Below are 72,089 nucleotides of genomic sequence, written 5' to 3'. Positions count from 1 at the left end.
CCCGGCCTGCTCACGTAAAAACACCCACGTGGCTCGCACTTTTGACACTCAGCTGGAGACTCAGCTTCGGCATTAAAAGGGACTGGTTCAAACATTTTCCTACATGACATTTGATGATTTGAAGTAATAAATTATCCAGCACATGCACTTTTGCGGTGGCCTCTATCTATTGCCTTTCCCCCCATTCCTTTATGTATTGCCTTTCCCCCCATTCCTTTATGTATTGCCTTTCCCCCCATTCCTTTATGTATTGCCTTTCCCCCCATTCCTTTATGTGTTGCCTTTCCCCCCATTCCTTTATGTATTGCCTTTCCCCCCATTCCTTTATGTATTGCCTTTCCCCCCATTCCTTTATGTATTGCCTTTCCCCCCATTCCTTTATGTGTTGCCTTTCCCCCCATTCCTTTATGTATTGCCTTTCCCCTCATTCCTTTATGTGTTGCCTTTCCCCCCATGCCTTTATGTGTTGCCTTTCCCCCCATTCCTTTATGTATTGCCTTTCCCCCCATTCCTTTATGTGTTGCCTTTCCCCCCATTCCTTTATGTATTGCCTTTCCCCCCATTCCTTTATGTATTGCCTTTCCCCCCATTCCTTTATGTGTTGCCTTTCCCCCCATTCCTTTATGTATTGCCTTTCCCCCCATTCCTTTATGTATTGCCTTTCCCCCCATTCCTTTATGTATTGCCTTTCCCCCCATTCCTTTATGTATTGCCTTTCCCCCCATTCCTTTATGTATTGCCTTTCCCCCCATTCCTTTATGTATTGCCTTTCCCCCCATTCCTTTATGTATTGCCTTTCCCCCCATTCCTTTATGTGTTGCCTTTCCCCCCATGCCTTTATGTGTTGCCTTTCCCCCCATTCCTTTATGTGTTGCCTTTCCCCCCATTCCTTTATGTGTTGCCTTTCCCCCCATTCCTTTATGTATTGCCTTTCCCCCCATTCCTTTATGTGTTGCCTTTCCCCCCATTCCTTTATGTATTGCCTTTCCCCCCATTCCTTTATCTATTGCCTTTCCCCCCATTCCTTTATGTATTGCCTTTCCCCCCATTCCTTTATCTATTGCCTTTCCCCCCATTCCTTTATGTGTTGCCTTTCCCCCCATTCCTTTATGTGTTGCCTTTCCCCCCATTCCTTTATGTGTTGCCTTTCCCCCCATTCCTTTATGTATTGCCTTTCCCCCCATTCCTTTATGTATTGCCTTTCCCCCCATTCCTTTATGTGTTGCCTTTCCCCCCATGCCTTTATGTGTTGCCTTTCCCCCCATTCCTTTATGTATTGCCTTTCCCCCCATTCCTTTATGTATTGCCTTTCCTCCCATTCCTTTATCAATTGCCTTTCCCCCCATTCCTTTATGTATTGCCTTTCCCCCCATTCCTTTATGTATTGCCTTTCCCCCCATTCCTTTATGTCTTGCCTTTTCCCCCATTCCTTTATGTATTGCCTTTCCCCCCATTCCTTTATGTATTGCCTTTCCCCCCATTCCTTTATCTATTGCCTTTCCCCCCATTCCTTTATCTATTGCCTTTCCCCCCATTCCTTTATGTATTGCCTTTCCCCCCATTCCTTTATGTATTGCCTTTCCCCCCATTCCTTTATGTATTGCCTTTCCCCCCATTCCTTTATGTATTGCCTTTCCCCCCATTCCTTTATGTATTGCCTTTCCCCCCATTCCTTTATGTATTGCCTTTCCCCCCATTCCTTTCTGTATTGCCTTTTCCCCCATTCCTTTATGTATTGCCTTTCCCCCCATTCCTTTATGTATTGCCTTTCCCCCCATTCCTTTATGTATTGCCTTTCCCCCCATTCCTTTATGTATTGCCTTTTCCCCCATTCCTTTATGTATTGCCTTTTCCCCCATTCCTTTATGTATTGCCTTTCCCCCCATTCCTTTATGTATTGCCTTTTCCCCCATTCCTTTATGTATTGCCTTTCCCCCCATTCCTTTATGTATTGCCTTTCCCCCCATTCCTTTATGTATTGCCTTTCCTCCCATTCCTTTATCTATTGCCTTTTCCCCCATTCCTTTATGTATTGCCTTTCCCCCCATTCCTTTATGTATTGCCTTTCCCCCCATTCCTTTATGTATTGCCTTTCCCCCCATTCCTTTATGTATTGCCTTTCCTCCCATTCCTTTATCAATTGCCTTTCCCCCCATTCCTTTATGTATTGCCTTTCCCCCCATTCCTTTATGTATTGCCTTTCCCCCCATTCCTTTATGTATTGCCTTTCCCCCCATTCCTTTATCAATTGCCTTTCCCCCCATTCCTTTATGTATTGCCTTTCCTCCCATTCCTTTATGTATTGCCTTTCCCCCCATTCCTTTATGTATTGCCTCCTCCCCCCATTCCTTTATGTATTGCCTTTCCCCCCATTCCTTTATGTATTGCCTCCTCCCCCCATTCCTTTATGTATTGCCTTTCCCCCCATTCCTTTATCTATTGCCTTTCCCCCCATTCCTTTATGTATTGCCTTTCCCCCCATTCCTTTATGTATTGCCTTTCCCCCCACTCCTTTATGTATTGCCTCCCCCCCCCCCATTCCTTTATCTATTGCCTTTCCCCCCATTCCTTTATGTATTGCCTTTCCCCCCATTCCTTTATGTATTGCCTTTCCCCCCATTCCTTTATGTATTGCCTTTCCCCCCATTCCTTTTTGTATTGCCTTTCCCCCCATTCCTTTATGTATTGCCTTTCCCCCCACTCCTTTATGTATTGCCTCCCCCCCCCCCCATTCCTTTATCTATTGCCTTTCCCCCCATTCCTTTATGTATTGCCTTTCCCCCGCATTCCTTTATCTATTGCCTTTCCCCCCATTCCTTTTTGTATTGCCTTTCCCCCCATTCCTTTATGTATTGCCTTTCCCCCCACTCCTTTATGTATTGCCTCCCCCCCCCCCCCCCATTCCTTTATGTATTGCCTCCTCCCCCCATTCCTTTATGTATTGCCTTTCCCCCCATTCCTTTATGTATTGCCTTTCCCCCCATTCCTTTATGTATTGCCTTTCCCCCCATTCCTTTCTGTATTGCCTTTTCCCCCATTCCTTTATGTATTGCCTTTCCCCCCATTCCTTTATGTATTGCCTTTCCCCCCATTCCTTTATGTATTGCCTTTCCCCCCATTCCTTTATGTATTGCCTTTTCCCCCATTCCTTTATGTATTGCCTTTTCCCCCATTCCTTTATGTATTGCCTTTCCCCCCATTCCTTTATGTATTGCCTTTTCCCCCATTCCTTTATGTATTGCCTTTCCCCCCATTCCTTTATGTATTGCCTTTCCCCCCATTCCTTTATGTATTGCCTTTCCTCCCATTCCTTTATCTATTGCCTTTTCCCCCATTCCTTTATGTATTGCCTTTCCCCCCATTCCTTTATGTATTGCCTTTCCCCCCATTCCTTTATGTATTGCCTTTCCCCCCATTCCTTTATGTATTGCCTTTCCTCCCATTCCTTTATCAATTGCCTTTCCCCCCATTCCTTTATGTATTGCCTTTCCCCCCATTCCTTTATGTATTGCCTTTCCCCCCATTCCTTTATGTATTGCCTTTCCCCCCATTCCTTTATCAATTGCCTTTCCCCCCATTCCTTTATGTATTGCCTTTCCTCCCATTCCTTTATGTATTGCCTTTCCCCCCATTCCTTTATGTATTGCCTCCTCCCCCCATTCCTTTATGTATTGCCTTTCCCCCCATTCCTTTATGTATTGCCTCCTCCCCCCATTCCTTTATGTATTGCCTTTCCCCCCATTCCTTTATCTATTGCCTTTCCCCCCATTCCTTTATGTATTGCCTTTCCCCCCATTCCTTTATGTATTGCCTTTCCCCCCACTCCTTTATGTATTGCCTCCCCCCCCCCCCCCCATTCCTTTATCTATTGCCTTTCCCCCCATTCCTTTATGTATTGCCTTTCCCCCCATTCCTTTATGTATTGCCTTTCCCCCCATTCCTTTTTGTATTGCCTTTCCCCCCATTCCTTTATGTATTGCCTTTCCCCCCACTCCTTTATGTATTGCCTCCCCCCCCCCCCATTCCTTTATGTATTGCCTCCTCCCCCCATTCCTTTATGTATTGCCTTTCCCCCGCATTCCTTTATCTATTGCCTTTCCCCCCATTCCTTTATGTATTGCCTTTCCCCCCCATTCCTTTATCTATTGCCTTTCCCCCCATTCCTTTATCTATTGCCTTTCCCCCCATTCCTTTATGTATTGCCTTTCCCCCCCATTCGTTTATCTATTGCCTTTCCCCCCATTCCTTTATCTATTGTCTTTCCCCCCATTCCTTTTATCTATTGTCTTTCCCCCCATTCCTTTATCTATTTTCTTTCCCCCCATTCCTTTATGTATTGCCTTTCCCCCCATTCCTTTATGTATTGCCTCCTCCCCCCATTCCTTTATGTATTGCCTTTCCCCCCATTCCTTTATGTATTGCCTTTCCCCCCATTCCTTTATGTATTGCCTTTCCCCCCATTCCTTTTATCTATTGTCTTTCCCCCCATTCCTTTATCTATTTTCTTTCCCCCCATTCCTTTATGTATTGCCTTTCCCCCCATTCCTTTATGTATTGCCTCCTCCCCCCATTCCTTTATGTATTGCCTTTCCCCCCATTCCTTTATGTATTGCCTTTCCCCCCATGCCTTTATGTATTGCCTTTCCCCCGCATTCCTTTATCTATTGCCTTTCCCCCCATTCCTTTATGTATTGCCTTTCCCCCCCATTCGTTTATCTATTGCCTTTCCCCCCATTCCTTTATCTATTGTCTTTCCCCCCATTCCTTTTATCTATTGTCTTTCCCCCCATTCCTTTATCTATTTTCTTTCCCCCCATTCCTTTATGTATTGCCTTTCCCCCCATTCCTTTATGTATTGCCTCCTCCCCCCATTCCTTTATGTATTGCCTTTCCCCCCATTCCTTTATGTATTGCCTTTCCCCCCATGCCTTTATGTATTGCCTTTCCCCCGCATTCCTTTATCTATTGCCTTTCCCCCCATTCCTTTATGTATTGCCTTTCCCCCCCATTCCTTTATCTATTGCCTTTCCCCCCATTCCTTTATCTATTGCCTTTCCCCCCATTCCTTTATGTATTGCCTTTCCCCCCCATTCGTTTATCTATTGCCTTTCCCCCCATTCCTTTATCTATTGTCTTTCCCCCCATTCCTTTTATCTATTGTCTTTCCCCCCATTCCTTTATCTATTTTCTTTCCCCCCATTCCTTTATGTATTGCCTTTCCCCCCATTCCTTTATGTATTGCCTCCTCCCCCCATTCCTTTATCTATTGCCTTTCCCCCCATTACTTATGTATTGCCTTTCTCCCAAATCGTTTATCTATTGCCTTTCCCCCCATTCCTTTATCTATTGCCTTTCCCCCCATTCCTTTATGTATTGTCTTTTCCCCCATTCCTTTATCTATTGCCTTTCCCCCCATTCCTTTATCTATTGTCTTTCCCCCTATTCCTTTATGTATTGCCTTTCCCCCCATTCCTTTATCTATTGTCTTTCCCCCTATTCCTTTATGTATTGCCTTTCCCCCGCATTCCTTTATCTATTGCCTTTCCCCCCATTCCTTTATGTATTGCCTTTCCCCCCCATTCCTTTATCTATTGCCTTTCCCCCCATTCCTTTATCTATTGCCTTTCCCCCCATTCCTTTATGTATTGCCTTTCCCCCCCATTCGTTTATCTATTGCCTTTCCCCCCATTCCTTTATCTATTGTCTTTCCCCCCATTCCTTTTATCTATTGTCTTTCCCCCCATTCCTTTATCTATTTTCTTTCCCCCCATTCCTTTATGTATTGCCTTTCCCCCCATTCCTTTATGTATTGCCTCCTCCCCCCATTCCTTTATGTATTGCCTTTCCCCCCATTCCTTTATGTATTGCCTTTCCCCCCATTCCTTTATCTATTGTCTTTCCCCCTATTCCTTTATGTATTGCCTTTCCCCCCATTCCTTCTGTATTGCCTTCCCGCCCCCCATTCCTTTATCTATTGCCCCCCCCCCCATTCCTTTTATTTCCCACTCACAACATCATCCTGCACTTTTGCCTTTCATCCGGTTGCCTCCAACTCTCAACAGCCACTCTTACTTTATCTCAAACCACCACCCTCTCGCCGGCTCGCCCTCTGTCACCCTCTCTCGCCCTCTCGTCCTCTCGCCCTCTGTCACCCTCTCTCGCCCTCTCGTCCTCTCGCCTCCTCATCCTCTCGTCCTCTGTCACCCTCTCTCGCCCTCCCGCCCTCTCGTCCTCTGTCACCCTCTCTCCCTCCCGCCCTCTCGCCCTCCCGCCCTCTCGCCCTCTCGTCCTCTCGTCCTCCCGTCCTCTCGCCCTCTCGCCCTCTCGTCCTCTCGCCCTCTGTCACCCTCTCTCACCCTAACTGAATATTGTTTTTGTCCCTCTTTCCTTTGGACATCTTCACGGTGTACGCATGACTTAGATAAAGCAATGTAAGTTGTACAACTGAATGAAGTCTTTTTCTTGTCTTGTCACACACCTGTACAATTTTATTTAAAGTGACCCAAAGAATTTTGTTTTATTGACGCCAATTCGGATGTGGGATATGTCGCCTCGGTGCGATTTTCAGACCTTTTTGGATATCAGTATTACAATGTTTGTACTTTTGATAGATTACGGCAGGTGAAAGGTATCGGCCTTTGCTGTCCTGTTTTTTTTGTTTGTTTGTTTTTTTGTTAATGGGAAATGCGGTTGAGAAACTTTCGTGTTCATGTAGCCAAATGTAGCTTGGAGTTTGAATGCCATAGAACTAACCAGCCTGTTCCTCGTTTTTTCAAATCTGTTTTGTTGTTGTTGCGTTCGCAAGATGAGAAACGTCATGAGCACCGGACACTACACACTGGGACTACATCGGATATTTTATACCACGAATGCGGGGGAGCACATTGCGTTTTTCTTTCTTTTTTCTCTCCTCGACTCTGAAGGTGTCTCGGGTTCCCGGAAGACCTGAAGGCGCAACGACCCACCTGGGCAGGTGATTCGTGCACACGTTTGCTACCAAGCTTGGGAGCATTTGCTGCTGCGGTGCATTGACGGAGTCGTATCGTGCCCGGTTTTTATCCTGCAGATCATGTGATTGTGCCGTCAGCTGGAGGAGTGAAGACGGTAACGTTGGAGGAGTGAAGACGGTAACGTTGGAGGAGTGAAGACGGTAACGTTGGAGGAGTGATGACGGTAACGTTGGAGGAGTGATGACGGTAACGTTGGAGGAGTGATGACGGTAACGTTGGAGGAGTGATGACGGTAATGTTGGAGGAGTGAAGACGGTAACGTGTGATGACGGTAACGCTGGAGGAGTGATGACGGTAACGTTGGAGGAGTGAAGACGGTAACGTGTGATGACGGTAACGTTGGAGGAGTGATGATGGTAACGTGTGATGACGGTAACGTTGGAGCAGTGATGACGGTAACGCTGGAGGAGTGATGACGGTAACGCTGGAGGAGTGATGACGGTAACGCTGGAGGAGTGATGACGGTAACGCTGGAGGAGTGATGACGGTAACGCTGGAGGAGTGATGACGGTAACGTTGGAGGAGTGAAGACGGTAACGTTGGAGGAGTGATGATGGTAACGTGTGATGACGGTAGCGTTGGAGGAGTGATGACTAACACTGGAGGAGTGATGACGGTAACGCTGGAGGAGTGATGACGGTAACGCTGGAGGAGTGATGACGGTAACGTGTGATGACGGTAGCGTTGGAGGAGTGATGACGGTAACGCTGGAGGAGTGATGACGGTAACGCTGGAGGAGTGATGACGGTAGCGTTGGAGGAGTGATGACGGTAACGCTGGAGGAGTGATGACGGTAACGCTGGAAGAGTGATGACGGTAACGCTGGAGGAGTGATGACGGTAACGCTGGAGGAGTGATGACGGTAACGCTGGAGGAGTGATGATGGTAACGCTGGAGGTGTGATGACGGTAACGTTGGAGGAGTGATGACGGTAACGTTGGAGGAGTGATGACGGTAACGTTGGAGGAGTGATGACGGTAACGTTGGAGGAGTGATGACGGTAACGTTGGAGGAGTGATGACGGTAACGTTGGAGGAGTGATGACGGTAACGTTGGAGGAGTGATGACGGTAACGTTGGAGGAGTGATGACGGTAACGTTGGAGGAGTGATGACGGTAACGTTGGAGGAGCGATGACGGTAACGTTGGAGGAGCGATGACGGTAACGTTGGAGGAGCGATGACGGTAACGTTGGAGGAGCGATGACGGTAACGTTGGAGGAGCGATGACGGTAACGTTGGAGGAGCGATGACGGTAACGTTGGAGGAGCGATGACGGTAACGTTTGAGGAGCGATGACGGTAACGTTTGAGGAGCGATGACGGTAACGTTGGAGGAGCGATGACGGTAACGTTGGAGGAGTGATGACGGTAACGTTGGCCTGATATTCATCGGGATATTGCGCCATTTAATTAAATAATCCTGATGCAATCTGACCCACGAACGTTAACTGTACGTGTATCGGACCTGTTGAAATACCTCTGTTGGTAATAGGATTTTTAAGAATGAAAATTCTCTTATTTATTATCATTATTGTTTTCGAGAGCAATAGTTAATTTATAATATTTAGTCATTGAATAGTGTGAGGAAAGACGTGGGAATATTTATTTCCCTGGAAAAACAGGCCATTATTTTGGTCGGAGCGGAGCGGAGGAGGGAAGTTGGGATGAAACCCAATTGGTTCAAATGTAATTATGTATTTTCATTTTGATATACCTTTTATGGACTTGTAATAAAGGATTTCTTTGGGGGCAGGTGAATTTGGTTTCTTTTTTGTATGTTTATAGTGTGGAATTTGTTGGTTCAGTAGAAAACGACAACCTTGAATGGTGGTGGTGGTAGTGGTGGTAGTGGTAGGGCACACGTACATTTTTTAAACTAGAGAAATACTCGTGCTCCGCACAGGTGGGAGGCCAGAAGCAAACAGGCGATGCAGATACGGTGAATGCTAAAGCATGAAACCAATAAATTCCACATTCCTGTAGCACCTTCAGTCGCACGTCAGACATGGACAGCAAGTTCGTGAAGGACTTCCATGAAAAACGTACCTGTTCGCAAACAAACGGGTACGTTCACGTATTGAAACATCGATCGTGGGTCCGTGGCGAATCTGTGTGTGGCGATGGGAAAATATCAGAAATTGAAGGGGTTTTTATTTATTTTAAACGATTTATTTAAACATCCGTTAAATCACATCACACGCAAATCATCAAAATCTAAACAGTATCTTTAGAATCTCAATAAAAGCCACATCACTGTTCATATCGGTAAATATTATTCCATCATCTTTCAAATCGTGATCGATAATCGTGTTCACACCGATCGAGATTTAACGGATGTTTATAAAAATCGTTTAAAAGAAAAAAAGGCTTCAATTTCCGATATTTTAGCCTTTTCATTTGGGCCTCCCAATTGAAGCCCCGCCCATAGGGCGGGTACCGTCGCTCGACGTAAGAAGACGTCACAATGAACGGCATGCGAACGCGAATGTTATGCGGGAGTCCAAACCTGAGAATGCTGGAGACTAAAGCTGAAATTGGGAAAACGAAATAGCCTATTTTACTCCTGGGGATCCCAGGATTATCCACCGAAAATATCTTTGCGATCGGTTCAGCAGTTTTTACGGAACCTTCGAACGGACAGACAGACGGACATTCGGTGAATTATAGTAAGATGGTGGTTGTGGTAGTGGTAGGGCACACATGCATTTGTTAAATGGTGGTAGTGGTAGGGCACACATGCATTTGTTAAATGGTGGTAGTGGTAGGGCACACATGCATTTGTTAAATGGTGGTAGTGGTAGTGGTAGGGCACACATGCATTTGTTAAATGGTGGTAGTGGTAGGGCACACATGCATGTTAAATGGTGGTAATGGTAGTGGTAGTGGTAGGGCACACATGCATTTGTTAAATGGTGGTAGTGGTAGTGGTAGGGCACACATGCATTTGTTAAATGGTGGTAGTGGTAGGGCACACATGCATGTTAAATGGTGGTAATGGTAGTGGTAGTGGTAGGGCAAACATGCGTTTGTTCACTTTATACGATGCCCCCATATTAAGGATTGCCCATAAAGGACACTCTCACGTGTTTACCCGTGAAGGACTCGCTCACCTGTTTACCCATAAAAGACTCGCTCACCTGTTTACCCGTAAAGGACTCGCTCACCTGTTTACCCGTAAAAGACTCGCTCACCTGTTTACCCGTAAAGGACTCGCTCACCTGTTTACCCGTAAAGGACTCGCTCACCTGTTTGCCCGTAAAGTTCGCTGTTCGTTGCACGTCTCTGTGCTAATCAGGTTGAGCATAGTTGGAGAATGTGGTTGAGTTGGTGGTGTCCATGTGGTTGAGTTGGTGGTGTCCATGTGGTTGAGTTGGTGGTGTCCATGATGTGGTTGAGTTGGTGAGGTCCATGATGTGGTTGAGTTGGTGGTGTCAATGTGGTTGAGTTGGTGGTGTCCATGTGGTTGACTTGGTGGTGTCCATGTGGTTGAGTTGGTGGTGTCCATGTGGTTGAGTTGGTGGTGTCCATGTGGTTGTTGGTGGTGTCCATGTGGTTGAGTTGGTGGTGTCCATGTGGTTGAGTTGGTGAGGTCCATGTGGTGGTTGAGTTGGTGAGGTCCATGTGGTGGTTGAGTTGGTGAGGTCCATGTGGTTGAGTTGGTGGTGTCCATGTGGTTGAGTTGGTGGTGTCCATGTGGTTGAGTTGGTGGTGTCCACGTGGTTGAGTTGGTGGTGTCCACGTGGTTGAGTTGGTGGTGTCCACGTGGTAGAGTTGGTGGTGTCCACGTGGTAGAGTTGGTGGTGTCCACGTGGTAGAGTTGGTGGTGTCCACGTGGTAGAGTTGGTGGTGTCCACGTGGTAGAGTTGGTGGTGTTCACGTGGTGGAGTTGGTGGTGTCCACGTGGTTGAGTTGGTGGTGTCCATGATGTGGTCTCCTTGTCCTGTAACTCCGACGGTACATCCCATGGCACTGTGCACCTGCATCACCACTAATGTGTTGGGGTCGAAACACCGCGCCATTTGCATCCTGGATGTTTATTACAAACATCGATGCTTCACCCAGCAGTAGAAATAATTAAATATTAAAATTTTAATTCATGCTGTGATGTGGTAGTGGTCGTGGTGGTGGGGAGGGATCAATGAAATTCCCTAAATAATAAGAGGATATAGGGAATGAAAACAAGTATTTCTCCAAACGAATGTTACCTTCTCGCTCGTCGATATGCAGGTTACCAATTTGATGTTGTAAGGTCCTGGCGAGTTTAAAATTACATGGATGAATTCATTCTTTGCATCACAGATCAAGTTGTGCATCCGGGTAGTTTATCCTTTTGGCTTTTAACATTGGGTTTTGTGGTGTTTGTAATTAAGTAAACAATTTGGGATTGATTTGAATATAATTTATCCATCACTGAACATCTTACCAGGTGACCACTCCATATTGAACTCGGTGGTTCAAAGTTGACCTGAACTTTTTGTTTGAAACTTGCACATCACTGATGAGCAATCAATATCACATCACTGATTAGCAATCAATATCACATCACTGATTAGCAATCAATATCACATCACTGATGAGCAATCAATATCACATCACTGATTAGCAATCAATATCACATCACTGATTAGCAATCAATATCACATCACTGATGAGCAATCAATATCACATCACTGATTAGCAATCAATATCACATCACTGATGAGCAATCAATATCACATCACTGATGATCAATCAATATCACATCACTGATTAGCAATCAATATCACATCACTGATGAGCAATCAATATCCGGTGCAGTCAATGATGCACCTTTTGAATCGTGATGATCTCATTGATTCGAAGTTTCTGATTGCTCTTTCACCTGCCACCATCTTGATTTTCCATTAATGCAGTAAACATGTCATTACAGGTAATGGTTACCAACCTCATACATGACCTCAAACTAACAAGTTGCCGCCCGATTTCTAAACGGGGTACGGTTGGAGATGGCAAAAATACAAATGGCATCTTCCGTCATCGAGCCAGCAACCTGGAAGCAACAAGTCACATTTATCGGCACATCCGATGCAATTGAAATACTCTTGTATACATATACAGTGCATTCAGAAAGTATTCGGACCCCTTCACTTTTTTTCACATTTTGTCTTCACCAGACGGAAGCCAAACAGTTCAGTCTTGGTTTCATCAGACCACAGAATCTTGTTTCTCACAGTCTGAGAGTCCTTCAGGTGATTTTTTGCAAACTCCAAGTGGGCTTTCATGTGGCTTTCACTGAGGAGAGGCTTCCGTCTGGCCACTCTGCCATAAAGCCCAGATCGGGGGAGTGTTGCAGTGATGGTTGTCCTTCTGGAAGTTTCTCCCATCTCCACACAGGATCTCTGGAGCTCAGCCAGAGTGACCATCGGGTTCTTGGTCACCTCTCTTACCAAGGCCCTCTCCCCCGATTGTTCAGTTTGTCCGAGTGGCCAGCTCTAGGAAGAGTCCTGGTTGTTCCAAACTTCTTCCATTTAAGAATTATGGAGGCCACTGTGCTCTTGGGAACCTTCAATGCAGCAGAAATTTTTTTGTAGGCTTCCCCAAATCTGTGCCTCGTCACAATCCTGTCTCTGAGCTCTGCAGGCAGTTCCTTCGACCTCATGGCTTGGTTTTTGCTCTGATATGCATTGTCAGCTGTGAGACCTTATATAGACAGGTGTGTGCCTTTACAAATCATGTCAATCAATTGAATTTACCACAGGTGGACTCCAATCAAGGTGTAGAAACATCTCAAAGATGATCAAGAGAAATGGGAGGCACCTGAGCTAAATTTCAAGCGTCACAGCAAAGGGTCTGAATACTTATGTCAATGTGATATTTCAGTTTTTTCTTTTTAATAAATTTGCAAAACTTTCTAAAATCCTGATTTCTCTTTGTCATTTTGGGGTATTGAGTGTAGATTGATGAGGGAAAAAATGAATTTAAACGGTTTCAGCAAAAGGCTGCAACGTAAAAAATGTGAAAAAGTGAAGGGGTCTGAATACTTTCTGAATGCACTGTAGCTGAACATTATGTTTTGGGGTTGTCCGTCCGTGCATGATAGGTTTTCGTTATCGCGATAACTTGAGATCAGCTGAAGAGATCCAAGTCAAACTTGGTACATGGGTCAAGAGTTCCAAGGTCAAATGTTACGTCCCTCTACGTAAAAATGCTGTTACTGCGCTAACTTGTAAACCAGTCATGGGATTTTCACCAAACTTGATATAATTTTATATTATGATGCAAAGATAAACTGATTCGATTTTGGAGTCAAGAGGTCAAAGGTCAAAGGTCATGCTAAGTCAAAAATATGTTACTTGGCCAACTTGTGAACTATCGCATCATATATTCTTATATCAAGTTTGTTAAAAATCCCATAAAAGATGAACCAATTGGTTTATGGCATCAATAGCTCCAAGGTCAGAGGTCATGTCAGGTAAAAAATGTGATGACTTTAGAACAGAATTGATTTAAATCAAAGTTGGTACAAGTATGTTTCATGATGCAAACATGAACTGAGACACATATATATATATATATATATATATATATATATATATATATATATATATATATATATATATTATGATGCAAAGATAAACTGATTCGATTTTAGAGTCAAGAGGTCAGAGGTCAGGGCAAGTAAAATTATTTTGTTACCACGATAACTTCTACAGGAGGAGGCGCTCCTATGGTGAACATTTCGTGTCCATCAGACCAACAGTTGCTGAGAAAAAAAAAATTCATAATGATCGGATAAGTGTACTTGTTGAATTATTACATCATAATTAAGGCACCGATGACATCATTAACAGATCCTATTCCCCAAGCGGGTTACTTGACAGAGGCATGTTTCAACTTTTTCCATGGAGTGGTTTCGGAGATATAGAGGTGCAGCTTTTTTCTATTTTTCCAAGATGGTGCCTGTAGCACGTGACCGATGACGTCATAATGATGAATAAAAAAATTTGAGGCCAATAATGCACTTATGCGACATCCGTTCTAACGGATTCCCTACTTATGGTACATGGGGGTTTCTTCTTCTTCACGACAGTTGGAGCATACTACCTATACAATTCTACATGGACTACTATATTCTATTGCCTATCCCCCCATAAACATAACAATATACTATTCCCCATGGGGAGTACTTGGCAATGAGCCATGTTTCAATTTTTTCCATTGAGGGGTTTGGGAGATATAGAGGTGTTACGTTATCCAAGGTGGCGTCTGCACCACATGACATATGACGTCATAATGATGAATAAAAAATTATACAGGCGGAGGTGCTCCTCTGGTAAAATTTCGTGTCAATCGCACCAACGGTTGCCGAGAAAATGAATTTTAAAAATGCAGACACGTAGGCATGCACGTATCCAACCGGATGCCGAACCGTGCTTTTTGCTTCGCGAGCGCAAGGTTATGATGTAACTAGATGGTATTCATAGAATACTTACCCTGCACAGTCAACTTGGTGTGAGCCAACTCTTCTATTTTTGAACGTTTCTTTTTTTTTGATCCAATATGGCTGGCAGGCCACGTGAGCGATGACATCATAAATTTATATTCTCTAAATAATTGTTGCATAGATCATGCTCAATAAATTTCAAACTGATAGGACTAAGCGTTGTCCCTGTCGAATTATGACGTCATAATTATGGCACCAATGACGTCATCGTTAACAACACCTATTCCCCATATGGAGTTATTTACAATGAGCCACGTTTCAATTTTTAAAATGCTGACACGGCACACACTTTACTTTACTGAAATGCAGACACAAATGTTATATTTTCGTCAAAAATCATCGGAATTTCGCCAAATCTGTTTTTGTCGTGTGTTAATATACCCCGGCGATTGACAAATCTGAAATCAGAATTTTATTTGAGGTCAAAATGACCCAGTGAGGTCGCTCCGTACTTTGCCTGCTCATCATTTGCAGTGTGATAATTAATTAATTCCATGCCCACTCTAGAATCTTCTTCTTTACGAAATAACAACTTCTATCTTCCAGACCGTACATCCAATCATCTTGAAATTTTGTACACATGTTACACTTCATTACCTCTACTATAATGTAAAGTTTCACGTCGATCAATGAAGCGGTTCAAGAGTTATAATTTTTAAAATATTTTCGTTTAATTATTTATATCTGCCAAACCATGTGACCTATCGCAAATTCCAAAAGATAATTTTAGTAGACTGATATGCTGAACATATCTGTGAGGTTTCCCCTCGATAGGATCACAAATGAGGGAGGAGCGTGGTTTTAAAAGTTTATGCTTAAAAACGTCATAACTCTGAAACCATGTGACGCATGACATCATTCCCGCTGACTTTTTTTGTTTGTCATGGGTATGCGATTCTTCCTGCAAAGTTTGGCCTCGATCTGTTTGGTCGTTTAGGAGAAAATTGGATTTTAGTGGTTTTTCACTCAAAACAATATGGCGTCCGAACCACGTAATCTACGACGTCATTATAATTTTATTTCTGCATCAATTTATACCGAGAAGATGCTCAAGAAATTTCATCCTGATCGGATAACGTTTTTTACTTGTCGAATTATGACGTCATAACGGCGGCACCTATGACGTCATCATTCACATATGTTATTCCGACTGGAGAGTTCTTTGCAATGAGACCTGTCTGAATTATTTATGTACAGCGGTTTTTGAGATATAGATGCACATTTTTGGGGGTTTTCCAAGATGGCGACCATACCACGTGACCTGTGACGTCATAATATTCACTAAAATATTCTACAGGAGGAGGCCCTCCTATGGTGAAAATTTCTTGTCAATCGGATGAATGGTTGCCGAGAAAATGCATTTTTAAAAAAATGCAGACACGCACGTACGTACGTACGACGTACGGACGGACTCGAATGCTTATAGTCTAGTAGGAAGACTAGGTCCCCCTGCACCCCCCGGAGATATACTTCTAATCAGTGTTTCTAGATTGGAAAAAATGTGTAGAAAATGACTAGCTATGGCCCCAAGCTGAAAAAATGTCCCACATACCATTTTTATGCAAATTACTGCTGCCATTATCAAAAAAACGATTTTTGACATATCTCAGCCAATATTGCAGATAATTGAAAAATGAAGGTGTCTAGACCCATGTTTTGAAGGGCATAGATCATGATAGAACTATTCATAACATGATTACATGTGTCTATGGTATACTAGTATGCATATTAATGCTGTAATTACAAAATAATCAGTTTTACAAATGATAAGGATACGTTAATACTGCAGATAACTTAACATGGTACATAAGGGGTCTAAACCCAGGTATTTTCAAGGTTAAATGTCAACAAGATGCTCCTGAGTCTTGCATAGGGGCGGGACATTGGCAGTAACATTGGTACCACTCAACTTTTCTTCCCACCATTGACTTTGTATTGCGAGAGATTTTCACTTGCTTATTTAAAGGTTTCTCACCCAGCCCACGTAAAATCTACCAACTCCTGCTGTTAACTCCCAAACATATTTTTTTATGTTATCCAATCACAGTGCAGAAATGACAGACTAGAGATCCAAATTAGTGCTGCTATAGCTGCCATTTTACATTTCCATCCATGTAACATGCGCGCTCGCGCGCTCGTATCAATTGGTAATGTCGCGCGCTCGTATCAATTGGTAACGTTGATGTTATTGAATACCTCAGTTGAAAGTTCAGTCTTCCATTCCATCTGTGTGTTGTTCTTGGTATTCATCCTCCAATCTAGCCAGGTAAGATGCTAACTATAATGTTACTCACACTCTTGACTTCAGTTTCTGCATGAAATCATAAACAGGCAGAATAACAGCTGAGCCAGCTAGCACCATGTTAGCTAACGTTAAAGCTAGCCTCATCTATGTACAGTATGTTCCTAATGTCGGTGTAACTTAAACTTTTGTTAATGCCAAACATGAGACATATCTGTTGACTTCTGTATATGAATTGAACCAGAAAGAGGCACGACAGCTGAGCTAGCTACAGTAACTTAGCACAATGTTTCATTGGCCTAGATAGCTAACGTTAGTGTGGAAGAATTTAGATGTTTTAGCTATTAGCACTTTTGATGCCACTAAACATGGTTTAGTCAGCTAAAAAGTACCCTAGTGTAGAACATGACTCAGAACCTCTGTTACCTCACTGAAAACTCAGAGCCTCCTTTCACAGGCACTTTTAACATCATTCGTGATTTCTTATTTGTCATTTAACAGTGATGGTAGACATCGACAGCAAGCATGCCCAAAAGAAAACGGAGTGTAGAACCTGCAGCCCAAAGCTCTCCTCCTACATGCATCCTTCATGTACCATCCATGTCTGATCATGGGGATTTCACGCCCCTCCGTAAAATTAAAGGATCTGCTTCAGAAAAACTGCAACTGCTTCAAAAGATCCGGGATAGACGTCTCAACCAACCGCATGACTCCCCATGTCGTATGCAATCAGTATGTGATCAGATCCCGGCAACTCTTCCTGATGACCTAGAAAGAGTAGGATATCACAGCAAGTGTTATAAGCACTTTGTCCGCCACTTTCATCGTCTGGGAGATGATACAGAACCAGGGCCATCAACCTCATCATGGCATCACTCTCCTCGTAAACCAGGAGGTTCTGCTGAACCCATCTTCCCGCCAGAGTGTATATTTTGTGAGAAAGTTGAGACCAAAGATGCTCATCGCAATACTGAGAGGCCTACAACCTTCCCATCCTTTAAAAACAAAGAAAATGCATGGGAGCAAATCGAAACACGGGCTGAGAAAATGGGTCTCTATCGACTCCATCGAAAGGTGAAAAACAAAGACCTCTTTGCATGTGAGGCCAAACACCATCCGTCATGTTTTAAAGCTTTCCGCACAGAATTCTACAACTATGAGCGTGCGATTCACAGAGCCGAAGCACCAAAGGAGCAGGCTTGCATGTCAGCCGCCCATGAAAAGGCATTCAACTCAGTACTGGAACACATTCAAACCCAGGTCATCCAGCAGAATAAAGTTCTACAGCTTTCTTCCTTGCGCTTGCTCTATGTCGAGGAACTGAAACTGAATGGATATGAGAACTCAAATTATCGGTCAGAGAAACTACTGAAACGCCTACAGAATGACCCAATCAAGGAGCATATCCACTTCACGAAGGTTGATCATGACAAATGTGATGTCATTTCTTTCTGGCTTGTGCACAGCTCAAACATAACAGTTTCCAATGCTCTCGCACGAGCATTCACACTCGGAAGCACAAACAAGAACCAAAATGTTGCCCTCCAACTTCGCCAGGGTATTCTACAGGCTTTCAGAGAGTGTAAAGACCAACCATGGCCACCAACAGCTGAAGACATGGAGCTCAATCCTGAAGACATCCTACCTCCAGACCTTGTCCGCTTTCTCAGCGTGCTAATGACTGGCAAGGAGGGCATCGAGACAGAAAAGGTGAAGCGTCTGGTCTTCTCCATTGGACAAGATCTGTGCCGTGCAGTGTCAGATGGAAAATGGAAGTTACCAAAGCACATTCTCCTCTGTGTGACTGTAAGGCACCTGTTCCGAAGCAAACAGCTCACCACAATACTACACAGGCTTGGACACTCTGAGAGCTACGATTTCGCCTTGGAGTTGGAAACTGCTCTCGCCAAGGTCCTGGATGAAGTCTCAACTTATCGTACACCACAAATTGTGACAGGAGAGGGCAACCTTGTATTCCACTGTGAGTGGGACAACTTGAATAAAACCACTACCAGTGTGCACGGCAGCAACATTGTAAACAGTGCTGGAGGAATCATGGTGCAGGAGGTCAAGCCCGGGTTCGAGAGCAGCAAGGACCGAATGCTACCTACCATCAATAGGTCACAACAGCGTAGCCTGAAGGTCGACACACCAAAAACTCTCCCACCCTTGCACTTTACTCGCGTTGGCCCGAAGTTCCCTGAAGGCTCATCATTCACACCGCCAGCAGAGAATGACACAGTCTATGCCACTACGATGCAAGAGTACTACATCTGGCTCTTCATCAGATACATCGGAAGCTGTGGCCTGCAGCCTGTGCCTGGGCTAGGGGGTTTCACCTCTGCAACTGGTTCTCCCCCACCCAGCAAATCAACAGTCGACTACTGCACGCCTATCCACCAACCGATCACAGACAACGCAGTTGTTCGTGAGCTACTGAAGCGTTCCGAGGCAGCAACTGCTGAGGTGGGTCAGAGATGGGTCCTGAATACATTTGATCTGGGTGTCTGCATGAAAGCCCTTCCCATCATCTGGCGCTGGCCAAATGAATTTGCTAGTCATGTAGTAACGATTGGACCCTTCCACACATCCATGAACTACATCGGGATGCTCACTGGACACAAGATGCGTGGTTCTGGATATGCAGAGATTCTCTTTGAGGCACAACTAGTAACAAGTGGATCTCTCAAAGGTGTTCTCAGTGGAAAGGCCTACGCAAAGTCCCTCTTTTGCCTCAAAACAGTGTGTGAGGCAATGGAGAGGCTGTTGATGGAGAGATTCACTGAGTACGTGAACTCCCCACGATCTACAGCAACCAGGAAGAGACTGATACCAGGGTGGTTCTGTACCTCCATCATGCTGCTACCATCGGATACAAGAACGCTGTAGTCAGAACACCGGACACAGACATCCTCCTGATCCTGCTCCACCATGCCCACAACATCAAGCTGACGGTGTACCTGGATACAGGGTCAGGGAAGCATCGCCAACTTGTCAACGTCTCTGAGCTGGCAGAATCCCTGGGAGAGGACTACTGTGCCACTCTCCTGGGGTACTATGTGTTCAGCGGAGAAGACTGCACCAGTGCCTTCAAAGGGAAGGGAAAAGTCGGGCCCTTGAAAAAGCTGGAGAAGAATCCCAGGTTTCACAGGGCATTCGGTGAACTGGGTGACAACTGGGATGCCAACCCTGAGGTGGAGAGGCAGTTAGAAAAATTCACCTGTGTGATGTACGGCCAGAGTCGCGAGTCATCAGTGGACATTGTCCGTGCCAAGCTGCTACGAAAAATGGTGGGAGAGGACAAGACCCTCACATCCAAGTCCAAGGTTGATCTGGCTCGCCTTCCTCCATGCCAGTCTGCCCTGAAGCCGCACATCCAGCGTGTGAACCACCGCGTAGCATTGTACAAAAGAGCCGATCAACCTATCATCGAAAAGCCAAAACCTTATGAGGAGCAAGGATGGATAAGGACTGATGAAGGACTGTTGAAACCAATGTGGTCCAGTGGTCCCATCCTACCAACCTCACTGGTGGATCTTCTGAACACAGGAGAGCACGAAGAGGAGGAGGAAGAGGAAGGAGAAGAAGAGTTTGACTCTGACGATTTCGATGAAAATGATGATGACTGACTCAGTGTAGAATCACTAATGCTAATGATGTTTATCTAAAACAAGCAAGAGAAGAGTGGTCACATTGAGTGCTAGGACTATTTTGACAGTTGTAATATTTAGAAAAATAAAACTTTGTGTTAACGTCTGTGTAGACGGACCTTAATATGAGTCTATTATTTCGTAAAACTGTGATTATTTTGTAAATAAAGCACTAATTAGCATACTAGTATACCATAGACACATGTAATCATGTTATGAATAGTTCTATCATGATCTATGCCCTTCAAAACATGGGTCTAGACACCTTCATTTTTCAATTATCTGCAATATTGGCTGAGATATGTCAAAAATCGTTTTTTTGATAATGGCAGCAGTAATTTGCATAAAAATGGTATGTGGGACATTTTTTCAGCTTGGGGCCATAGCTAGTCATTTTCTACACATTTTTTCCAATCTAGAAACACTGATTAGAAGTATATCTCCGGGGGGTGCAGGGGGACCTAGTCTTCCTACTAGACTAAATATCTCATCTTCTAAGCCACTTAGGATCACAATCTTGGTGTCTAAACATACATTTTCTGGGTCAGGGAATACAACTATACCATTTAGAAAAGCAACAGACGATTTTTATTAACACAAAAGGAAACTGAACATATTATAACTTGAAAAAATAAATAAAACGGAATCCTGTTAATGTACCATAGTCACTGAAAATACTGCAAGGACTGTTAACTCTATCAACTCCAAATGTGACGGTGTATTGTCAGCACACACCACTGCACATGCATTTTATTCCCAGCCTACTTCTCACAGTGACAACTGCAGAGTTCAGTTCACATCCAACGTACCTTTCCGCATGCGCACCGAGCGCACCGCACTTTGAATCTTGCAGCTACATTTGACTAGTTCACTGCAGGCCTTGGAGACCACAGATAACATGTTCCACACAGGAACCCATGAATTGCTGTCCTTATCGAGAGTCCAGCCCCAATCTTCTGGAGTAGGTGCGTGTTGTTCAATCGGCTCACTGGTGCACCATATTCCTGCCTGATATGCAACTTCTGTGTAAGGATGATGTGCCATGTAGGTAAAGGCACATGTCACATCATGATAGCAGTTTCAAGCCTCCCATGCTGACTTCTTGCCTCTTCCAAAGAATGCAGATGTATTATCGCATCCCGTGAAACTGGTACAGCCATTCTGTAGCACATCCTGTAAGTGGATGCTTCCTCATGATCACATGGTCCCATGGATCGATCGGTTCCTCGAAGAATAGCTGTGACATCAGATCTGATGATGTATTCCTGCTCTTCGGGGCAATCCACAGTGGAAATCTTGTTGGAAAGCAATGCAAACAGTTCATGTTTGTTGGCTGGGTCATGTAAGAAGTCGGCCCAGTTTCCTGGGAGCTTGTTCTTGCCCGCAACCTTTCTCTGAACACCCTTTCCTTGCTTTTCTCTAGTGGATTCTTTGATGCTGCTGAGGATGTATGTGTCCCATACTATATCAACTCTTTTTGAGTTTTCGAGTTGTTTTATGATGTATGGAACAAAGACCCGATCAGAATACTCATCAAATGTCACTATGTTGGTAGTGGGGAGCAAGTGCACCACAGCAGCTCCATCAAGAAACTTCATGTCAATGGAATCAGGAGGATCATTGTGGGTGTCTTTGGCCAGAATGTTCATCAGATCAGATTTATTTCCTAAGCGCAATTTTCCATCATCAGATAGTGAAGGGGGGAAAGGATGGTTCTCATGGCTCAAGAATGTACTCTTGTCACTAACCCTGTGCTGCATCACGATGTGCAGGGGAGAGAACAGAACAACATCATCCTTGAGTAGGGAGATCTTTCCCACTTGTTTGGTCTTGGCTTTTGGCCATGGACAACTGAAGAGAGGAAGGGCATTCTTCTTAATCGGCTCATGAATGGAGGATGTGTGACCAATAATAACTTATTTGTAATATTTGGCATACTGATCCTTTCCTAGACTATGTACTGTTCGCACCGGGTTCACCACAGTTTCATCCTAAACATTCCGTGTGTCTAGTGCCAGTAACTCATCACTCTCATCAAGGAAAGGCTTTCCCAGTTCATTGATGACCTGAAGCACATTCACAGCCTGCTCCTTGAAACTTTTCTGTGTGGAAAATCCCTCTTCATGATGATAACCACAATCTGAGTCTTTATCTTTTGGGAGGTAGTCCTCTTCAAACACCTTCAGTAACCTTGCTTGTTCAGGCCCTGAGACCATCCATTTCCTGAGGGCTGAAGGATTTTCAGTCAGACCGACTGCACCACCAGAACCCTTGACCACTTCATTATTTTGTTCATGGGCTTGGTCGATTGGGATGGTCGAGAATCTGTTGGTGGTTTTGTGGATGGCCCAGTGACTGTGCTCCTCAAACTCTTTGAGAATGGGTGCTGGCAGACTCTCCATGTCTCGGATGTGTATTGGAATCCACCGTGCATAATTGTGGTGGTTTAGAGCGAAGAACCGTGGAACCAAGGCCTTGAGGCTTTCAACATACAGAGGAAAATTCCCCTCACGGTGGGATCTGATGAAGATGAGTCCCAGGAGTTCCATGTTGAGAACTGTATCCCAGTACTGGAATGTTGGACTCTTCTGTACCATTTCCTGCCTCCACGCCTCCTTGGTTTCATCAGTGTGTTCCCTCAGTGTGCAGAAAATAATCCTCCTGGAGCTTTGCCAGTGCCAAAGCAGTCACCTGGTGAGTGTGCCTTGTTCTGGTCAGATGTGAGGCCTTCAGAAACGAGTCGGTGGTGCCTGATGACGCAATGGCAGCTTGTGTCAGTGCATTGGTCCATCCGGATCCCTCCAAGTAGTCACCATAAGTTTTTCACATCGCCATCTCTATGTGCAAGCCACCAAACGTTTGCTGAAAAGTCCACCAGTAAAGCGCGGCGTTACGCGCGCTGCTTGTGAGCAAGGAGGAAGCGGACAAGCGGTAACATATAAACGTCTTTATTGTAAGACTACACTGTAACACTGAAATGCTCCGGGCTGGTCGCCCGGTGTATATCATGAGGCCACGCCTACCCCTCGGGCGTGGCCACCGCCCACTTGGTGCGTGGAATGATGTCACCACGCCAGTGGGCTTTTGTGTCCGCCACACGCGCCCCCCCCAGAATTCCCGCGCACCTGGAGGGCCAGTTTGCGGGGCAGACGAATGACCCGGCCGAAGCGCCCCCTGGCGATCGGCGGCGTCCGGGGTGCAGGGATGCCAGGTGGGATGCCCCTGGCTGCCCCTGGGATGGGTGCAGGACCGGGGGGCGGCGTGGCAGCGGGGCTGGGCGGTGCCGGGGGTCCGCCCGCAGGAGGGCGGCCCCGACGTGGGGGTCGGGCCACTGGCGGTGGATGGTCCACATCGAGGTGGGCCGGTTTGCAAACATTGCTATGAACTTATCCTCTCCGTGTGTGTCAGGCCAGTTCCACTGAGTGAACTTGGCAAGAGCATAGAGTGGTGCATCAAGGGCTCTAACTGGTATCTGTCCAGGATTGAGAAATTCTGTAGTCCAATGCAGCACATTAATTGCATGCTTGATCATAGCTACAGTATGTGCCTTCTCATAGATGATCTTTTTCGACCTGGTCTCTGTGTTTATCTTCATTCCGATGTACAGCGGCAATGGTGGTTCCCTATCCAGGGAATGCCGACACTTAGCAGAAGTCGACGCATGTTTCGTGAAGTTGAAGAGAATGGTCTGAGAGACTGTGAGGTTTGACTGCGAGTTTGGGGAATCTTGATCTTTCAGGTCAGCACCATTCAACAGCATAGACACAAGGGTCTTGAGAGTAGATGGCACTGATCCTTGTTGACAACCAGAAGGAAATTTGCCATCAAAGTGGAAACCTTTGTAGCTGACCATATCTTTGCGCATTATCTTGGCAGCCTTAGCCAGCAGTAGTGCATCACCTTCATAATCGCATGTCATGGCTTGCTTTAGCATTTGCTGCATACCATGTTCAAATACCAGAATCTTAATTTTACCATCACTTTGCTCTTGTGCTTGCGGAAAGTATGCTAGAACTTTCTCCTTGAATCGGGTTCTGTTCGTCTCCTTATCAACACCAAGGCATCGTACGCGGTTTTCATACAGCTGAAGCAAGACCGAAAATTTGAAGTAGAAGGTCCCATCTTCCACACAGTTTTCTACATGAGTAAAGAGCTCCACAAGTGCTCTTGCCTTTATCTTCTTTTCCTCAGAAGAGTCTCCTGATTCCTGCTCATTTTGCCGCATCAGTGATCTGTAGCGATTCCATAGTTCTGTCAAACACTGCAGATGATATTTCGCCTCAAGTGCTATGAGATCGCCACCTTCTATTCTAGCCATGAACTCTGTTTCCTGCAGCTCGGTAGCCATCTGTGTTATGGTCTCATAAGCTCCAAGTGTTCTAAATTAATGTAGGTGTCCATCCTCTCGATGACAAAACAGACCATTTTGTCAATCGACTGGCACCGAGGCCATTTAACTCCAGAAGTGCTGCCCTCTGCAGCGTCATCCTTGTCACGATTTTTGGTAGCTCTCGCCAACTTCTCTTTGCTGAACTTGACAAAGCAAGATTTGTGCCATGCACCCAGGTTTTGGACCAGTTCACATAGTCATGTCTTCTCCAAAGGTAAGCACCACTGGCAATGTGCCCAGGGCTCTGAAATAATTAACGTTATTCGGGAAGGAGCTGTATGGTTCTGACTTGTCCCCGCTTCTTTGTGCATTGAGTGGGAATTTCAGAAGCTCTGTCGTCTTTTCTTGACAGATCAAACACATGTTCCAATCCATCATGCTGGTCAACCTGAAAATAAATGAAATTATTAATTTATTATGAAATAATCATCCTATAAAACATGTCACTTAACTTCTCCATCTGTTTTACTTCTTTTTCTTTCCTCTATGTTGATGGAACTGTTCCGCCTGAAAAACCCCCTGAAAATAACCAATCTGACACTCCTAAATGGTATAGTTGTATTCCTTGACCCTGAAAATGTATGTTTAGACACCAAGATTATGATCCTAAGTGGCTTAGAAGCTGAGATATTGATAGATATGTTTTTACATGGCGGCCATTTTGAAAATCCAAAATGGCCGCCATAATGTATTCAGAGGAAGTGGTTCCTACCAAAAATGGAAAGCCAAGGCTATACTATGGGTTGCATGTGGGGAAAATTTAGCGTTGTCCAGAACGTCCACATCCATTTGCTAAGCTGTCTGACTACACGGCTCACACCGTGCACATCAACCCTCTTCGATGAAACTACCTAAATCCAGGATCACTACTCACCTCCACTCATTTGTTCCTTTTTTTTTTTTTTGTATACAAGATCGAGACTCGTGAAAGAGCAAACATTAATCACACAAAAAGTCAAACCGACACAAACCAACACAGAAAACACAAAATAATGGGAACGGTAGACAAGATGGGGAGAGAGGGGGAAGGACACAAACGCAACATTTGAGAGCGGGGACATCGAGAGAACTGTGGGAGGGAGAGGGCTTGGGGGGAGGTGGGAGAGGTATAAATGATATGGGCACTGCAAGGACTTCCAGGAAAGAAGTTGGAATTTCGAAAAAGTGTATCTGGGGTGAATTAGTGGGGGTAGAAAAGATCAAGGTTTTGGATGGGGGAAGATAAGAGATAGTGGTGAACAGCTGTTTTAAACACCTGGAGGGAGGAGTGGGATTGAAGAGAGTGAGGGAGTTTGTTCCAGAGGCAGGAAAAAAGGGGATTGAAAGAGTGAAGGTGAGCAGAGAGCCTAGATTTTGGCAGTTTAACCATAAGAGGGTTGCTGGCAGATCTTGTGCGACCTGTCGGATTATTTGGGGGACAGGGCACAGGAAGAGCTGGGGGAGCAAGGCCGGAGAGGAGTCGGTAGAAGACAGAAAGACCACCAACCTGCCTGCGGTGTGAGTGAAAGGCCCTCGGAGTTAGCTTCATCGCAGGAGATTCCAATGATTCTGTGAGAATGAGAAGGCTGAAGAGAGTGAGTAGGCTGCAGGCTGCCGATCTGAGGGATGAGGAATGGAGCGGCAGAGAGTGGAGTCATCAGCAAAGAGATAGAGAGGATTTTCCAGAGAGTCGGAGAGATCATTGATGAAGACCACAAAAAGCACAGGGCCCAGAACACTACCTTGGGGAACTCCAGCCAGAACAGGAAGGGGGCGATGAGAGAAATCCATTCAGGGCCACACGTTGACTACGACCAGAGAGGAAGTCCGCAAACCAAGCGTGGAGATTTCCATGGATAGCATAGGAGGAGAGTTTGGTGAGCAGAGCTGGGTGCCAGACCATATCGAAGGCACGTGATATGTTGAGGGAGACAGCTCTGATTTCCTGTTTGGCATTGAGGACCTCCATCCATTGTTGAGACAGCAGAAGCAACATGTCCAGAGTAGAATGACCTGGTCTGAATCCAAATTGATGATCAGAGATCAAGCCATTGGAGAAGACGAAGGATTTGATATCCGAAGCAATGATGGATTTTCCCGCCAGTGGCATCAACTTCCACACTCCCTTAAATCTCATTCTTCCCTCCAGGTCTTCAAGACAGCTGTTCACCATCATCTCAGATCATCCCCATCCACAACCAATGATCTTTTCTACCCTCGTTAACCCCACTTCCTCCTTCCAAGTTTCCTTCTGTACCGATCTTTCCCACCCCATGTGTGTGTTCTGCATCCTGTTTTTGTCCGTTACGTTCTTATCCCTTCGGTATACTAACTCTTCCACGAGCCTCGATTTAAGGCTGATTTGTGCGTCTGCGAAACATGCACGGGTGTCCCCACAGACGTCCGCATGGGTGTTTGCCAACATACCTGCACGTGACGTGGAACACGTGTACTCGGGGGCAGCGTCGCATTTACTTAAATTAAAGAATGTACAGAAAACGAAGAAGAACCCAGAAACGGAAAACCGTTTTCACCTCCGGTAAAAGTGTAAACATTCCGTTTGAATATTTTGGTTCTTTCTTAGTTCCGTTTTGGGTCTGGGCCCAATCACCGATGCTACCGGAAACACTTCCCTGCTCAACCAATCAGCGTTTGTTTGACGCACAGGTACGCGCGACGCGTTGAGATTTTGGAGGTGTGTGTGCTCGACCCCTCTGCGGTGTACGGTTACCCATAAACCCCTTCTCTGCGTAGCGACGCAAAGACGTTGCGAAGATGCACGTAAACGTCACCTGTATATAAAAAGATTTTTATGGCAATAAAGAAATCCAAAGCACTTGCAGCTCTTACGTGTAACGTGTTTGTTTTTGATGAATGAATGAATTTGCTGCAACTGCGAACCGAATATTTTGTGAATGGCAAATGCGGGAAGCAACAACATCGAGCTTGCTTGCCAGGTGTAAAAACTGGATTGTGCAGGTACACTCCAACTCTGCAAAGTTTTATTGTTGATGGAACCTTATTTATTGTCACGCAAAATGTTAGCGGTACTGAGAGCTGACGTCATTGTCAAACATATAGGATTGGTGGATTTGGGGAGACTAGGGCATGCCCGTACGTGGGTGCCCGTTCCTTGCCAAAAAAAAAAAAAAAACGCTACCCGTACGCTCTACCCCGCCCGTACGCCCGTACGCCCGTAAACAAAAAAAACAACGCTCTTCGCTTCCGCCCTTCGCTCTGACTGAATTGGGAGAAATAATGCGCATAAGAAATCGAGAAATTATTATTTTCTCCGGAAGAAATCGAATTACGAACCGTAATGGCGCACGCGCTCGGCTCGGCTCGTTCTGTGATTGGCTGCCGGAAGTGAAGTCTTCACTGTCCGGAAGGTCGCAAATCGCAGTTACGATGAATCGCAAATTAGTTTTAATTAGTTTTAAAACATAGTTTAACGCCAACATAGTTTGCCAACGTGAAATAAATGAATACGCTCTCAAATGTGCCGTCCGAGGCAGAGTCTGTTCGCCACGTTCGGCGCACGTGATAGCTCGCTGCTCTCTGATTGGTTGAATCGTTTTTTGGACATAGCTCGGTAACTACTTGTCCGATTAATTTCAAACCTTGAAAAGGCACATCCTCGGGTCCCCAGCAATATACCTGGCAAGTTTAAAGTATATCGGACCCGTGGTTGTCGAGAAACAGCGGTCACAGACATACATACATACATACATACATACATACATACATACATACATACACACAGAGATTACTGGAATTATAGATAGATGAGCTTGACGGGGAGATTGACCTGCAGGTGAGCTTGACGGGGGAGATTGGCATGCAGATGAGCTTGACGGGGGAGATTGGCATGCAGATGAGCTTGACGAGGGAGATTGGCATGCAGATGAGCTTGACGGGGGAGATTGGCATGCAGGTGAGCTTGACGGGGGAGATTGGCATGCAGGTGAGCTTGACGGGGGAGATTGGCATGCAGATGAGCTTGACGGGGGAGATTGGCATGCAGATGAGCTTGACGGGGGAGATTGGCATGCAGATGAGCTTGACATAGGTGAGCTTGACGGGGGAGATTGGCATGCAGATGAGCTTGACATGCAGGTGAGCTTGACGGGGAGATTGGCATGCAGATGAGCTTGACAGGGGAGATTGGTATGCAGATGAGCTTGACGGGTAGATTGGCATGCAGATGAGGTTGATGGGGAGATTGGCATGCAGGTGAGCTTGACGGGTAGATTGGCATGCAGATGAGGTTGACAGGGTGATTGGCATGCAGGTGAGCTTGATGGGGGAGATTGGCATGCAGATGAGCTCGACGGGGGAGATTGGCATGCAGATGAGCTTGACGGGTAGATTGGCATGCAGATGAGCTTGACGGGGAGATTGACATGCAGGTGAGGTTGACGGAGATTGGCATGCAGGTGAGCTTGACGGGGGAGATTGGCATGCAGATGAGCTTGATGGGTAGATTGGCATGCAGATGAGCTTGACGGGGAGATTGACATGCAGGTGAGGTTGACGGAGATTGGCATGCAGGTGAGCTTGACGGGGGAGATTGGCATGCAGATGAGCTTGATGGGTAGATTGGCATGCAGATGAGCTTGACGGGGAGATTGACATGCAGGTGAGCTTGACGGGGGAGATTGGCATGCAGGTGAGCTTGGCGGGGGAGATTGGCATGCAGATGAGCTTGACGGGGGAGCTTGGCATGCAGATGAGCTTGACGGGGGAGATTGGCATGATGAGCTTGACGGGGGAGATTGGCATGCAGATGAGCTTGACATGCAGGTGAGCTTGACGGGGAGATTGGCATGCAGGTGAGCTTGACGGGGGAGATCGACATGTTGGTGAGCTTGACGGGGGAGATTGGCATGCAGATGAGCTTGACAGGCAGGTGAGCTTGACGGGGAGATTGGCATGCAGGTGAGCTTGACGGGGGAGATTGGCATGCAGATGAGCTTGACAGGGGAGATTGGTATGCAGATGAGCTTGACGGGTAGATTGGCATGCAGATGAGCTTGACGGGTAGATTGGCATGCAGATGAGGTTGATGGGGAGATTGGCATGCAGGTGAGCTTGACGGGTAGATTGGCATGCAGATGAGGTTGACAAGGGAGATTGGCATGCAGGTGAGCTTGACGGGGGAGATTGGCATGCAGATGAGCTTGACGGGGGAGATTGGCATGCAGATGAGCTTGACGGGTAGATTGGCATGCAGATGAGCTTGACAGGGGAGATTGGCATGCAGATGAGCTCGACGGGGGAGATTGGCATGCAGATGAGCTTGACGGGGGAGATTGGCATGCAGATGAGCTTGACGGGGGGAGATTGGTATGCAGATGAGGTTGACGGGGAGATTGGCATGCAGGTGAGCTTGACATGCAGATGAGCTCGACGGGGGAGATTGGCATGCAGATGAGCTTGACGGGGGAGATTGGCATGTAGATGAGCTTGACGGGGGAGATTGGCATGTAGATGAGCTTGACAGGGGAGATTGGCATGCAGATGAGCTCGACGGGGGAGATTGGCATGCAGATGAGCTTGACGGGGGGAGATTGGCATGCAGATGAGCTTGACGGGGGGAGATTAGCATGCAGATGAGGTTGACGGGTAGATTGGCATGCAGATGAGGTTGACGGGTAGATTGGCATGCAGATGAGGTTGACGGGGAGATTGGCATGCAGGTGAGCTTGACATGCAGATGAGCTCGACGGGGGAGATTGGCGCAGATGAGCTTGACGGGTAGATTGGCATGCAGGTGAGCTTGATGGGGGAGATTGGCATGCAGATGAGCTTGACCAGAGAGATTGGCAGGCAGATGAGCTTGACGGGGGAGATTGGCATGCAGATGAGCTTGACGGGGGAGATTGGCATGCAGGTGAGCTTGATGGGGGAGATTGGCATGCAGATGAGCTTGACCAGGGAGATTGGCAGGCAGATGAGCTTGACGGGGGAGATTGGCATGCAGATGAGCTTCACGGGGAGATTGACATGCAGGTGAGCTTGACGGGGAGATTGGCATGCAGATGAGGTTGATGGGGAGATTGGCATGCAGGTGAGCTTGACATGCAGATGAGCTCGACGGGGGAGATTGGCATGCAGATGAGCTTGACGGGTAGATTGGCATGCAGATGAGCTTGACGGGTAGATTGGCATGCAGATGAGCTTGACAGGGGAGATTGGCATGCAGATGAGGTTGACGGGTAGATTGGCATGCAGATGAGGTTGACGGGTAGATTGGCATGCAGATGAGCTTGAAGATTATTTTTTTTCATTAAGGTATTTGCATCGAACAAAGTTTTAGATTTGTTTTGCATCAGTTGAACAATTCAAATTGTTCGTCTTTTTCACAGAAGTTGTGTGTTTAGTAAAAGCTTCTACTTGTGAAAGCATCATCTCACATGACGTCACACATGACTTCCAAACATTTTAGTGACTTTCTTTCAGCGACAGAAAAAAAGAAAAGAAGAAGAGGTTGACACATCAAATGGAAATAAGTTTTATTTCTATTGTTTACAGCTGCTTAAAGGATAGTTCAAGGACTCGGACAGATCCGTACGGACGCGAATGAGATTTCACGAAGCCCCGTCTGTAGGACGGCACACATTCCGGCGGAAACTGCATCACAAATGTAACGACGGACTATAATACAATATTGTTTCTTTGCAATATAACGGTTCATGAAAGGTGCACACTGCGAGTCACGTGCATAACCCGGCACATACATGGCATTCAACATGGTACAAAATAAAGAAAGCTCCTTGCGCGCACCGACATGTTTAAACGGATCCATCACACCCGCCTCTGGAGTGGACACCGGGGGTATGACCAGGTATGCACGGAACGGTGTGACGGCACTACCGCCGTCCAGACCGCACTCGCCAACGCGACCCTGATGCCAACATCGACACTCGAGCTGGAAATGTCAAAATGACTAAAGTGTGCACATTTCCGGTACTCAAAAGATGCATGCACTCAAAGGTTCTACTCTCGGTAACGGAATGACATAAAATAACTGAAAACGATAAACTTCATGTCTCTGCCCGAAAGGCAACAGAGGTTCCCGATTCGACGAGAAGCATAAAATTAACGATCACTGCCCGACTGCTTAAAACAGAAGAAACACGAAACGAGATGTAAAAACAACAACTTTTTGTTTTGCAGTTTGTGGCAGGAATGACGGCTTTGGCCTGCTCGATTCGACCGACCCTCAAACCCTACCGGATGCGAGCCTGCCGGCGTAGATAAAGGTAAACGTTACAACCCGTTTCGACATTCTCCTGGAGCAAAAGCGTCGAGTAGTTAAGCAAAGTAACTGACGAATGGCGACGGCACCGAACTAGCAGCATGCAGACGAGAAGGCGGAAAAACCAAGAGGTTCACGGCGGTGATTTCGTTCAAACTTACCGGCCATTTCCCAATTAATCTTGAACAGCAACCTCGAAGTTTGGTGGCAAAAACCGATATGTAACCGACCACCTGTGACCAAACGTCAACACCTTGTCCTGCAGACACGAGTTGCACGTGGTTCCGAAATTGCAATTCAAAAATTGTTACATTTGACCTTGGGCGATACTTGGCGTCTTTGGACTTTGTTCGCAGGACACGAGCCAACAATGGGTTAATTGTTTGTTCCGTCCCACATTCAAATTGCCTGGATGAATCCATTCGTTTCTCAATGAGCTTTGTTTACTTCACTCGACTCGCTTCCTGCAAAAACCAATCAGGCCGCTTAACCTGCAGCAACTTCAACCACTTAAACCGACTTTTTAGCAACAACAAATCGAGACAATTCTTGATTCACAGAACGTTTCCTGCGACGACAACCTCCTGGAAATCTGCTGGATACATTAGGACAACATTATGCAAATAGACACGTCTCTGCCATCGAAAAAAATCACAGAGGTCCATTTGAGTCCTTTCTGCTCATTAAAACTCTTTCTTTACAAGGTTGTTCCTTAAAACTTGCAATGGAGCCCAAAGAGGTTATTTACATAATACCGACCAATTACATTCCACTTTCCTGCTTTGCCTGATATTTACTTCCAATCTTTTCTTCTTAACTTTCATACTCTCCCTTTCCTCTTCCATTATATTCCCACAAATGTACATCATATGCGGGATCCCCAACTTCCATCAATGCAATCGATCCGTGCCCTTACGTCTGCGCCTCGTGTCGCATCACATGAGCTTGCGCAAGCTGAGTAGCGAGTCGGCACAGGCCTTGACGAGGCAGCACAGCTGCGTGCTCGCTTCCACAGAAGCGGCCTGAGCGAGTTCACGCGACGCCCACTGCAGCTTTGCCAACACCGCCTGCTCGGCTGCATCCAGGCCCCGGGCTGTGGGACAGTCTCCAATCATAGCGCTGGCTTGCGAAAGGCTTCCAACTGTTGTGGCATTCTGCACGCAGCAACAACAACAACAACAACAACAACAACAACAACAACAACATTGAGCACTTCGACTTGTGCTAACCATAAAATGCATTATTTTTCCATTGCATATTCAACAAAAGAAAAAGAAAACATCCAGGATGCAGCTCACACCTGTGACATCCCTGCCATACTGCTGGCCGGCGGTGGTGCAGTCGCTCCCACGGGAGCACCCTGACCGGGCGAAGGACCAGGCCGGATATCGGGTAGGGCGAGGCCGGCCGGTTCGGCTCGAGGACCCGCTGGTCGTGGCGCTCGCTCCTCAGCACCATCGATCGCCACCTCTGGCTCCCCCTTCATCTGGCGTTCACGGACCTGAGATCGGGCAGCTTGAGCATTCAATGCTGGAGAAGACAGATAATTAGGAAATAGGAAGGAATGCTTAAATAAAAAAATAAAAAGGCCTAGTAAAGCCAAGGCTACACCAACCGACCAATAAGACGAGTAATGATTGGTCCCTGTGGTGCACGCCAAAAGTAACAAGAGCAAAATGACACGGACAAAATCTCGCTGGAAGACGTGTCTTGAAATGTTGGCGGGCGGAGGTGACGACATCTGAGTAACAAGGGGAAGCTGTGGATCTGGCAGTGGCATCTCTGGCATGAAGGCCTTAGGTTTAAAAATGCGGTTGGCATAGGCGATGGACACGATATAACACAAAGCAGGTTTTCCCGAATCATCTCCTTTTTCCTGACAAAGCTGAATGAGCTCATCCTCATGTTGTTTAGTCCAGAGGTGCACCAATTCGTTTGGGAAGAAATTACAGGTAGATCTACTCTCTCAGCAGAAGCACATTCGTCCAGTCACGTTGTGAATGCGTCTGTATCAACCAACGAATACAAACTACAGGCAGACAAGATGGAAATCAATCAACTTTGAGCATGTTCAAACGGCCTGACCGGCGCCACGCAACACAATGCAGTTTAACACAACCAGCCGTCGACACCAAACGACTTTCTATAACAAGACCTTCCAGGTCCCTCGTGTTGGAAGAAATCTGATGGAGTGCTTTTAGCACTCTGATGGAGACCTCAGTTGCAATTCCTGGACAGTGGCAGAACTTTCTTCGAGTTGATGAAAACAAGCGTGAACTCTTCAGCTTCCTTTCCAATGAAACAATTAAATCATTTGAAGACCAGCGCAAGGAGCTAGTTGTCACACGTGATACAGAGGTTCTTACTGCTCCACCACACATTTATCTAGAATCACTCTCCCCGTGCACTCAGGAAGAGGCAGATGGTCGGATGTTCCTACATGCTGCTGATGCAACACAGAGAGGGCATAGTAAGGTCCTCATACAAACTGTGGACACAGATGTTGTCGTGCTTGCAGTTACAGCATCCCAGAAGCTTTCAGTGATGATATGGTTACAATTTGGGACAGGCAAGAACATGCGATTTATCTCTGCACATGATATAGCCACAGCTCTTGGCCCTGAGAAATCTAAAGCCCTCCCCATGTTTCATGCACTAACAGGGTGTGACACTTCTTCAGCGTTTAATGGGCGTGGAAAGGTAACTGCATGGAATGTGTGGGAATCATTCCCTGAGCTCACAGAGGTACTAGCAGAAATTTGCCCCCAGAGCACAGAGATAACTGAAACCTGCATGAACGTCATTGAGAGATTTGTTATTCTGTTGTATGATCGCACAAGTACTGCTACCGACATTAACATTGTACGAAAGAAACTGTTTGCAAAGAAGGGCAGACCTGTGGAATCAATTCCACCAACACATGATGCCCTTGTGCAGCACGTAAAGCGGGCAGTATACCAAGGCGCACTATGCTGGGGACAAGCATTGCATGCTAAGCCTGATCTACCAAGCCCCACTGAATGGGGTTGGCAAAAAACGTCTGCTGGCCAGTTCAAACCAATATGGACAACACTTCCAGAGGCTGCAAAGATCTGCAATGAACTTGTTAAGTGTGGGTGCAAAAAAGGATGTACTGGTCGTTGCCGGTGTAAGAAAGCTGCACTTCCCTGTACTTCTCTCTGCGCATGTGATGGAGAATGCAGCAAAGACTAGAAAACCACAAGATGGCACAGTTACAGTCTGCGATGTCAAAGACACTTTTAATCACTGAAGAATGCCAACCTGTTAAGAGTATTTATATTGTTGCGGATATGAGGACTGTATTTTTTTTATTGTGTGCTTTATTATTATTATTGTTTATTCTGCGCCTCCTGCCTCCGGAGTTGTGTAAAGATAAAAAGGGCGTCTCGGTAGTTATTCCATAAACACCACATTGCAGGACCCGATAAAACCCTTGTTCAGTAGCTTATATCTTATTATGTGTCTTAGGGTAAGGCTGTGTCTCCCATTAATTGAAATACTCCATTGCACCGAGTGAAATAAGAATAGGTCCCCTTTCATTTCATTTCGATGGCCAACTGCATTTTGGGCGGTTTTCTTCAACCACCATTGGGCCACGAGGCAGGGTTGGGGAAGAAAGGCGTGTCTCCACCTCGTCATAGAGGGGAGGAGTGAGCCAGCCCCGAACAACCAACTGAGCATGAGGGGTTTGGTTTGAGAGGGCGGAGGAAGAGCGTTTGGGGGAGGTTCGCAAAGGTTGAAGGGCGGGGCCTATATAACCCGCCGGGGGGGGGGGGCGTTCCCCAAGCAGTTGAGACAAGGAGGGAGGAGACAAGAGCTGGGTCGTCAGAGAGTTGCGCTTTTACTGAGTCCAAAGAAAGAGCTGGGTCGTCAGAGAGTTGCGCTTTTACTGAGTCCAAAGAAAGAGCTGGGTCGCCAGAGCAGATGCGCTTTTACTGAGACAAGCAGCTCCGACCCGTGACTCCGCGCACACAACAGGCTCGGTGGCATCAGCGGCCGTCGAGGTCCAGCCCGACGTCCCGTGCGGGATCAAGCTCCAGCCAGCTCCGTGCCGTCCTTCCCCCTCCAGCCACACACCTCCTTCCAGCAATCCACTCTGCAATTCCCCGCGTGAGTCAGTGTCTTTGTTTGTTCTGTCCTGGGTAGTAAGTAAGCCTGTTAGATAAGCTAGTATTTTCCCTGTGTCTCTAAAAGCTTCTGTATATTATTTTATTATCTTTCCTTCTCCTTGGTTATTTTGAGCCTGTAAATAGTAAATAAATTTAGTAGTATTTTCAACCCTTTTCTCGTCTTATTCCTTTTCCTCTTTGCATTTGTCGTCTTAGTCTTTTCCCGATTGAATAGCGGTGGCGCGATACGGCCAACGTTTGGGTTGAATCGGGTTTTAGTCGGGGAATAACTGTTCGGTCGCGGAGCCTCCGCTCGGCAAATATAACATCTAATCAGCGGTCCGTAACAATATGCATTCCCAGTATGCATGATACTATGCAAAATTAATATTTTCATATGACTGCTTAATATTTTATGTTACCATTGGATTCCTAGACCCTAAAAATGTAGGTGTAGGCACTGCAACCATTTAGATAGCTGTTCTAATTATGGAGATATTCATCAAAACAGGTCTGTTATGGCGGCCATCTTGGATTTCAAGATGGCTGCCATATACTATTGAATATTTTATGTTGCCATTGGATTCCTAGACCCTAAAAATGTAGGTATAGGCACTTCAACCATTTTGATATCTGTTCTAATTATGGAGATATTCATCAAAACAGGTCTTGTATGACGGCCATCTTGAATTTCAAGATGGCCGCCATATGGGGTGAAATTGGAGATGCCCCCTGGACTAAAAATCTTTCTTTTGGGGTATTCTAGCCATGTGCCAAGTTTCATGCTTGTAAGGGAAAAGGCACAATTCATCACTTTTAGCCCACTAAAGCCCCACCATTTAGGCTTTAGTTCAAACTGAAAAGAATCAAAGTTAACAATTAAACATAAGTGCAGCTCATATTCTGCTCCGACGGCCCTGTTTCTGCTTGTATCCGGTTTTCCTTCCCTCTGCAGCTAAAGGCTTTGTTTTCTGATTGTCCATCGGGCTGTCCGAGCATCGATCTGTTATCGGTCTTTTTGTTGCCTCAAAAACTTGTGAACCACTACAGGTATTTCAACTAAACCTGGTGCAATTATTATTATTATTATTATTATTGTATACAGAATCAAGGCTCGTGTAAGAGCTAACACATTAAACATGAACACATGCACACACACATAAAACTTACAATGAAGGGAGCGGAAGACAAGAGGGGGAGGGAGAGGGCAGCACACAAGCACAACAACAGTGGAGAACAAGGACGTCGGGAAATCTGTGGAAGGGAGAGGGCAAGGGGTACACGGTATAAAGCAAATGAACACGACTCGGAATTTCACCACTCGGAATTTCAGGAAAGATGCTGGGGATTTAAAGACGTGGATTTGGGGTGTTTTAACAGGGGTCAAAAAGATCAAGGTTTTGGATGGGGGAAGATAAGAGATGGTGGTGAACAGCTGTTTATAAGACCTGGAGGGAGGAGTAGGATTGAAGAGAGTGAGGGAGTTTGTTTCAGAGGTGGGAGAAAAGAGGAATGAAGGTGAGCAGAGAGTCTTGATTTTGGCAGTTTCACCAGAAGAGGGTTGCTGGAAGATCTTGTGCGACCTGTAGGAATATTTTGGGGACAGAGCACAGACAGACCTGGGGGAGCTAGGCCAGAGAGGAGTCGGTAGAAGACAAAGACCACCAACCTGCCTGCGGTGAGACAGAGAGAAAGGCCCTCAGAATCAGCGTCATCGCGGAAGACTCCAATGATTCGGAATGCTTTGGTTTGAACCGCGTGAAGCAGAGCTAGGTGTAAGGCAGGAGCACCAGCCCAGAGGGGAGAGCAGTATTCCATTGAGCTGCGGATAAAAGCTTTGTATGTGGTGAGGAGCTCAGAAGTGCCCAGAAAGGACTTCGCACGACAGATGATGGATGCCCTGTCGGCGACTGGCTTTCCAGGCCAGCTTGAAAATGAGGTTTTCCCAGGAAAGATCATGGCCGATAGTGAGACCCAAAAGCTTGAATGACAGAACTTCTTGGAGAGGATTGTTCAGAAAGTAGATGGGAGGGTTGTCCAGATGGTCTGTACGGAGAGACAAACAGAGTGTGAGATTTGTTCCACTTGTTTGACCAGTTTGTGATATTGTCCATGTCTGCAGAGAGTGAAGAGGCAGCTGCCTTCCATCTTCCATTGTTGAGACAGCAGAAGCAGCATGTCCAGAGTAGAATGACCTGGTCTGAATCCAAATTGATGATCCGAGATAAAGCCATTGGAGAAGAGGAAGGATTTGATGGCAGAAGTGATGACTGATTCCATGACTTTGCTGATGATTGGGAGCAGGTTGATTGGTCTAAAGTTGCAAGGATCTGTTTTTCAACCTTTTTTGTGTAAAACGGTAATGTTTGCTGATTTCCAAGCAGATGGCAGATGACCTTGAGCAAAAGAGAGGGTGAAGAGAACAGAGAGAAGGTGAGATAGAGTGGCAGAGCAGGATTTTAGGACCCGTGGGCTGATGCCGTCTCGTCCAGTTGCAGAATCAGAGTCGAGGTTTGACAGAAACTTCACCTCGTCAGGAGAGAAGGACACAGAGTCCAGGAGCAGTTGGGTTCGACTGGGTAAAGTGTGTGCAGAGAGGGATGGGTTTGGGACATAATATTTTGAGGCAAACACAGAGTTGAGGCATTCGGCTTTGTCACATTCAGTGTCAGCTGTGTAACCATTTGAGGTAAGGGAGGGGATGGAAGGAGAACGAACACCAGGAACATATTTGACCAAACACCACCAAGATTTGGAGGAGGGAGACAGGTTTGAGAGTTCAGTCTTGAGAGTAGAGAGATATGGTTTCCTGGCTCTCCTGAGGGTAGAAACACACTTGTTCCGAGCTTTGTGGAAGGAACTGGGATTGCTTTCAGTTGGATTTGCGTTCCATGAGGCGAAGGCAAGTTGTTTCAGGGTAACTGCCTCACCACAATAATTCAGTGTACCATGGATGGGAGGAAGGGTAAGACAACTGAAGACAAGATAGGATAAATCTGTGCACAAGAGAGAACAGTTTACTTTGGAAGAATTCCCAGGAAGAGTTGATGTCAGAGGGGGTAGAGATGGGAGACCAGTCCAGATGATTGTTGGCTGCTTGCAGACCGTGCCAGTCGGTCTGAGTGAAATGCCAGACTCGTCGACGCTGAGGAGGCTCTCTGAGAATGGCCAGAGAGATGTCCACTTTAACAAGCAAATGATCAGAAGAACCGATTGGAGGAGAAGAAGAGCAGCAGACATTTGCAGGGAAGTTTGTCATAACCAAGTCGAGAAGAGAAGATACTCCGTTGACTGAGATCCAGGTCGGGACATTGACAGATTGTGTCAATCCCAGTGAGTCGCAGAAGTCTTTTGCTGAGGAGCCATGGCTGGTGATAGAGGTACCCACACCCAGCCAGCTGGCATGATGACAGTTGAAGTCGCCACAAATGAGGAAGAGAGAGTTGGGATGAGTGGATAGAAGTTGGTCCATGTTGTCAAACAGGAAGATGTAAATGGAGTCATCACTGTTTGGAGGATGGTACAGAACACATATGAACAAAAGGTGGGAACAGAGAGAAAGCCGTAGCCAGAGGTACTCCTGGGGGTGAGGTGGAGAGAGGGCAGTGCAGGGAGAGTGAGGAAGAGTTTTTGATAAAGATAGCAACCCCACCTCCAGGACGAGGCCAAGGTCTATCATACCGGAGGAGGGAGTAACCAGGAAGAGATATTAAGGAATCAGATGCATCTTGAAGGAGGAAAGTTTCTGTTAAACAGATCAAGTCTGGATTGTCAGAAGCAACCTGAATGGAGAGATCAATCATGTTTGAATGAAGGCACCGGATGTTTGAGGTACATACCGTTGAGGAAGAGGAAGGGGGAGCATTGGATACAGGACATGGGAGGGGAGGGGTAGGGTAAGATGAGGAAGAAGAGGAGGAGGTGGCGAGAGCTGTTGATAGTGTGTCAGAGATTTCAGAAAAGTTAGGAGAAAGGGAAGGATGAGGAGGACAAAAGGTTTGATGGTTGTAATTTTTACAACAATGGTGATGGGATGAGATACAGTCAGGTGTTGTTTGAGTGGCGGTGGGGGGGGGAAGCAGAGCAAAGTAGAAGGTTGGAGGAGGTGGAGGTATGAGATGGAAGGAAGAGGAAGTGGGGAGGAACTGAGTGGGGAGGAATTACATTCCGTAATAAAAAGATAAACCGATTATGTTTTGGGTTCAAAATATCAAAAGACCAAAGGGCATGGGCCTTCAATTGAAAATCTTATTTTTTTGTTGCTGTCATCACTTATAAACCACTGAAGGGATTTCAACCAAACCTGGCACAAGTATGGACTGCAACACAAAGATGAACCAATTCGATGTTTTTTTTTGTTGTTTTTTTCCATGTGACCTTAAATTGAGAACATACATGACAGTGGGTTGACGTCCAACATGGGTAGTGTCGATATTCATCGACACATTCACATCAATTTCCATTTTGAAGTTTTTTTTTACTTTACAGGCGCGAGGTTCATGCAAGAGTGAGATAGAACTGACATTGCGACAAACATCAAGGGAATGAACGAACAGGAAAAGAGGAGGAGGACTAAGAGGAGGAGGAGGAGGAGGACGAAGAGGAGATGGAGGACAAAGAGAAAGGCGGCCGAAGAGAAGGAGGAGGAGGAGGAGGAGGAGGAGGAGGAGGAGGAGGAGGAGGAGGAGGAGAGGGAACAGAAACTGGCAAGTATTGCCCAGTATTTACGGACGATGATTGAGTTAGGAAAGGTTAATGGGGTAATAAAGGTCATAGGTCAGAAATGGGGACGACAAGAGATAGTGGTGCGCAGCTTGTTTGAAGCCCCGGAGGGAAAAGTGAGACAGAACATCTGTCCGCCCCCTGCTCTCCCCGCTCCGCCCCCTGCTCTCACCGCTCCGCCCCCCCGCTCTCACCGCTCCGCCCCCCGCCCCCCGCCCCCCGCCCCCCGCTCACCCCCCCCCCCACTCCGCCCCCTGCTCTCCCCACTCCGCCCCCTGCTCTCCCCACTCCGCCCCCTGCTCTCCCCACTCCGCCCCCTGCTCTCCCCACTCCGCCCCCTGCTCTCCCCACTCCGCCCCCTGCTCTCCCCACTCCGCCCCCTGCTCTCCCCACTCCGCCCCCTGCTCTCCCCACTCCGCCCCCTGCTCTCCCCACTCCGCCCCCTGCTCTCCCCACTCCGCCCCCTGCTCTCCCCACTCCGCCCCCTGCTCTCCCCACTCCACCCCCTGCTCTCCCCACTCCACCCCCTGCTCTCCCCACTCCGCCCCCTGCTCTCCCCACTCCGCCCCCTGCTCTCCCCACTCCGCCCCCTGCTCTCCCCACTCCGCCCTTTCCTTGTAGAAACCGCTATTTTGAACTGCTGATGCACCAGATTCTTCATGCTCTGCCATACATGTTACACTTTGGAATAATTCATCGGTGGACAGAGGTTACGTATTCACCCGTCTGCTTTTGTCCGAGCACGATATCTCAGAATTATTTCGATTCAGACGAATCAATTCGATTAGGGTGAATATATGGATCTTATCATTGTAAAAGTGATTCTTCACCATTGAGAGAGAGGGTCGAAAAGGATATATAGCGGGGTATTTCAAAAGGTTGTGGACGGGTTATGCCAAAACTTGCATAATTGGGTAAGTGACAAGAACAAGTTGGTTAGATTCTGGAGGAGCGGATCCAGATCCGGCCTGTCTGTGGGACACAAAATGTGAACTGTTCAGCCTGGAGGCATGCGCTCTACCAAGTGCCGTTCTAGTTCATCGATGATTCAACTGCATTTACAAAGTTAAAAGCTTAAATATCCACAGAATTCAAGATTAATGTTTGGTTTAATGAATAGATATGGCTCCACTTAATACTTAACCGTTGTTTATTTTTCTTGAATAAATATCTTGGAAGAAAATTTTAGTGTTTTTTGGTGTCTGTCTACTCTCGATTGCCACCACCCCCAAAAAACAGCGATGGGATTATGTCATAAATCACGTGACCCACTACGTTTTCAAAACACTTTTGCTTCCAAATGTTTATGTGCAGCTTAAATACGCATCATACACAAACACCGTAATTGCGTCATCAACTAAAAGAAGAACTGAAGTTATTGAAAGCCGACGCAATCCCCACAAATTAGAGATCGTTGTAATCTAATGGAAAATAACAAAAAGGCAAAAAAAAGCACCAGGGACTGAGGGTAATAATAGCTAGCATAAGGTTGCCCTTGGCGGTTGTAAAGTTACATTCAGTGTTAACCTGTTGTACGTCACTCACCCACGACATGTACATTGTGAGGATAGTCCCATCCAGTATGGTAATAAGCATCTGTAGGTCTAGTATTGCACTGTACAACTAACAAGGTTGACACCTAAATGTTACAGCCCCTTACTTGTACGGGTGGACCCAATGACGTACATGGTCCAGCTACATACATGCACATCATTGTTAAAACAAAATACAAATACAAGAAAAAAAAAGTGTTGATGTGTTTATTCACATATATGTATGGTCTGACAGCACCTTCCACATCATGATTTTGACTGCCGCCATAATCTGATGATCTTCGATCAGAAAAGTATTCGTCAAATTTATTTTTGGACAAGTCTGAAGTGAGTTGCGCGGCCATTATTTTTTATGTGGTTTGCATGCTGAGAAAATTGGTCTAATGATGACGTCACCCAGATGCCACAATGGCCATGGAGTTTTTACCTCTGCCACCAAAGGTGAATAGAGGTTATGTTTTCATCCCTGTCTGTCTGTGAACAGGTTATCTCAAAAAGTTATAGATGGATTTGGATGAAATTTGATAGTAAGGTTGGGGATGGGTATGTGACAAGGACGAAATGATTCGATTTTGGTGAATATCCAGATCAGAGATTTTGAGGTGATTCTACACCATTGAGTGATAGGGCTAAAACCAATACATCGCACTCTGGACACTCACACTCTTACGATGTCTCTCCGAAAAGACCGACTGGACAACCCTCACATCCACTTTCTGAATAATCCTCTCCAAGAAGTTCTGTCACTCAAGCTTTTGGGTCTCACTATTTGCCATGATCTTTCCTGGGAAAACCACATTTCAAATCTGGCCTCCAAAGCCAGTCGCCGACTGGGCATCCTCCTTCATGCGAGGTCCTTCCTTGGCACACCTGAGCTCCTCACCACATACAAGGCTTTCATCCGCAGCTCAATGGAATACTGTTCTCCCCTCTGGGCCGGTACTCCTGCCTCACACCTAGCTCGTCTTCACGCTGTTGAAACCAAAGCGTTCAGAATCATTGGAATCTCCCGCGATGAAGCTAACTCCAAGGGCCTCTCACTCACTCACCGCAGGCAGGTTGGTGGTCTTTCCGTCTTCTACTGACTCCTCTCTGGGCTCTGTCCCGCAAATATTCCTACAGGTGGCACAAGATGTGCCTGCAACCCTTATGGTTAAACTGCCAAAATCAAGACTCTCTGCTCACCTTCACTCCTTCATTCCTCTTTTCTCCCGCCTCTGGAACAAACTCCCTCACTCTCTTCAATCCCACTCCACCCTCCAGGTGTTTAAAACATCTGTTCACCACCATCTCTTATCTTCCCCCATCCAAAACCTTGATCTTTTCTACCCCCGCTAATTTCACCCCAATTCCACTTTTCTGAAATACCAACTTCTGTCCTGGAAGTCCTTGGTGTCCTTGTGTTTTATACTTCTCCCACCCCCCCCCCCCTTCCCACGCCTCCTCCCCCCAAGCCCTCTCCCTCCCACACATCTCCCTGCTCTCAAATGTTGTGTTTGCGTGCTTCCCCTTCTCTCCCCATATTGTCTTCCGCTCCCTCTTTTTATATATTTTGTTTGTCTGGTTGATTTGTTTGTGAAGTAAATGTTAGCTCTTTCACGAGCCTTGATTCAGTATACAACAAAAAAAGTACGGCGTCTGAAAAAGTTATGGATGGATTTGGACGAAACTTGGTGGAGAGCTTGGTTATGTGACAAGAATCGATTCAATTTTGGTGCAGATCTGAATACGTATCTGGATACGACAGTTCTTCTTTAGGTGATTCTTCACCATTGAGTGATTGGGTCAAAAACGATAATATAGCATGATTTTTCAAACCGTTATGGCCAACTTACGATAAAACTTGGTGGGTGAATTGTTTAGGCAAGAAGAACAAGCCGATTCGATTATGGTCCAGGTCTGGATCCAGATATGACCAATCAGTGGGATACAAAACGTAAACTGTTCAGCTTGGTGGAGGTATGCTCTCTCCAGTGCTGTTCTAGTTCTCAATTTTTTTTTTTTTTTTTTTTTTTTTAAGGGGCGGTACACACCAGCCAGGTTGGCTTTTTAAAACTTTAACACCTCAAAATATTAATAGAATTAAAAACCACATTCAGTTCTTTGTTTATTACTTGCAAATCAATATCACCAATGATTTTATGATTCTGTGGACTTTTAAATAAATGCTTTCTGCTTCAAGTGTGCCCCTTACCTGTCCCCTCAGTCATAGCCTCTCTCCATCTATCATTTCACCTGTTAGAAACCCAACAATACCATTGTGCCTGCAAAACTATATCTGCAAACTTTTGTTTTTCACCAAAAAGGATGAACAAAAGAAAAAAAAGAAAAAGTGGAATCCCACCACAAAAGAAACATTTCACACTAACATCATGTGGGTTGCACCACGATGATGTCACACAATTTTTGGGTCGTAAAGGTATTGCAAAATAATTGGGGTAGCATCAAAGGTAATAGTGATCAGGAAGCAGTAACACATTGAAAGTAAAAGATTATTAGATACCCAAAACTGAGTAGACGTACCAGGATTATCTTTGTCAACATCAGAATCCAGCTCCATGCAGGCGACACAATAGTTTTTTCTTTGCCGGTCCTGAAGCAGGATCGTCTGGAGGAAAAGGTACAGGCACTCAGCAACAGCTCATTTATGCAAAAAGGAGCACCTTCCTTATGCCCTAATCACCCTGACATGGTTAATGTGTGGGATTTGACGAGATGAAAGGTAAAAAAAAAAATTTTTACATTTATTTTTATTTTTATAGTGATCCAAGGCTCACGAAGGAACTTGGAGAAACTTGGACTTTATGCAGAAAGACATTAGTAGACATCAATGTACTTGAACTACAAGGATAGTAGACAGAGGACAAGCACGTGGTAGTTGAACCTTGGTTTCCTGCATCATGGGACATGAGTTCAGATGGAACATCAAATGAGAAAAATGCATCCTGCTCATGCAAACATACCTAGATGTGAAGGAACTACGTGAATGGCTTCCTCTCCCTCATGCAACTTAACAACTTACCCCACATTCCTCACAGGAGTCACCCAGCAATCGGTAACCCTTGAGAAGATATTCCCCCATCAGCTTGCTGATTTTTTCCTGCCGCTCACGCCGTGCCTCCATGACTTTGGCCTCTGCCTCTGATGGAGGCTCCCAAGAAAAATCAAGATCCACTGGGAAAATAATTAAAGATGAAAGCAACAACAAAAAATATCACAAACTCATCTAGGACGAGCATACAAGTCATCTGCCACAATATCAAGCCTAATTCATTTCCAACAGGAACTGTGAAGCCTGCCTCGGAAGATACTACTCTAATCAATGTCATACAGGATGCAAACACTGGTCTGCTCCACAGCGGGTGCAAACACGGGTCCGCCCCACAGCGGGTGCAAACACGGGTCCGCCCCACAGCGGGTGCAAACACGGGTCCGGTCCACAGCGGGTGCAAACACGGGTCCGGTCCACAGCGGGTGCAAACACGGGTCCGCTCCACAGCGGGTGGGTGCAAACACGGGTCCGCTCCACAGCGGGTGGGTGCAAACACGGGTCCGCTCCACAGCGGGTGGGTGCAAACACGGGTCCGCTCCACAGCGGGTGGGTGCAAACACAAGTCCGCTCAACAGCAGGTGCAAACACGGGTCAGCTCCACAGCGGGTGCAAACACGGGTCAGCTCTACAGCGGGTGCAAACACGGTTCCGCTCCACCTCGGGTGCAAACACGGGTCCGTTCCACAGTGGGTGCAAACACGGGTCCGCTCCACAGCGGGTGGGTGCAAACACAGGTCCGCTCCACAGCGGGTGGTGGGTGCAAACACGGGTCCTCTCCACAGCGGGTGGGTGCAAACACGGGTCCGCTCCACAGCGGGTGGGTGCAAACACGGGTCCGCTCCACAGCGGGTGGGTGCAAACACGGGTCCGCTCCACAGCGGGTGGGTGCAAACACGGGTCCGCTCCACAGCGGGTGGGTGCAAACACGGGTCCGCTCAACAGCGGGTGCAAACACGGGTCAGCTCCACAGCGGGTGCAAACACGGGTCCGCTCCACAGCGGGTGCAAACACGGGTCAGCTCCACAGCGGGTGCAAACACGGTTCCGCTCCACAGCGGGTGCAAACACGGTTCCGCTCCACAGCGGGTGCAAACACGGGTCCGCTCCACAGCGGGTGGGTGCAAACACGGGTCCGCTCCACAGCGGGTGGGTGCAAACACGGGTCCGCTCCACAGCGGGTGGGTGCAAACACGGGTCCTCTCCACAGCGGGTGGGTGCAAACACGGGTCCGCTCCACAGCGGGTGGGTGCAAACACGGGTCCGCTCCACAGCGGGTGGGTGCAAACACGGGTCCGCTCCACAGCGGGTGGGTGCAAACACGGGTCCGCTCCACAGCGGGTGGGTGCAAACACGGGTCCGCTCCACAGCGGGTGGGTGCAAACACGGGTCCGCTCAACAGCGGGTGCAAACACGGGTCAGCTCCACAGCGGGTGCAAACACGGGTCCGCTCCACAGCGGGTGCAAACACGGGTCCGCTCCACAGCGGGTGCAAACACGGGTCCGTTCCACAGCGGGTGCAAACACGGGTCAGCTCCACAGCGGGTGCAAACACGGGTCCACCCCACAGCGGGTGCAAACACGGGTCCATGCCCATGGGTGCAAACATGGATGAGAAAAACAAAAGAAGCACATTTTCCTTTAAAAGTATGGAGTCAACATTTGGCCTATATTATTTTCTAAAAATTATATAATTATTATGTTTGTCCTCTATAACCAAAGACAACCGTTCACAACTGATATAGATACCTGGACAAATGAATTTATTTCTCGTGTTGGTTTTGCTGTGGACACATTAACAAAACCGCAATAGCAAGAAGTGGACGTGACATCATGGAAGACGACCAGACTACGTACTTCCCCACATTTCCAGCAGGAATTTGTAATTTTTTCAGTGTGCCGGCGATAACTCGGCTCATCCTCGCACACAACACCGTGGGATCTTTGACGTCTCCCAAGTAAATACCGTCAGACGGGATTCCCCATTTAACGTCAATCCGAGGGACTCTCCGAAGCACCAATCTAACAGTTCATAATTGGGTCGGGAATCGAACCCAGACTAGACAGCTCAAAGGTAACGACCTCTGCACAATCTTTGGACCACCAATGACGTCACACATAATAAGCACAACCTCAAGCTCAGTCCACCTTCGGCCATGGAGGTTTGTGAATCTCAACATTTTTGCCTCCACAGCCCCCCGGTGTCCAATAAAAATTTCCAGGGACCCCCAGGGGTAGGCCGAGATAAGATACCCCTCCCCTTTTAAACAAAAGTACTTACTTTCAAAAAAATATTTATTAAATGAAAAAGTGGTTGTTGCTTGTACTACGACACTGCTTGATAAGCTTTTAGTAATCCAACAAACAGAACTTAACTTCATAAACTTAGTAGCTTTTTTCCAATCTCAGTTTACTGAGTGCGGACAGCCTGCTTGTTACACATGATACACATACATTGGCACATACATTGGCACATCAGAACAACAGAAAATAGGACCACGGGTCATGAAGCTCACCTGGATCAGGACCAACAGTCACTCAAACCCCCCTCAGAACCTGATATTTTTAATGCAGTGAACACACTTTGGTACATCATGAGTGATGAAGGATGTGCTCAAGTTTCATTGAAATTGTGTGTGTGTAGCTTCAGAGAAGAGAGCAATGACTCATTGGGGGGAGGAGGGGGGTAAAAACAACCTCCACCCCTCACCCCGTCACCCCGTAATCAGCGCAGATTTTGCTGCAGTCAATACACCTTTGAGGCATCAGATATGCAGCTTGTGGACAAGTTTCATCAAAATCATTTGTGTAGATGAAGTGATGATGAACGACGAGTTTACAGACTCACTCACTGACCGACTGACAGAATCACTCGATCACTGGCCGACTGACAGAATCGATCACTGGCCGACTGACTGAATCGATCACTGGCCGACTGACTGAATCGATCACTGGCCGACTGACTGAATCGATCACTGGCCGACTGACTGAATCGATCACTGGCCGACTGACTGAATCGATCACTGGCCGACTGACTGAATCGATCACTGGCCGACTGACTGAATCACTCGATCACTGGCCGACTGACTGAATCACTCGATCACTGGCCGACTGACTGAATCACTCGATCACTGGCCGACTGACTGAATCACTCGATCACTGCCCGACTGACTGAATCACTCGATCACTGGCCGACTGACTGAATCACTCGATCACTGGCCGACTGACTGAATCACTCGATCACTGGCCGACTGACTGAATCACTCGATCACTGGCCGACTGACTGAATCACTCGATCACTGGCCGACTGACTGAATCACTCGATCACTGGCCGACTGACTGAATCACTCGATCAATGGCCGACTGACTGAATCACTCGATCACTGGCCGACTGACTGAATCACTCGATCACTGGCCGACTGACTGAATCACTCGATCACTGGCCGACTGACTGAATCACTCGATCACTGGCCGACTGACTGAATCACTCGATCACTGGCCGACTGACTGAATCACTCGATCACTGGCCGACTGACTGAATCACTCGATCACTGGCCGACTGGCTGAATCAATCGATCACTGGCCGACTGGCTGAATCACTCGATCACTGGCCGACTGACTGAATCACTCGATCACTGGCCGACTGACTGAATCACTCGATCACTGGCAGACTGACTGAATCACTCGATCACTGGCCGACTGACTGAATCACTCGATCACTGGCAGACTGACTGAATCACTCGATCACTGGCCGACTGACTGAATCACTCGATCACTGGCCGACTGACTGAATCACTCGATCACTGGCCGACTGACTGAATCACTCGATCACTGGCCGACTGACTGAATCACTCGATCACTGGCCGACTGACTGAATCACTCGATCACTGGCCGACTGGCTGAATCACTCGATCACTGGCCGACTGGCTGAATCACTCGATCACTGGCCGACTGGCTGAATCACTCGATCACTGGCCGACTGGCTGAATCACTCGATCACTGGCCGACTGACTGAATCACTCGATCACTGGCCGACTGACTGAATCACTCGATCACTGGCCGACTGACTGAATCACTCGATCACTGGCCGACTGACTGAATCACTCGATCACTGGCCGACTGACTGAATCACTCGATCACTGGCCGACTGACTGAATCATTCGATCACTGGCCGACTGACTGAATCACTCGATCACTGGCCGACTGACTGAATCACTCGATCACTGGCCGACTGACTGAATCACTCGATCACTGGCCGACTGACTGAATCACTCGATCACTGGCCGACTGACTGACTCACTCGATCACTGGCCGACTGACTGAATCACTCGATCACTGGCCGACTGGCTGAATCACTCGATCACTGGCCGACTGACTGAATCACTCGATCACTGGCCGACTGACTGACTCAATCGCTCACTGGCCGACTGACTGAATCACTCGATCACTGGCCGACTGACTGAATCACTCGATCACTGGCCGACTGACTGAATCATTCGATCACTGGCCGACTGACTGAATCACTCGATCACTGGCCGACTGACTGAATCACTCGATCACTGGCCGACTGACTGAATCACTCGATCACTGGCCGACTGACTGAATCACTCGATCACTGGCCGACTGACTGACTCACTCGATCACTGGCCGACTGACTGACTCAATCGCTCACTGGCCGACTGACTGACTAACTCGATCACTGGCCGACTGACTCGCTCACTCAATCACTGACTCACTGACTGTCTCACTTGCTTGCTCACTGACTAAATAACTCGCTCACTCACTCACACTGCTGGAGTGCTGGATCACATAAGCTCAATGGACTAAAGTCCAGTTGAGCTAAAAATGGAATCAATGTTTTACTTGCTCAATGACAATCATGTTAAACTGTTTGTGAAACCTCAACACATCAAATGGCGTTTCAAATAATAAAAGTTTTACTCATAATCACTGTGGACTTTTCTAATTGTAGCCTAAATACAAGCTCTATTCAATGTGAGGCCTGCTGTTGGTGACTAGCAATAATACTGTCAACTAGCCGAAACCCGTGGAACATCCACGGAAGGGAGGATGTGGTGTATGGATAAAGTGTACCATTATGGATGGCATAGGGGATTTGCTTGTCCGAGTAAGAGTTAGGAAGAAAGATGAGAATAAAGAGTGCGTATATGAACAACGATCGCCGACACCGGCACAAATGCATGCTCTGGGATTGTCCACTCAGTGGACGGCTTGCTTTCGCCTGTCCAATCAGCGGACGGCTTGCTTCGCCTTCGCCCAGCAGACGCCAATACGATGGTGTCGTAAGATGGCGTCGTATCGGCAGTTAATCGGATGCTTTTGGGCCCCAACGTCGGCTAATTCAGATTTTTCGAGTATGGCTGTACGTGATAAACAAAGAGCGTAAAGAGCGTAGATCGTAAATCCATTAGTGCCGTGGGCATCGGGTCACTGGGTGCGGCGTAAAAGGGATAACAAAGTCGAGTCCTTACGCTATTATTATATAGATGCACAGGGAGGTCTTTAACTAACTAAACCAACCAACCAACCAACACACACTAACACACACTAACACACACTAACACACACTAACACACACACACACACACACACACACACACACACACACACACACACACACACACACACACACACACACACACACACACACACACACACACACACACACACACACACACACACACACACACACACACACACACACACACACACACACACACACACACACACACACACACACACACACGTTTAATCTTGACCTATATTTAGTTTTCAGTGCTGTCATGACTGAAAAGACCGCCTCACACAGGTAGGTGCTGCTGAATGGTATCAACACCTTCATTGCTGCATCATGACATACCTGGAACTAATCACCACACTGAGCCCACAAACACGTATGATTACCTTTTTTTTAAAGTCGTAATGCTGTTTAACACTAAATTTGGAGGAATCCGAACACCTGTGAGGAAATCTTTGCTCATCACGTTGACGAACGTTATTGAGCAAAGATCTACTGCAATCTATATACCCCACAAGGGTTAACAACACGACCCTTCCTGCAGATAACGTGGCATTTTACCAAGACCGCTTCGTATAACAAAAGTAAACACTTAATGATAACATCATAATATTAATGTTATTACAAAACAACATCCCCCTCCCCAAAGGTTTTTTTGCCCCTTCCCCGACATGACTCCCTCTGCCGCTCCCATCGTGAGCAGGTGTACTCGTACTAAAAATTAACTAATGGAAGCATTATGGTAAACACTATATGGTAAACACTACAAGGTAAACACTATATAGTAAACACTATATGGTAAACACTATAAGGTAAACACTATAAGGTAAACACTATATAGTAAACACTATATAGTAAACACTATATGGTAAACACTATATGGTGAACACTATATGGTAAACACTCGACCGTGTCAATCATTTTGCCGCCATCTCGCGGACCCCCGGCGGCATTCCGTGACCCCCAAGGGTCCTCGGACCCCCGGCGGCATTCCGCGGCCCCCAAGGGTCCTCGGACCCCCGGCGGCATTCCGCGGCCCCCAAGGGTCCTCGGACCCCCGGCGGCATTCCGCGACCCCCAAGGGTCCTCGGACCCCCGGCGGCATTCCGCGACCCCCCAAGGGTCCTCGGACCCCCGGCGGCATTCCGCAACCCCCAAGGGTCCTCGGACCCCCGGCGGCATTCCGTGACCCCCAAGGGTCCTCGGACCCCCGGCGGCATTCCGCGACCCCCAAGGGTCCTCGGACCCACGGCGGCATTCCGCGACCCCCAAGGGTCCTCGGACCCCCGGTGGCATTCCGTGACCCCCAAAGGTCCTCGGACCCCCCGGCGGCATTCCACGACCCCCAAGGGTCATCGGACCCCCGGCGGCATTCCACGACCCAAGGGTCATCGGACCCCCGGCGGCATTCCGCGACGCCCAAGGGTCCTCGGACCCCCGGTGGCATTCTGCGACCCCCAAGGGTCCTCGGACCCCTGGTTGAGAAACGCAGAACTAGGGAATCACAGGTCGCATCTTCACAAAGTCATTAAATGTTTGAAAGCACAAAATAAACAAGCGTTACGCCTAGGTCCCCCGTCGGTGAAGTGATGTGAGTTGACAAAGTGGAAGACGCAGAAAACATGCTATGATATGATATTTCGCTCAAGGTTCAGACATACATGGAGGTGGCCATCTTGGATTTTGACGTGGCGACCCAATTTACAATAGCGTTCTTCCTTATGCCGAGATACACCCACACACCAAATTAGAAGTTGGTACTTCGCTTATTTTTCAAGATATTCATCTCACAAGGTTAAGACATACATGGCATCAGACATACATGGCGGCGGCCATCTTGGATTTTGACGTGGGTTGCACCCACACACCAAATTCGAATGCGGTCCTTCGCTTACGCACGCACGCCCGCACGCAAACACGCACGTCCGCACGCACGGACGGAGGGGAAAGCCATAGTCCCCCTTTCGCTATGCTGTGCGACGGGGGACAATAAAACTAGCATAATATGATCTAGAATAATGTGACTAGCTCTTGAATAATAAAACTAGCATAATATGATCTAGAATAATATGACTAGCTCTAGAATAATAAAACTAGCATAATATGATATAGAATAATATGACTAGGTCTAGAATAATAAAACTAGCATAATATGATCTAGAATAATATGACTAGCTCTAGAATAATAAAACGCACATAATATGATCTTGAATAATATGACTAGCTCTAGAATAATAAAACTAGCATAATATGATATAGAATAATATGACTAGGTCTAGAATAATAAAACTAGCATAATATGATATAGAATAATATGACTAGGTCTAGAATAATAAAACTAGCATAATATGATCTAGAATAATATGACTAGCTCTAGAATAATAAAACGCACATAATATGATCTTGAATAATGTGACTAGCGCTAGAATAATAAAACGCACATAATATGATCTTGAATAATGTGACTAGCTCTAGAATAATAAAACGCACATAATATGATCTTGAATAATATGACTAGCTCTAGAATAATAAAACGCACATAATATGATCTTGAATAATGTGACTAGCTCTAGAATAATAAAACTAGCATAATGTGATCTAGAATAATATGACTATACTAGCTCTAGAATAATAAAACTAGCATAATATGATCTTGAATAAGATGCCTAGCTCTAGACTAACAAGCGTTACGCCGAGGTCCCCCGTCGGTGAAGTGATGTGAGTTGACAACGTTTAAGACGCAGAAAACATGCTATGATATGATATTTCGCTCACAGGGTTCAGACATACATGGAGGTGGCTTTATTGGATTTTGACGTGGCGACCCAATTTTCAATAGCGTTCTTCCTTGTGCCGAGATACACCCACACACCAGATTAGAAGTTGGTACTTCGCTTATTGTTCGAGATATTTCGCTCACAAGTTTCAGACATATATATGGTGGCGGCCATCTTGGATTTTGACGTGGCGACGCAATTTTCAATAGCGTTCGTCCTTATGCCGAGATACACCCACACACCAAATTAGACATTGGTACTTCGCTTATTTTTCAAGATATGCAGGTTACAAGGTTCAGACATACATGGCATCAGACATACATGGCGGCGGCCATCTTGGATTTTGACGTGGGTTGCACCCACACACCAAATTCAAATGCGGTCCTTCGCTTACGCACGCACGGACGGACGGACGGACGGACGGACACACGGACGGAGGGGAAAGCCATAGTCCCCCTTTCGCTCCGCTGAGCGACGGGGGACAACAAACTTTCCAAACAATGGTTTGACATCATGGGCGGTACAGGTATCCCAGGTATACCTGGATAACTTGAGTCGCTTGTTAATAAATAATGATAAACACCAAAACCGAGGTAAACCTTCCACGTCACCTGACTGGGTTGGTTTCATTTGTAAAAACAACCTGTTCAGGTACGACTTGTAAAAACAACCTGTTCAGGTACGACTTGTAAAAACAACCTGTTCAGGTACGACTTGTAAAAACAACCTGTTCAGGTACGACTTGTAAAAACAACCTGTTCAGGTACGACTTGTAAAAACAACCTGTTCAGGTACGACTTGTAAAAACAACCTGTTCAGGTACGACTTGTAAAAACAACCTGTTCAGGTACGACTTGTAAAAACAACCTGTTCAGGTACGACTTGTAAAAACAACCTGTTCAGGTACGACTTGTAAAAACAACCTGTTCAGGTACGACTTGTAAAAACAACCTGTTCAGGTACGACTTGTAAAAACAACCTGTTCAGGTACGACTTGTAAAAACAACCTGTTCAGGTACGACTTGTAAAAACAACCTGTTCAGGTACGACTTGTAAAAACAACCTGTTCAGGTACGACTTGTAAAAACAACCTGTTCAGGTATGACAAACATAGGCCACAGAAGCAGCACGGGCTCTCGACTAGTTGCGCGAGAGGCCTACTAAAGTTCGGAGCCCGCCCGGCCACTAGTCGAGCGGCGCTCTGCGCCCGTAGGCCGCTACCGTTCCCCAACGAATGGCTCTCGCCGCCATTAAGACTCCGACAAGGCGCTAAAGGCCTCGGAACGCGTCCCGAACGCTCTTGCCTTCATTGTGACCGAGGAAAGCCGCTCGAGCGGCGCCGCAAGACTCGCCCGAATTCACGGCCATCGTCCCAGGCATCCGAAGCGCCCGATCGCAGCTCAGAGAGCGCCCACTGGCGGCTCAAAAACCCGTCTTACATCGTCATTTGACATTTACTAATAATAATTTATTAAAACAAATAATAATAATAAACGGTTTACTACTGACTAGCAGATCCTACAGGCGATGTTATTCCACACATGCAGCACGTACTTCTGGGGCGCACCTTTACTTGGGCGGTGTATAGGAAATACGCTGCTGACATCTCCCTCAATCGCTCACGAAAAAACAACAACAACTCGGATTACGTGAATAAAAGAAAAAATGCCTCTAATGTTCATAGACCATGGGCCAAGACTTCAAAATCCACTTTTCCGTAGTCCCCACTTGGGGGCTACTGGATATTTGCAAGAGCAATAGATATTAGGTCATTAATTACTATTTTTAATGTTCCTATCACTAAAAACTGAGCATTTTTGAGAAATTTGCATGCAAAAATATACACTTCCCCAGCCAGAATCTAGCATGATGATGTCATACTGAATGCCTTAACAGACCAATCACAGATGCTGTATCTGCAAGTGTCACAGAATTGGCCAATCACAGCCCTTGACCCATGCAGCTGAGCTACCTGGGCGTAGCAATGGCATGTTGCATGCACATTATTACTGGTGCAAGAGAAAAGATTACTTTGTTTTCGGAAGTTAGTTGGCAAAAATTCATCACAAGTGTTCATCAGTGGAAATCTACAGATACCAGAGAAGCTGAAATTGCACAAAATGCAATCAATACTTTTGGATTGGAGCTGGTTAGAGCACCAGAAATACTCGATGCCGTTCCCTGTCAAGCCAGGTATCATCGCAAGTGCTGCATGCGATACACCGACGAGTGCAAGATCGCGAGAGCGAGGAAGAAGCCTGCACTCGTGCCTCAAAGCAGTGACCAATGTAAGTAAATATATTCTTATATGTGATTATGTTATATTTTCAATAAAATGAGCTTATCCAGCATTACATCACCACTTTGAGTGTTGGTTTTGTTACGGATTTATGTGAATTTATGTGAATTACTATTCAGGTCATTGCTTATTAATGTGTAGTCGATTAAGGGTTGTTGTGATTAAAGGGTCAGGAGCCCTTCTGGGGAAAAGGAGACTGGAAACGGAAGGAGAAAAAGACACGAGGTCCGGGAGAAGCGGCGATCTTCCTCTTCCTCGCCGAGCTCCGACGCGAGGGGTATCGATATTGAGCAGCGTGGGGGACGCTGCGTTTGAAAGCCCGTCTGGCGCAAGGAGTTACCTGCGCGGGGTAATTACCCATTTACACGTCAAGTCGCCGTGGGTTCGTGCACAGAACCAAGCGTCCGGCACAGTTCGCCTCACCGTCTACAAGGACGCGTACGGGTCGCACCTTGGGCCTCGCGCGCGTTGCAAGCCGCGCTTGGTTTTGCCCCGTTGCTTGGCAAGGAGGTGTGCGCTGCAGCAGCTGTCCCCGGTACGAGACGTGCACGTTTGGAGCACGTCCGCCCGGGGTTCGTTCAACCGCCCGTGTGCGGAGAAGAGAGACATTGTGAGGGACAGTGACCCCAGTGGTCGTGAGTGGGGAAAGGGGGGGACACATATATAAGATGGCCATCTTTGTAATATTGATTGTTGATTGTTGATGGTTGTTGATTGCTCGGGGAATATATTATTGATTATTCCGGATCCTTGGTGTGGGGTTTCTTCTTGACCGGAATTCATATTGATTGCGTTACGAAAGCGTATAAACCATATATCTTTCGGGCGGGGTCCCTCCCACGGTCCGGGGGTCACCAAGACCAGGTAGTTACCGGGAGGACCACGTAACAGTTTGTTTGGTCTACAAAATGCAAAAGCACAATCCACCCACATGCCCCATGTACTGATATCTGTGTAGTGTTTATTTTGATCGTACAGTTCAGTGCTACTGCCAGCCCAGATTATTTTGTTTTGCTGCCCCACTTACTTCTGTGCTAGTTTTTTTAATTCTCTTTCAGAAATATTTTTGTTCCTACCAAGATTTATGGGATATACCCTGTAGATTTTAATTTTAGTTCCTGTTACGTTTAAATTTCATGGCTAACTAGGTACGGCATAAGTTAAGCTAGAGAGTAGAGTTTACATTTACCAGCCACCGTATCGTGCACATTCTATGGGTTAAGGTGGGTTTTCACGGGACACGCGAACGGTTCGCGAAGGATGCGAATGTCGAAAAAATGGCAAAGTCCAACATTCGTATTTTAGGCTCCAAAAGTTCGCCAAACATGCGTGGGGGTTCGGAAGCGTCGTCAATTGTTCGCATCCTGTTTCAAACATTTTTGAAATACCCGCCGAACAAAAAACGACTCCTGCGAACAATTGACGCCGCTTCCGAACCCCCGCGCATGTTTGGCGAACTTTTGGAGCCTAAAATACGAATGTTGGACTTTGCCATTTTTTCGACATTGGCATCCTTCGCGAACCGTTCGCGTGTCCCGTGAAAACCCACCTTTACCAGCCACCTGAAAATTTGTTCAGCTTGTTCTCTTATTCCTCCATGTATGAAGTCAACAATAAGTCATATCAATTTGTATTTATAGAGAAGTTTATATCACATATTGTTGACATCATACATGCAGGAATAAAAGAACAAGCTGAACAAATTTTCAGGTGGCTGGTAACGCATATAATGTTTACGGAGGCTGGTAACTGTCACCTCTATGTCTGACTGCAATGAAATATGAATTTTGTCACGAGTCATGTTAGGTAGCTCCACGGACCATCCTGTACACCTCATTATTCATACTGACAATGTTATCTGGATACAGGACGCTTGTTTGCCTTAGATAATCTAGACCTATAGATGTCAGAATTTCCTATCATACAACTAAAAATGATTTAATTATTTTTGAAGGGTGTGTAAAGTTGTAAACTGTGTATTTCTTTTTGTTTCTCATTCCTCATATTTTTCTTGTTTTCCCACTGCTCTCCCTGCTGGTCCCCTTTCTTTAATGCAGCTGATGCATCTGCTGAACATGACCAGGGACAAGACGAAGTGGCTCCCAAGATCAGACTTCTGCGGTCAAAGACGTCCCATTCCAGGGCGGCGGGCTCAAGATCCTCCCGTCTACTGCCAGTTTGCTGTCTCATTTGCAAGAAAGACAAGAACATTGTAGAACCACACAGCAGAAAAAGAAGAAAGGAACAGTTGGTTCATTGTGAGACTATAACAGCTGGTAAGCTGGTCACCCCAGCTGAGATGAGGAAAGATGAGGCCCTCCTCATTAACATCAGAGGGAAAGATGTAGTAGCCCTAGAAGCTCGGTATCATAAGACCTGTTTTAAGTCTTACACTAGATTTCTAAGCAAAAACTATGTGAAAAACCCCCAAGAGGTTTTTTTGTATGAGAAGGGGTATAAATGTTTTTTCCAAAGAGTTGTTGAAGAGAGAATTGTCAAAAATAGAGAAATTTTGAGGTTAACAAAGTTAAATTACTTGTTCAAGAAGTGTGTAGAAGAAGAGGAGGGTTTAGGAGTCATGGACGGCGAGAGAACGAGGCCATTTGGTTGAGTTCAAAGCATGTTTATTCGTACAGAACCCAGCACACTCTGTGAAGCCCGTTTATCAGGCAGCAATATATATACACATCATGCCGGAGCGTTTGCCTGGGAAAGGCGAGACCAGGCGTCCTGGGCGAGCCCTGGAAAGGCGAGTCTGGACATGCCCGGGCATCCTGGGCGAGCCCTGGAAAGGCGAGAGCGGGCATGCCCGGGCGTCCTAGGCGAGCCCTGGAAAGGCGAGGCTGGGCGTCCTGGGCGAGTCCTGGAAAGGCGAGTCTGGACATGCCCGGGCATCTTGGGCGAGCCCTGGAAAGGCGAGAGCGGGCATGCCCGGGTGTCCTGGGCGAGCCCTGGAACGGCGAGTCTGAGATGCCCGGGAAAGACGAGACCGGGCGTGCCCGGGCGGCTCGGGCGAGCCTGGGAACGGCGAGTCCGGGCATGCCCGGGAGAGGCGCGTCTGGGCCTGTCCGGGTGGCCTGGACGAGCCCGGCATGGTGATCGCTCCCTGGCCGCGTCCTCGGTAGGTGCAAGGTGATTGTGTATACCCAGCGGTAACCGCTACAAGGGCATGAAAATCCCATCCTACAAGACATACAGCCTTAAAAGAAGATTACTACAGTCATACCCATTCCTCAAATTTGTCAAGTCATCAAAAAGTAATGAAAGTGATCTTGTGTTTGTTGAGGATCTTTCCACAGCAGAGACTGCAGGGGAAGCAGTGAACGACTCATCGGAAAGTGCTGACGATACAGACACTGACCCTGATGTCAGAATGGGTGCTACAACCAGCAGGATTACAACTCAGATGAAATGTAGACCCCTGTACCACGCTGCTCTGGCACTGAATATTCCATTAAAGACAAATGTGATACCACCCCTCCACTGAAGTGGCCACCAAGTTCCAAGGAATTGACTCTACAAGCAGCACACAACATAGTTCCAGATGAGCTGTTCAATTTCCTGGCATGGACTACAGGCATCACAAGTGATTTCCCCCCACACGATTCGCGTGTAAATGTGGATGATTCCAGCAGTAAAAAAAATTGCATCTGTGTGTCAGGATATCATCAATCTTGGAATGAAAGGAAAGCGATTAATGCCAAAACATTCAGCTTTGGCAATGTCTGTGCGTCATCTTACCGGTTCAGCTCAGTTAATTGGGCTGTTGAATGGCCTGGGACATTGTACCTCAAATTCAGCAGGCCTAGAACACGATACAGCCCTTGCTGAGTTGCAGCGAGTTGCAATCTTAAAATTTAATGCTCATGTGTCTAAGAAATAGAAACAAAAGTGAAACATCCTTTCGATTTTTGAAGAAATTTGCACATTTGAAATGAGATGTGTGGCTGCATGTCCATGTATATACTCGTATGTACACTTTTATTTCCATACAAGTGCGATGTTTGTTTGAAACTACAAATACTTAGATAGGAATGTGGTAAACAGCCATAAGAGGTCGACCTGACAATGGTTCATTTTGTTGATGTCTTATTATCTTTAAACACAAATCTTGAAAGTTTATTGTGATGTTAGATAACAGGACCGTGTGTTAAAAATTGCTTTAAAGGGCAAGACTTGAAGATCATTACTGAATTCATTTCATCATGACTCGATGAAATTGACAAAGATTGCGTCATTGCGTAAATGATGACCAGTTACAAGCTAAACCTTGCTTTTAAATGTTCTGAGAAATATATAATGCCACATCATGATAAACATTTTGCAGGTTTTAACATAATATTATGATGTATGCTTCTTTTCAGTGATTAACATTATCATGAATTGATGATTTTTATAATGTCTTCAGCTTGTATTATTGGGTTCGAATCCCGGTCGATCGCTGAATTAACGCCAGGGGGGTTGACTCAACCTGTCATCCTTCCGAGGTCGGCTAATTGAGTACCAGTTCACTGGTAATTCCCTGTGTGTCGTAAAAAGGCGACAAACAGGGTTGGCGGCAGGAAGGGCATCCGGCCGTAAAACACTGCTTCAAAAAGGGGACCAACAAAAACAACAACAACCACGGTGCCCGAAAAAGGCCAACCCCCGCTTTGCGGGGAAAAATGGCCTCTAAAGGTTTTTTTTTTTTTTTTTTTTTTTTTTTTTCCTTCAGCTTGTATTAAAGACACCAACCAAGACACAAGTTACTCATTTCACTGTACGCAGTTCGTTTGTAACATTACATGTACGAATACTTAGATGTGAGAGGAGAGTGACGGAGAGAAAGGACAAAAGGAAAAGCAAGAGAAAGAGAGGGGAGGGGGGGGGGGGTGGGGGGTGGAAAAGCAAGTGCCTGTGTACGAGGTATGAAATCGGAGAAACAAAATTTAGTAATTGAAAAAACTGTAAAAAGAGGGAAATATTTTGTAATAAAGTATGAGCACAAGCGAGGATGGTACTGGATGTAAGTTTTTCAAGCAAACATTAAACTGGATGAACAGAGATATAAAATAAACAAGGGGTATGTTTTTTCTTCATTTAAACACGTGGTTGTGAGATGTTTGCATTTTAAACTCTTCTGTTTGGTGCAAAAGAGGACCGAAAAACAACAACAACCACAGTTCCCGAAAAAGGCCAACCCCCGCTTGCGGGGAAAAATGGCCTCTAAAGGTGGTTTTTTGTTTGGTGCAAAGATGATGGCGGTGGTGTTCCAAACTAGTTTACTACCCGCTATGAACTGCACTAATTTAACCATTGACGTCTCCCGTAATTCATTGTGTAAGACACCACAAAGACCCTCTTATCAACATTTTACATAATGTTATGGATGTGTTTATATAAATGGAGTCTTTTACGAGTATTTCTTCTGCCCATTTGTTACATTTCTGTGCTCTAAACCCACAGAAAATCCCTATGTGTCACCGTTGCTAGGGTAAAATTACCTTAGCAACCATTTCTATGTATTTCTTTGTTTTTTTGTGAAATTCTCAGTAACACTCAATTTTCAAGCTTGGGAACATTTGATTTTGGGTTCAGGCACATATGAGGAATATATTAAGGAAGGTTTCAAGTAGTCCCCAGGAGGAGACTATGAAACTCAAAAACTAAGCAGAAAGATGAGGTACGGCCCATGGTCTCTCATACTTCAAAACAACTCTGCATTGGAAAACATGGGGACAGGAATGTTGTGCTGTAAACAGTGTAAAGGTAGCAACTTGTAATAGCCTGTCGCACCTGCAGGCGGCGCTACACGATACACATTTACACACAAAACTTTTGTCCCGCCCCATCCCTCCCTCCCCCTCGCTCTCCCTCCCCTCGCTCTCCCTCCCCTCGCTCTCCCTCTCCTCGCTCTCCCTCTCCTCGCTCTCCCTCCCCTCGCTCTCCCTCTCCTCGCTCTCCCTCTCCTCGCTCTCCCTCTCCTCGCTCTCCCTCCCCTCGCTCTCCCTCTCCTCGCTCTCCCTCTCCTCGCTCTCCCTCCCCTCGCTCTCCCTCTCCTCGCTCTCCCTCCCTCTCCTCGCTCTCCCTCCCCTCGCTCTCCCTCTCCTCGCTCTCCCTCTCCTCGCTCTCCCCTCGCTCTCCCTCTCCTCGCTCTCCCTCCCCTCGCTCTCCCTCCCCTCGCTCTCCCTCCCCTCGCTCTCCCTCCCCTCGCTCTCCCTCTCCTCGCTCTTCCTCCCCTCGCTCTCCCTCTCCTCGCTCTCCCTCCCCTCGCTCTCCCTCTCCTCGCTCTCCCTCTCCTCGCTCTCCCTCTCCTCGCTCTCCCTCCCCTCGCTCTCCCTCCCCTCGCTCTCCCTCCCCTCGCTCTCCCTCCCCTCGCTCTCCCTCCCCTCGCTCTCCCTCCCCTCGCTCTTCCTCCCCTCGCTCTCCCTCTCCTCGCTCTCCCTCCCCTCGCTCTCCCTCTCCTCGCTCTCCCTCCCCTCGCTCTCCCTCCCCTCGCTCTCCCTCCCCTCGCTCTCCCTCCCCTCGCTCTCCCTCCCCTCGCTCTCCCTCCCCTCGCTCTCCCTCCCCTCGCTCTCCCTCCTCCTCTCCACAAGACCACGATAATATAGCACGAATCCTCGGACCCCTGGTTGAAAGGGTAAATATAAAAACATCCCATACACTAATTGGGGTCATGCTGATCATATGTAGCAAGTCTGCATGTAATTGGGCCAGAACTGCAGGAGGAGCAGCGTCACAAACACAAATACACACTGGTCCGTGAATTGTCTTCTTCTTTTGGGTTTCATGGCGTTTTCAGAGGCGTGAGGGTCCACACTCGCCACGCGCCTGAACATCACTTGTGTTGCAAAAAAAGATTTAAAAAATAATGAAAAGGAGGCCTATGGGACATCCACAAAACTATATAGGTCTCCCACACGCTTTCAAAAAGTTTATGACTGCCTTGCACAAACGAGGATGCTTCTGGTTTAAATGACCAAAAATGACGGACAGGTCGGACCCCCCGACCACCTCCTCTCTAACGATTTTAAATAAAAGAAACCTAGGTCCGTCGTATTGGCGGCATCCCATAAATAAGTGGGATAAATCTTCGCGTTCCCTACAGGCGTCGCAAGTCCCGGAAGAGTGACATCCTATCACGTAAAGGTACGCATTAAGGCGACAGTGCCCAAGTGTAAGCCTGGAGAGAGCCACCTGGTCTCTGCGGGACAGCTGAGGTAGCCGAACAGGGGGGGGGGGGGGGGGGGGTCACGACTGGATTCACCTTGTAACAGTGTAACAGAACCTACCCCTCGTGGTGTGCCATTTTTTGACGATCATGTCCCTGACCACATTCACAATTTCAGACGGACCCAAAGGGATTTGGGTGACACATTCGGATGTGATCGCACACTTGGCTGCAAGATCGCAGGCCTCGTTCCCTCCGATGCCCACATGAGCCGGGATCCACACAGATTGACCACACATGAGCGGGGACCCACACAGATTGACCACACGAGCGGGGACCCACACAGATTGACCACACGAGCGGGGACCCACACAGATTGACCACACATGAGCGGGGATCCAGCACAGATTGACCACACATGAGCGGGGATCCAGCACAGATTGACCACACATGAGCGGAGATCCAGCACAGATTGACTACACATGAGCGGGGACCCACACAGATTGACCACACGAGCGGGGATCCAGCACAGATTGACCACACATGAGTGGGAATCCACACAGATTGACCACACGAGCGGGGATCCACACAGATTGACCACACATGAGCGGGGATCCAGCACAGGTTGACCACACATGAGCGGGGATCCAGCATAGATTGACCACACATGAGCGGGGATCCACACAGATTGACCACACATGAGCGACCCACAAAGATTGACCACACATGAGCGGGGATCCAGCACAGATTGACCACACATGAGCGGGGATCCAGCACAGATTGACCACACATGAGCGGGGATCCAGCACAGATTGACCACACATGAGCGGGGATCCACACAGATTGACCACACATGAGAGGGGATCCAGCACAGATTGACCACACATGAGCGGGGATCCACACAGATTGACCACACATGAGCGGGGACCCACAAAGATTGACCACACATGAGCGGGGATCCAGCACAGATTGACCACACATGAGCGGGGATCCACACAGATTGACCACACATGAGCGGGGATCCAGCACAGATTGACCACACATGAGCGGGGATCCACTCAGATTGACCCCACATGAGCGGGGATCCACACAGATTGACCACACATGAGCGGGGATCCAGCACAGATTGACGACACATGAGCGGGGATCCACACAGATTGACCACACATGAGCGGGGATCCAGCACAGATTGACCACACATGAGCGGGGCTCCACACAGATTGACCACACATGAGCGGGGATCCACACAGATTGACCACAGATCCTCTCCAACTAACAATGTTGATCAGGTGCAGTACCTCGAGCACCAGGTCAAATCTGCATCCCTCCTGTAGAGACAGTGCCTTTACTGCAGAGAGGGAATCAGAAAAGATCACAGCACTGAGAGGGTTGAACAAGATTATCCATTCCAGTGCCAAAACGATAGCAAAGAGTTCCGCTGCGAAGACGGAGAGATGATCAGATAACCTCTTAGCCTTTGTCACCTTAACATCAGGGATACATATTGCTGCCGCAGTTCTCCCTAGGGAAGGGACTTTGGAACCATCCATGTAAACGTGGAGAGATTGACTCCAAACCGAATGGATGAACTCGATCGCCTGGATGCAGGAAGCAGAGGGATTATCCTTGTCAACTCTCCCCCATAGATCCAGGTGGATTTGAGGCATAGTAAGAGTCCAGGGGGACCAGATTGGAACTTTAATGACGGACTCAATGGGCAAGGAGTCCAGACCCATTTCACCCGCTACCCGCCTAAAGGCCATCCCAAAGGGAGTGGAATTTAGATTTTTGCCCCATGCCTCATACTCCCAACAGTCTGCAAAAACCGCTCAGACTGGGTGATTGGTCCCAGAGGATATAGATTTGGCCCAGAATTTTAACCGGGACACCTCCCAGCGGAGGGATAGAGGCATCTCCCCGGCCTCCACCAAAAGGGCAGAGATAGGTGAACTCACAAAAGCACCCAGACAGACACGCAGGGCTTTAGCCTGAATGACTTCAAGTTTGCTGCGGTTGGTCTTTGACATATCTGAAAAAACCTGGCTACCATAATCCAGATGAGGGCGGATAAGGGCTTTGTACAGGAGAAAAAGACTTCCCTGGTGGGCTCCCCAGGAAGTGCCAGTGAGGCATCGAATTAGATTTAGGCCCTTGGTGCATTTAACTGTGACCTTCTTAACATGGGAGCTCCACGTAAGCCCCTTGTCGAAAACAATCCCCAGGAACGACACTTCAGAAGATGCTCTGAGGATGGTTCCACCAACTGATATTGATGTGTCCTGGACCATCCTCTTGCGGGAAAAGATTATGAACTTGGATTTGGGCCCAGAGAACTGGAACTGCCACTTTTGGGCCCACAGCTCCACCAAGCCGATATCCGCCTGAAGTTTCCTTAACGCAAAAGCTAAGTTTTAACTCTGGACCCACAAGGCTATGTCATCCGCAAACAGCAGCATCTTGCCGTGGATCCCTGAGAGGGAGGCGACATCATTGATCATAATGTTGAAAAGTGTAGGGCTTAAGCAGCTGCCCTGGGGGACTCCTTCTTTCAGATGGAAGTAGGAAGAGAGGGTTTGCCCCACTCTCACTTGAAAAGATCTCGTGGCCAGAAAATCCCGGATCCACCAAAACATTTTGCCTCTGACGCCGAGATGGTGCAGCTTGAAGAGCAGGCCTTCCTGCCAGACTGTATCGTAGGCTTTGTGGATGTCCAGGAAAACACAAAGAAGCGCCCCCTGACTATTGAGGGATTTTCTTGCCTCGTTAGCCAATAACACAATGTTGTCGATAGGTGAACGCCCCCCTTCGGAACCCGCTCTCGGATTCATTCAACAGGTTGTTCCGTTCAAGGAAGAAAACCAGGCGACTGTTCACCATCTTCTCCATTAACTTGCTTACCACCGAGATGAGGGAGATAGGGTGGTATGACGACAGGTTCTGAGGATTTTTCCCCGCTTTAAGGATCGGGACGACTATTGAGTGTTTCCACTCTTGAGGAAGTTCTCCTAAAGACCAAACTCTATTAAAAAGGCCGAGAAACACACCCAACACCTTGTCTTCCATATTCTTGAACATATGAAAAGTCAATAGGTCGGGGCCAGGGGCACTGTTCCTGGATTTATGGACCGGTTGCCTAAGTTCCCAGAGGGAGAAGTCCAGATTTAGAGGGGAATTTTCGGGACACCAGTCATTGAGGATTTCTCTGTGCTGGGTCTGGAACTGGAACCTGGACACCTTGGACTCCCTGTCAGTGTTGTTTTCTCTAATGAAGTCAGAGAAATGTTTGCCCAAGGCCTCGGCCTTGTCCTTATTCGAGGAGGAGGTTCCATCGGGGGAAATGATTGCTGGGATAACCCTTCCCCCGTCTTTAATACCGCTCATGGATTTCACCTTCCTCCAAACGGATTGCAGAGAGGAGTCCAGGCTAATGGCTGAACAGAAGCACTGCCAAGAAGCAGTCTTGGCCCATTTTATGACCCGCTGGGCCTGGACTCTTTTCCTCTTGTACTCTATTACGTCATCCATCCTTTAGGATTTTCTCACTTTCTTCAGAGCTTTCCTCCTTTCCCGGATGGCCTTCCCGCACTCGACATTCCACCAAGGCACTTTGATTTTCCTGCCTGATGAGCTTCTGCAGGTAGGGATTGTTCCCTGGGTGATGGCCTTCACAGTCTGAACAAAAGAGCTGTTGAAGTCCGCAATGTTCCCACTCGCGAGATCTTCCTGCACTCCCTCGGGCACTGACGAGAAAAGGAAGCCCAGTCAGCCTTGGAGAAATTCCAGGAGGAATGGCCACCGGCGGCCTCGATGTCCCTTTCAAATAAAATATTTGTAAACACAGGAAAGTGGTCGCTCCCCAGATTATCCCGTGAACCCACCACGTGCATCTTGCTGCTGCAGACGAAGAGATGAAGGTGAGATCAAGGGGAGGTTTTTCCCGAGGCTGGATTTAAGCAGGCCCCACTACCATCATTTAACGGCACCAAGTCAAACTCCTCAATGATACTGTCGATGCACTCACCATTTTTTATCCATGATATTGGAGCCCCAAAGAGAGTTATGGCTATTGAAGTCTCCACACCAGATTATGACCCCTTCACACTTCCTGAGCACATACTGGAGCAGTCCGAGATTTAATGGTTTGCAGGGGTTGTATAGGTTTATGATCGATTGACCCTCCGTCGAGCCGGAAACCCTGATTACAATTGATTCCAGTTCAGCATCGCAATCCATTTCTTCGAAGTAAATACCGAGCTTCACAAACAGCCCACAACCTCCTCCACTCCCCTTCACTCTATCCTTGCGGACGAAGGTATAACCAGGAATCCTGAATTGCTTGGGACTTTTGAGCCAGGTTTCTTGAATACATATGATGTCAGGTCGGGGTGTTAGGTCAGTAACAAACTTTATAAATTCGTCACCATGGGCCGCTAAACTTCTTGCATTCCACTGAATTATTCTCATTACTCCATGGATTAATCCTGCGACTACTTAGAGTTGTTTCTTATACCGCCGGCCTTGAATAACTTATTGATCTCCTTGGAGGAAATCCCCTCCCAGCCCAGATGCTTCTGGGCTGCGGCAGAGATTATGCCTATTTTCTCTGTACTTCTTTTGGCTTGGCCTGCACAATTAACAACTTCCGTGATAAAGCCAATAAACCCCAGTCTTGAAAAGTTCATGCCCATACTGGTTCTTGACCCCCCGGTTTGGCATCCTTGATCCCTCGTCTCGGTCTGGACTCCCACAGCTCTTGTTAGAGTTACGGCCTTGGCTGCAATTCTGGGGGCTGGGATGATGCCTTCTGCAGGGGCCGGGATGATGCCTTCGGCAGGGGCCGGGATGATGCCTTCTGCAGGGGCCGGGATGATGCCTTCTGCATGGGCCGGGATGATGCCTTCTGCAGGGGCCGGGATGATGCCTTCTGCAGGGGCCGGGATGATGCCTTCTGCAGGGGCCGGGATGATGCCTTCTGCAGGGGCCGGGATGATGCCTTCTGCAGGGGCCGGGATGATGCCTTCTGCAGGGGCCGGGATGATGCCTTCTGCAGGGGCCGGGATGATGCCTTCTGCAGGGGCCGGGATGATGCCTTCTGCAGGGGCCGGGATGATGCCTTCTGCAGGGGTCGGGATGATGCCTTCTGCAGGGGCCGGGATGATGCCTTCTGCAGGGGCCGGGATGATGCCTTCTGCAGGGGCCGGGATGATGCCTTCTGCAGGGGCCTTAGCGACCTTGGAGACCTTGCGGACGGCCTGCACATAGTACAGCTTCCCTGATGTTTCTACTTGTTGGATCTGGATGGCCCTCTGGAATTCAGGGCACCCTCTATAGGCTGCGCTATGATCCCCACCACAGTTGGCGCAGAACATCTTGGAAACAGTACAATTCCCCACGCTCGTGGTCTCAATAGCACCTGCTGCAATGCTGCTTACCCCTACAAGCCAGAGCAGTGTGGCCAAACTTCTGACACTTGTAGCATCTTAGTGGGGGGGAACATATTCCTGGACGGAAAAAGCCTGATACCCCAGGAACACTTTGGGGGGAAGAGCCAGCCTGGCGAAGGTTAAAACTACCGATGATGTTTCCACCTTCACCCCTTCCCTTATTGTAGTGAGCCGGCAGGCATCCACAACTCCCATATCAGCTAAGTGGGTCTTAATGTCATCTATCTCGACCGATGGGGCAATACCATAAATCACACCACGACCTTCCCGCAGCGATCTAGGGATGAGGCAGGAGACTCGACTGCCACCAAAAAGAGAGGCTCTCAAGGCCTTGTCGCGCTGGGAAGCAGATTTACAAAGAATTAGCAAGTCCCCAGATCTGAGGTTTTTAGCACTGATGATGTCGCCCAATTCACTCTTGATCAGGGAAGCCATTTGTATTGGATTATCGGAGCACAGGGGTTTAGACCCCTCGAGAGTCTAAATTATAATGGGAAATCCCCCATTCGGATCATCCTGACTAACTACGGCCTTGGCCGCAGCAGGAGCGTCGGACTCGTCACTGCTATCCTGCCAGGACCTTTTCCTCTTCACGCCAGAACCACGTGGGGCCCTGTTCGCTGACGGCTGGGCCACATCCTCCTCGTCCCCAGACGTCCCCATTATCGCCCCCCCTCTCCCCTCCCGAAGGTATAGGGTCCAACCCACTGAACCACGGGCTAGATGATCGGTCTCCACTCAACGTGTAACCTTCACCTAACTCGCCGTGTCAAAGATTACGTCGAAAACCTCAGCCCAAAAAAAGGGAATCCGTCCGTGAATTGTCGTAAGGATAATTGTTATTATTATTACTAGGGCATGCCCGTACTATATATATATCTAAAAGTATATCCCCCCCCCCCTCTATTTACATGCAATGGTTTGGTCCAAAGCTAACGGCTTGCGAGTACGGTGACAATCCCCCCCCCCTCTATTTACATGAAATGGTTTGGTCCAAAGCTAACGGCTAGCGGAGTTTGGTAAAGAAATCGCCATAGCGTGCACAAATGCGCAGGAAAGCGAAAGAATCGCAAATTAGTTTTAATTAGTTGTAAAACATAGTTTAACGCCAACATAGCGGCAACATAGTTTGCCAACGTGAAATAAATGAATACGCTCTCAAATGTGCCAAAAAAAAAAAAAAACGCTACCCGTACGCTCTACCCCGCCCGTACGCCCGTAAACAAAAAAAACAACGCTCTTCGCTTCCGCCCTTCGCTCTGACTGAATTGGGAGAAATAATGCGCATAAGAAATCGAGAAATTATTATTTTCTCCGGAAGAAATCGAATTACGTACCGTAATGGCGCACGCGCTGGGCTCAGCATCAGCTCGCTCTCACATCGGCCACGCCTACGCAATAACGCGTTCTGTGATTGGATGCCGGAAGTGCAGTCCTCACTGTCCGGAAGGTCGTATATCGCAGTTACGATGAATCGCAAATTAGTTTTTATTAGTTTTAAAACATAGTTTAACGGCAACATAGTTTGCAAACGTGAAATAAATGAATACGCTCTCAAATGTGCCATCCGAGGCAGAGTGTGTCCGCCACGTTCGGCACACGCGATAGCTCGCTGCTCTCTGATTGGTTGAATCGTTTTTTGGACATAGCTCGGTAAGTAATTGTCCGATTAATATGAAACCTTGAAAAGGCACATCCTCGGGTCCCCAGCAATATACCTGGCAAGTTTCAAGTATATTGGACCGGTAGTTGGCGAGAAACAGCGGTCACAGACATACAAACAAACAAACAAACGTACAAACAAACATACACACAGAGATTACTGGAATTATAGATAGATTATTATTATTATTATTATTATTATTATTATTATTATTATTATTATTAGTTCATCTCATCTCGATTCTTGAACAAATGAACTAATAAAATTCTAAAATGGGTCGTAATGCCCGTCAACCTTTTGTTATTTTTCCTATTCCTCCATTATCACCTGGCTGATTGTTCTGCAACTTGAATACAATATCCCACACAATCGCTCAGGCTTCCATTGTCAAATTTAACACCCTGGGGATTTAATACTCCGGGGTGGGGGTGAGGGGCGTGGGTGGAGGGAGGGGGCGGGGTGGGGATAGGGGGTGTGGGGGGCGGGGTGTGGGGGGAGGAGAGGTGTGGGGGGAGCGTGGATGGAGGGGGGAGGTTACCCCCCAAACTTCAGCCTTGCACACGTCCTGATGGAACAAGCAATTGCTCTGAAACCTGAAACAGCCCTCCTAATCGATGGTCGCACAATCCCTCGGTCATAGAATTTTCGATTTCGTATCAGGGGGCCACTCGCCAGAGGGTCGCAGGGAGCTGCCCACCAGAGGGTCGCAGAGGGCTCCTGCCAGAGGGTCGCAGGGGGGCTCCCACCAGAGGTTCGCAGGGAGCAGCCCGCAAGAGGGTCGCAGGGAGCTGCCCGCAAGAGGGTCGCAGGGAGCTGCCCGCCAGAGGGTCGCAGGGGGCTCCTGCCAGAGGTTCGCAGGGAGCTGCCTGCCAGAGGTTCGCAGGGAGCAGCCCGCAAGAGGGTCGCAGGGAGCTGCCTGCAAGAGGGTCGCAGGGAGCTGCCCGCAAGATAGTCGCAGGGGGCTGCCCGCAAGACGGTCGCAGGGAGCTGCCTGCCAGAGGGTCGCAGGGAGCTGCCTGCAAGAGGGTCGCAGGGAGCTGCCCGTAAGAGGGTCGCAGGGGGCTGCCCACAAGAGGGTTGCAGGGAGCTGCCTGCAAGAGGGTCGCAGGGAGCTGCCCGTAAGAGGGTCGCAGGGGGCTGCCCACAAGAGGGTTGCAGGGAGCTGCCTGCCAGAGGGTCGCAGGGAGCCGCCCGCCAGAGGTTCGCAGGGAGACGCCCCCCAGAGGTTCGCAGGGAGCATCTCGCAAGAGGGTCGCAGGGGGCTCCTGCCAGAGGGTCGCAGGGGGGCTCCCGCCAGAGGGTCGCTGGGAGCCGCCCGCCAGAGGGTCACAGGGGGTTCCTGCCAGAGGGTCGCAGGGGCCTCCTGCCAGAGGGTTGTAGGGGGGCTCCTGCCAGAGGGTCATGGGGGGCTTCCATAAGAGGGTCGCAGGGAGTGGCCCGCCAGAGGGTCGCAGGGGGGCTCCTGCAAGATGGTCGTAGGGGGGCTCCTGCCAGAGGGTCGCAGGGGGGCTCCTGCCAGAGGGTTGCAGGGAACCGCCCGCCATAGGGTCACAGGGGGGCTCCTGCCAGAGGGTCACGCGTGTGTGCTGCATCTCAGTCCGACAGAGGGCCCACTCTCTGTGTCTCAGTCCGGCAGCACACCCACTCTCTGTGTCTCAGTCTGGCAGTGTGCCCACTCTCTGCATCTCAGTCCAGCAGTGCGCCCACTCTGTGTCTCAGTCCGGCAGCCTGCCCACTCTCTGTGTCTCA

General features: G+C 47.5%; 3 protein-coding genes across 16 annotated transcripts in view; 2 read left to right on the top strand and 1 right to left on the bottom strand.

Moving 5' to 3' along the window:
- LOC137437448 (E3 ubiquitin-protein ligase pellino homolog 1) overlaps positions 1-147 on the top strand; it is a 112,738-nt gene extending 112,591 nt beyond the window's left edge. For all 12 annotated transcript variants that reach the window (XM_068131779.2, XM_068131775.2, XM_068131776.2 and 9 more), the window contains one exon: positions 1-147. This exon is cut by the window's left edge and continues 603 nt beyond it. The gene's annotated coding sequence lies outside the window, so the exon portion shown is untranslated.
- A 31,097-nt stretch (positions 148-31,244) lies between these two features.
- On the bottom strand, positions 31,245-55,203 carry ZNRD2 (zinc ribbon domain containing 2). Of its 3 annotated transcripts, none has more exons than XM_068131770.2 (6): positions 55,089-55,203; positions 45,443-45,594; positions 44,944-45,028; positions 33,316-33,545; positions 32,932-33,169; positions 31,245-32,610 (listed from the first exon to the last, which is right to left on the bottom strand). In XM_068131770.2, exons 1-5 carry the CDS (start codon positions 55,162-55,164, stop codon positions 32,951-32,953), a joined length of 762 nt encoding a protein of 253 aa, XP_067987871.1. In that variant the 5' UTR covers positions 55,165-55,203; the 3' UTR covers positions 31,245-32,610; positions 32,932-32,950. The 3 variants fall into 3 exon arrangements, with proteins under 3 accessions (XP_067987871.1, XP_067987870.1, XP_067987869.1); XM_068131769.2 differs by having other exon boundaries at positions 31,245-32,607; XM_068131768.2 differs by having other exon boundaries at positions 31,245-33,169.
- Positions 55,204-55,762: 559 nt separating this feature from the next.
- On the top strand, positions 55,763-60,933 carry LOC137437442 (uncharacterized). The gene is made up of 3 exons (XM_068131764.2): positions 55,763-56,072; positions 56,251-56,693; positions 58,141-60,933. The coding sequence occupies exons 1-3, from the start codon at positions 55,769-55,771 to the stop codon at positions 58,297-58,299; spliced, it is 906 nt and encodes a 301-aa protein (XP_067987865.2). The 5' UTR covers positions 55,763-55,768; the 3' UTR covers positions 58,300-60,933.
- Positions 60,934-72,089: the final 11,156 nt, after the last annotated feature.

This window comes from Myxine glutinosa, chromosome 12, assembly GCF_964187855.1.
Source record: "Myxine glutinosa chromosome 12, kmMyxGlut1.1, whole genome shotgun sequence".
Classification (NCBI taxonomy): Eukaryota; Metazoa; Chordata; class Myxini; order Myxiniformes; family Myxinidae; genus Myxine; species Myxine glutinosa.
The sequence above is the reverse complement of the archived record's forward strand: the minus strand, read 5'-3'. Positions and strand labels throughout refer to the sequence as shown.

What these genes read in the sequence shown, in the direction of transcription:
- ZNRD2 (XM_068131768.2), bottom strand. Translation starts at nt 55,164, where the DNA reads ATGCCTGGGACGATGGCCGTGAATTCGGGCGAGTCTTGCGGCGCCGCT. An exon ending in TTTCCTCGGTCACAATGAAG is followed by an intron (nt 45,595 to 55,088) that starts GCAAGAGCGTTC and finishes TTATTTTCCCAG; the next exon opens with TGGATCTTGATTTTTCTTGG. An exon ending in ACTCCTGTGAGGAATGTGGG is followed by an intron (nt 45,029 to 45,442) that starts GTAAGTTGTTAA and finishes CTTTTCCTCCAG; the next exon opens with ACGATCCTGCTTCAGGACCG.
- LOC137437442 (XM_068131764.2), top strand. Translation starts at nt 55,769, where the DNA reads ATGGCATGTTGCATGCACATTATTACTGGTGCAAGAGAAAAGATTACT. An exon ending in GCCTCAAAGCAGTGACCAAT is followed by an intron (nt 56,073 to 56,250) that starts GTAAGTAAATAT and finishes TTGTGATTAAAG; the next exon opens with GGTCAGGAGCCCTTCTGGGG. An exon ending in GTGCGGAGAAGAGAGACATT is followed by an intron (nt 56,694 to 58,140) that starts GTGAGGGACAGT and finishes TCTTTAATGCAG; the next exon opens with CTGATGCATCTGCTGAACAT.